Genomic DNA, 72,089 nt, shown 5'->3' with positions numbered 1-72,089 from the left:
GCTCCAAAAACAGTGATGATGCAGCTTCATAGGTTGGTGTTGAGGTCATTCCAGTACATGTACCCCAAAGGGCCTGTGTACTTTGTAGTTAAGAAAAAGTTTTCAGACATATTTTACTTGACAATGCTGTTTTTACTGCACAGTTAATCCTAATTATTTGTTATATGTGTGTGTTTTCTTTTTTTAAGATTACCCTTAAGGACAATGTGAAGATAGAGAACCATACAGATTGTCACTGCAGTACCTGCTACTATCATAAATCCTAAAGCCTGTCCCTTTGTTAATGGTCAAGGACAACGGTGAATGGAACATTTGTTTTTCAGCTTTTAAAAAAACATAGTGTAAAACCTTATGTTTTCTGGTAAAGACTCTGGGTAGACCTCTGGATAAGATAGATGGCTATTTCATTTCCTCCTTGCTTCTTCGTGCGTTTAAGTAAGTGTAATTATTTCCATTAGGGATAAAATACAGCCCTTGCATGACCAAATGCTTGATCTATTTTTAAAATAAACTGTCAGTTAAATCATCAATGTTTATTGAGGAAAATGGTGATTTATTAGCTTAACGGACAAAAATGGATTCTGATGCAATTTAAGTTTCTAGATTTTTTTTTTTATGGGGGAGAGAGGGAAAAAGGAAGAGAGGGATGGGAAACTGAACAGGAGAAGAATTATTTCCCCCTTATTCACTTAATGATTACATTTTTTGAAGCTGCAATGTATTGTTCCTTCTGCTTTTCATCCATTTTTATTTTACCTAATGGGCAGAAAGTATCTCATCTATGCATAGTACTCTGTCTTTCTGTGCCGTCTTTTATATTTCTCCCATATAGATAGGTAAATGATGCAAAATCAAACAGTATAAAGAACTTTTGTACATTTTCATGTAGCAATGGTGAAATAGAGTAGTCAAACAAGAGTATTAACTATTTAAGCTGCTTACATTTTGCTTGTCTTCATCAAGGCATGGAGCTTTAGTAATTCCCAAATGCCTTGTGCTAGACCCAGGTATACAAGTGGAAAATATAGGGAATGTGTTAGGTGAGAAGAGGACCACCGAATATGTATTCATAAGACCTGACATTAGTATAAACAACTTGTTTAGTTGTAGAGGGTTGCATCGGGGACTCAGGAGGAGCTGCTCACGGGCCTGAAGCCTGCCCACGGGAACTGAAGTGAATTAATTTCTTTGCTCTTCATCCTAATTTCTGGGGTGAGAACATAATCCTTGCTTCAGTCACTGGCTGCAAGAGTTTAAATGTGGTGACCCAAAAAGCCTCAGATTTATTTGTGGGGGATTTCCCTGCAGTTGAAGCTGTGAGGACAGCAGTAAGAGATTCCGATGGGGACAGGGAGGATTTCCTGAGTGACGAGGGTGGCTGATGTGTGCCGGGCCACGGCCGTGGCTGATACCTGGGCCGATGCCACATGACTGAAGTAATTTAGACGGACGCCTGGGGCTAAGCTGTGATGAGGAACTTGAGGAGCTGAAGATCGCCTTCTAATGATCCTTTAAATCCACCAGTCACCCCCCCTTCTGTCTACTGTAGTGCAAATTCTGTGCTGTTTGCTAAGAATACAATCACGGAGCTTTGAGGAGAAGAAAAGGTTTTTCTTATGTAAAGGAGATGAGGTTCTTAGAGAAGCGTTTTTCAGTGTATGTTCAATAAGCCTTACTAACCTGGTCTCTGCACCTTAACCCCTTAACCCCCTCGTGTGTCCTAGCTTCACCGTGCCATTCCTGGGAGATGTTTTGCCTGACTTGCCCTTGAAAAAAAACGATTTTATGAAGGAGCCTGATCTCATTGCTTTACTGTTCTTACTGTTCTGGAAAATTTCAATATTCTGGAAAGCTTTCCCCTAAGTCTCAGTTGCTTCCACATTTACTTTTGTTCAGAGGATCGAAAGTTCAGCAGGATGATCTTTAGGATTAGCTTAGTAACACCAGCATCACAGGTTTTCAGGTAGAGGAGTCCAATTTCTCATTCCGGATCATCACTCAAACATTATGGGAATATATGTCAAGCAGCGGCTGTAGCTGACTCACAATTCCAAGCTGCTCTACAATTTTATTAAACGTGATTGATGTGGCTGCTTTTGCAGGAAAGCCAGGTCCTACCTGGGATTCCTGGGCAATGAGAGAGGAGTGATTTGGAGCTGCAGCATGATTACCTTCGGGAATGCTATTGCATTTGCTCATAACTTTGACAGGACTGAAAAGGAGAACAGGGAAACAGGTTCCCTGCAATTTGCTTGCAGGAGTGATGTGCCTTTTTTGTGTTGCCATGCTTCTCGGATGACGTCTCACTCAAATCATCTCCTCGAGCAGAATCGAACACTTGCTTGTCTACCTATGCTTGGGCTGCCCACAGTGGCTGCACAATAAACTTTTGTTTGTAACTTCCGAATCAATTTCCGTATATCGGGTTGTAAAACCATCGAAATACCAATTAGAGTGAAACCCAGGCTTTATAAAAAAAGAAAAAAAAAAAAAAGGAAAAAAAAAAGAAAAAAAAGAGAGATGTTCTAGCCCTGTGTCCTGCTAGGATGCCTGGCGTTTTTTCAGGGGTTTTTCTTTTGCTTTTAGTCGTGACCTCCACAACTCACGGATCCCTCTCCCCCTCAGACGACCTCAGGCACCAAGAGCTTGCAGAGCGTGTATTGTGAGGCTGTGTGGAATGGGGGAGCACAGGCCTCTCTTTAAGTTCTCTAGCTCTAACTTTTCGGTTCAGAAGTAGCAACACAGAACAAGGAAAGTGATGGACTAAGCACGCAGATACACAAACTTATCAGCGGGTGGTAAAGGGAAACAAGAGGACAGGCCAGACCCCTTCAGCCCCCGGCTGATGAGCCATTAGGGATGGCATTCGGGCACGGCAGCGGGGGGCATCCTGGGCTTCCTAAGCAGTGGGAAGGGGGAATGAGCCTGCTGTCCGTGCCGTGGGTGCTTGGGGAATTGGCAAAACTTTATATCCCGTGTGTGTGTGCTGCAAGGCCTAAGTGAACTGGAGAAGGAGCCCATAGATCTTGATGACAGCAACTAGCGAGACGGATATGCCAGCGGATAAGGTGAGGGCAGACCTTACCAACCTCTACAACTGCCTAAACAGATGTTGGAGCCAGGCGAGGCTCTGTCTCTGTCCTCAAGTAACAGGTGATAGGACATGAGGTACTGGCCTCAAGTTGCAGCAGGGGAGGTTTAGACTGAAGACTTTTCTTCACAGAGAAGCTTGTTAAGCGCTGGAACAGGCTGCCCAGGGAGTGGTGGAGTCACCAAACCTGGAGGTATTTAAAAGAATGTAAATGTGGCACTTAGGGACATGATTAAGTAGGGGGCTTGGCAGGGCTGGGTTAATGGTTAGGCTAGATGATCTTAAAGGCCTATTCCATCTGAAATGATTCTATCATTCTAAAAGAGAACACTCATCATCTGGGATGAAATTATTTTCTTCTAGACATCAAGGTTGTCCGAATTGGAGGGACAGTGGGTAAGTCAAGTTGTCAGCAATTGCAGGCACCAGAGTGTATATTTATGTGGGAGAGGTTTAGATATTGGCACATGTAAATATCCACTTCTTTTTCCCCTAGTTAATTTAATCCTGTATGGAGATGTATGTGTAATTGTATGACAAATTTTAAGCTGGACTAATTGATGAGCAGGAGAAGCCTGAAACTGGAAGGACACAAGGTCTGAGGTCATGCTGAATAAGAGGGCATAGGATCTGGACATGGGTGGACAGAGAAGCTTTGCTAAATTCAAGGAGTCCATGACTGTGGAGAGTCTTGTGAGATGAATTTGTGGTCCACACATTTTCTTGCTAGCAAACTTCAAGCTGGACTGTCTGGAGAGTAGGAGGACACCCACTTGGTCTAGGCAGGGGAGACCAGGCATGGGTTTTAGAGGGCTTTACAAGCTGAGCTGATATTCAAGGATCTGTGAATGTAACTGCACTCATGGATCTCAAAAATGAGGACACGTTTTCATAGAGGATGATTTCAATCATTATCAGCTGGAAGGGAGGAGGGTGAGGGTTGTTTGTGTTTATGTGAGTGGGTGAAGTCAGTGGTCTGCTAGGTAATCTCTGTGCAGTTTCCTTGGTGCCTCTCTGGGACAAATGTTAATCTTTTCTGCTGGACAAACCTGCACACAAGGACAGGAGCTGTGTCCAACAGACTGGGATGGAGAGACCCTATGTGCCCGCAGTTGGGCTGCACCAGTAAGCCCAGAGAAATCCCTGAGTCCTGAAGTCCACAGGATTCAGCAGCCAACCTTTACATCTTTGGCATATATTATTCAAATACATTTTCTTAGGTCGTTGTCAGAATGAGGTCAGAGTGTGTTTCTTTACACTTGAAAGTAAGATCAAAAATCCAGGCCATGGTTGAAAGAGTGGCAATGGTAGATCAGTGGGCCCACTTACAGTCAGAACTGGGAAAAACAATGCTACATATTATTAGGAAGTTAGTACAGTGGACCATAATAAAGAATAAATGGGATGTGAATAGCTGGAAGACTATCTAGATTTATATTTGTAGGAATTAAATACCATATTTGCAGTAAAAAAGAAAAAAAAACAGGGGAAAAAGCACAATACAATTTAATTGCATTATAAAATGGCTGAAATAGGGGCTCAGTTGGTCATATATATTCAAGAGGGCATGGACAAACAATGTCATAAAATCAGCAGAAAAACTAATCCCTTGTTTATGTAGATAGCCAATGTACATCTTCTATATTTTAGGAACAGGGTATATGTGCAGGGAGATAAAATGAAGCCTTTGTCAGTGTGGTTTATAAGTAACAATGAATCAGTCAGACTGATACTGTGGATTAAAAATGCTGAAGATCAAGCGTACTGAAGATAAAAATGATATATTTTTGCTGTCATAGTGACCTGTATAAACTTACATCACCACAGTCCTAATAACAATTTCATTTGGTGAGCAGAGGGGCTAGTGAAGCTTGATTTCCTGACTATCCGTGCCACGTCTCATTGAAAATCTGTTTTGCCATGTCCTCAGCAAACCCCTCTTCCACCTGGTGGTCCCATCAGGAGCCCTCCCGAGCTGCTGCAGAGCCATTAGCCAGAGCCAGGGCTGCTGTTTGTCCATCCAGCATGTTTTCTTAGGGGTGCTACCAACTTCTTTTTGGCCAGATCCCAATTTTTATATTTTACCATTAGTAGGTGTTTATTTTCACAGAGCTGCTAAGACCTTCCAAGGGCTGAGGTCAATATCCTTTATCCAAAAATATTCAAAACTGACCAGAGAGTTAAACATTTGCTGAGGAGCAGCTGTTGGACACCTGTGTGGACAGACAGACAGTGTGAGGGCCTCATTGCTTCCAGGTGCCAGGCTGAAAAACCTTCCAAGTTCCAGCCCACAGCTGGTGAGAACAGGAAGGGCATCTTCTTGGCAGAAAGATGAAGCTCTCAAGCTGTAGGGATTTTAATGAATTGACATTTCAGACCAGACCTCTTACTCCCAGCAAGACTGAGAAGCTCCAAGTGAGCAGTCCTTTTCCCTCCCTTTAACCCTGCCTAAACAATGTTTTTTTTTAATAGTGATGAGGGGGGAAAGAGGTTATCCCAGGGCTTGTTCTGGAAAAGCACAGGCTGTCTCCCTTTTACAGCTGGGAAAAAGCTCCTTACTAAATTGGAATTCACTTAAATGTATGCATACATAGCAGGAGTCTCTTGCAGTGGAGGGAAGGGCATCAATGAAGATTGCCATGGAAAAAGATTGATTTGAAGAAGATGCCAGTAAACTTGTAAACTCATTCAGTGATGAAATAAAACTAACAGCTACTCAGGTGTCTGTTGTAACAGGCGTCTGGAGGATTTCACCATTTAAGGGGTTTCCCTGTTGCTCTGCATTTTCCCATGTCTCTGACATATGTTAACCCAGCACTTGGCCTGCTGTCAGGTTGGAATAAGATGCCATCTCATAATCTGCACATATGTGTAAGTAGTAAATCTAACAGTTACTGCTCTGCCAAACCATTATGGGTCTGGGAGTATGAGAGAAACCACTATTCTTTTGGTTGAGGGAAACAAAAGGCCAGGAAATTTGCTTTGGGAGAGTACTTTAGCTCAGTGTTAATTTCTTGAGAATTTCGGGTTTACTGATTTTATAATTTGTTTCTAAAATAATCTTTCTCCATACTCTGTCTTCCTTCATAATTTTAATGGTCTAAAAGCAAAAGAAACATCTTTGAAGTCAAATCGAGCATCCTTCCACCCAAGCATTCAGTTTCTGACTCTGGCAGTATCAGATGCTTTTTATGGGATCATGAGTCTGTGGCCTTTTTTTGCAGTTGGATTCCCTTGTGCCACTCCCACAGTATCACAGAATCACTCCCACATGTGCCAGTAGCCACTCTGGTTTACTGGGGACTGCTAGGGATTACATCTCTGCCTTGTTATTTTTGGATCTACCCATGCACTTCTTTTGTATTAATTTATCCACTCTGGTTTGAACCTGCTGATTTTATGTGCTTTCATAACTTCCTGACACAATAAGTTAGAGAAGTATAAAAATTACTTGCTCCATTTTAAAGTAATTTCCTAGATACTCCCTTAATTATTTTGTAATACTCAACTGTTCCTGTTCTTAGCATTGTTCTTTCTATCACAAAGACCCCAGCATTTTTGGGGTTCTCCTCGTAAGGCTGCTCGATCATTTTGGTTGTTTTTCCCCATACTTCCTTTAACTTTACTTCACCCTTCCTGAGATGCAGAGAGCAGACCCTGACCTGTACTCCAGTGTGGTAATACCAAAGTTACGAGTAGCAGCAAAATGATGCCCTCTGTATTGTTCTGGTACCCTTTTTCATGATACTGTTTTGTCTTGTATTTCTGCCCAGAGACTTGTGAGACCAGAGACTTGTACATATTGACTCTTTTTTTTTTTCTTTTTTTTTTTTTTTCTGACATGCCACTTCCATGCATTTGGCATTGTCTGCGGTTTGGCTTACTTTTCCCTAAATGCATTAACTTATATTTATATGCTCTGAAGTTTATCCAACATCTGTTTGGCCATTTTGGTTTGTCTGGTCTTTCTGGGTTTCTCACCTTCAGCATAAGTTTTGGCTGTCTGAACAAGGGTTTAGTTCAACCTATGAATCTGGAAATGTCACAGAGGATTTCCTTCTCTAGTTTTCTGATTAATATGTTGAGTAAAACTGATTCTTGAAAGTAAAAGGTCCAAGTTAGCCTTACCCTTTGTTTCCTATCTTTTAGCTAGCTTTTACTTTGTAAAAGCAACCAACCTTGTGGCAACTTAAGCTTCTCTAAAAACACTCTTTAGGCATTATTTTGGCATGCCTCCATCTTCTGCAGTATTATAATAGTAAAACACCCCAGGTCTTAGTATCCAGTTCAAGCTGTCTCAAGCTGCTGCTTGGTAGAGATTGACCAATCCCCTGGTGATTGCTGAGACTGCCTTTACCCTGCTGCAGGGTTTGGAGTCATACTTCCTTACAGCAGAGTCAGTTTTCATTCCTTGAAAATTTTGTTAGGGTATTTTCTTTTCGAGCAAGACTAGCCATAGTTTGGCTCAGAGGCAGCAAAGTTTGAACTTCCTACACCTCTGCATGGAGACAGCCTAGAGAAGAGTCAAAACCACCACTCCAAACACAGCTCCTATCCCTGTTTCTCCTACTTCCAGAAATGACTCTAGTAAGTCACTGCTAGCCTGTATGAACATGGTAACTTCCACCATGCAGTCACGCCTAAGGGAATCAGAGGAAAAGCCAACATGCTCTATTTCTCTGTTTGTTTGTTGTTTGATTTTTAATTTCCATTTTATTCCCCATCATTATTTTTCTGCCCATCTTCTTCATAGTGGTACTCTAGTGAGTGAAAAGGCCCATCAGGTGTCATCCTCAGCAGACAGGGACAGAGAATGTTATTCCTTGTTCTCACACCTTAACACAAATGGACGCTTAATAATTCAAGTAAGGTAAGGCCAGATGAAGGCATGAAGGGAGAATGATTTTTCTTTCCCCTGCAAGTCTTTGAGTTAGCTTGATTTGGAATAACTGTTTGTACATGTGTTTGTCATTTCACTTCTTTTAAGTCTTTATACTAAGTGGTTCGTAATGTTCCTTTCATGTAAATATATTCCCAGAGGAGGATGCAATGGCAAAGCAATTTTGAAAAGTCACAAAATAAATAAAAGGGCAGAACACTGAGCCATGTATGAAGACATAAGGCTGCAGAGTTGCCTGAGAGCCCAGGGGAAATAGCTCCAGCTGATGGGGCCTCCAAGCACAGAGCTGGAGGTAGAAGTCTGAAAGAGCTCTGAGTTAATGCTTAAAAGAGATGGGGGGGCAATTGCATAGCCATTAGTAACATTTACAGCCACAAATGCAAAGATAATGGGAAGCATAAACAAATCAAGATTTTGGCCCTGTAGACATTAGAAGGAATGGGGTATTTTTATTGCTTTTTGGTCAGATCAAATACTTGTTTCTGATAGGTTTTATTAATTCTTTTTCCTTTCCTTGGGCATGAGGCATTAACCATTGCTGGGGCAATGATACAGGGTTTCAGAGCGCAACACTATTCCTAGTAAGGATGTCTTCTAGTTTCTTAGCATTACTGAATAATTTCTGTCCCAAGCAGAAGAGAAAACATAATTTTGCTCTAGACATGTGGTCTAGCAGTGGGAAGACTGAAAACCAGCAGAGTGTTCAGAATAATAAACATGGAGACAGCAGGTTGCTATTTACTGTAACAACTTGCCTTTCTGTGCTCTTCATTTTCTCTATCCTTGGGCAGCATCAGCCCAGGGGCTTTTTGCTGGTGCCATGGATGCAATAGATTTCTGTGAAGTGCTTGGGAAGAGAAAGCTGGTGACAATACAAATAAGTCCAGTGGTTATGCTCTGGATCCATCCAGCGTTGTGTTGCAGATCACCTCAAGGATTAATTGAGTTCCTGGCTGTTGGTCTGGGTATAAGGGCTCTACAGGGAAAAGGTGATGACCACAGAAAAACTGATCTCAGTGGCTGATGTGATTCTGGGTGTCCTTAGGGCGGTGAGGGTACTGTAGGTAATGAGGAAGATTTGTTCCTTTTTAGCTGCTTGATTAGAGAATGGCCATGAGGCAAAGATAATGCTGGGATTCTTACATGAGGAACGTGTCAGACAGAACACAATGCCTTTGTTGTGTGCATAATCTCTGTTGAGAAATTACTATGTATTTGAACTGTGCTCTGTAGTTTCTAAAACCCAATTCAGAGTCAGTGTTTTGATACTTAGAGTTGAGTTAAAACTCTGCCCTTGATGTTCCCTATTTCTTCTGTTTTACATTACACTGTGCTACTAAGTGTCAAAAACATGGTTGCTGTTTTCTTCCACAGGAAGAAAAAAAGTTGTTCTGCTTCTGTTATTGTAAAACCTCGTTTCAATGGGCTGGGTAGAAAATCTTGTGCATGGTCGATAGTAGTTTAAGACTGATAACCACTCCTCCCCTTCCACCTCTTCAGGTAAGATAAAATAAGCCTTACAGGAAGAGGGTTTGGACAAGATCTGTATCTGATAAGAGTCTTCTGAGCAGACTGCTATGAAAGAGGACCAGAAGGTTGCTCCCTGGGAGCCGCCCCCTGCCCTCAAGCCCTGGTTTGAACAACAGCACCCAGGCTGGGAGAACAACGTTGTACAGACAGGACTATTGTAACTCCTTTATTTTCTTTTTAGGCCTCATAAGCTACATTAGAGAGATAACTACACTTTATCATATCAGATCTACGCACCAACGTGAGCCTCTCCAGACAACCAGCAACCAAGCACCCCTAAAAGCTGTGTGTACCTGGGTGCTAAGATTCCACCAGGCTGTTGTGAGGACTGTACCCCGCATGCCACCGGGGATCTTCTCTGAATAAAGGACACATCTCTAGGGACATAAATATTTAAATATATAACATATAATATATAACATATAATATACAAATGTATAACATAATATATATTTATATGTTTATAAAATATTATATCATGTATTTATTATAGAGTATATATATATATATATATATATATATATATATGAGATACTTGAATGCTACAGACACATTCACCACAATAGGAAGATTAAGCCACATCAACTTCTTGTGGTGAAGCACCCTGTATGACAGCTAGAGAAGATCACAATTTAACTTGGATGTTCTTAGACCACATCCCTTTTTACCTGCAGGCACCTGTCCCCTGAGTTAAATCCTCACCAGAAGGAAACATATCCTGTTGCCATCATACCCCAAATGGAACTAAAGTGCAGCAAAGAGTCCTGAGCACATCACTACAAACACCGTGACCAGCACTCCAGGCAGCGCTGCTTGAGGACCACAAACACCTCTGGGCAAGCGAGGCCAGAACCACCACCAACCACACTCTCAGCAAGCAGCAGCAAGGCTGTTTTCCCAAGGCAGACTTAAAAAAATTAAAGAGAGAACAAAAATTCATAGCTAGACTTCATAGCAAAACCTACAGACTTGGCAGCAACACTGGCTGCCCAGAATATCACAGCTTTTCCTGATGAGTGTTTTGTTGCTCGTCCTCCGTCTGTACACAGCAGAGACCGTGGCTCTGTTGCCTCTCCTCTTCCAAACTTTCCTTGGGACCGCAGAGGTGCAAACTGTCCATTCCTTTGAAGGTGTCAGCTGAAGCGAGCTGCGTTCTTTCAGAGCCTCGTCTGCTGCCGCGCTCACCCCTCTCTCCGGGACACAGCCGCTGCTGTGGAATAGCAGCTGTCCCCCTGCAAACCCGAGCCTACTCGCACTCCCAGACCCTTACGGCTACACCCCCACAAATGCTGCTACCGCTCTGGGGGGCTCGTCTTATCTATGAGGAATGTCAATGTGTCTTTATTGTTAACGAGGGGCTGGAAGTGCAGGGCGGCTCAGGTGGGAAGGGGCCCCAGGGGGTCTCCAGCCCAGCCTCCTCTCAGCCGCTCAGCCGTGAGATGGGGAGGATTTAATGATGCTGCCTGGCGGTAGGACGGGGCTGAGCTTTATGGAAGGAATACAAAGGCAGAAATGCTTTAAAGAGCTTTTTGTGTGTGCAGGTGTTGCCCGAACAGGGCATTGTGTCTATGTAGACCCAAGGTCAAATTAATACTTTTCACTTTTTCTCTCCCTGTTGGGTCCATACTGAGTAGGAAAAACACAAGAAATATCGAATTGTTTCCTGCCAACCTGTATTAATGTTGTAGACTGAGATGCCGAGATATGACTGTTGGATTCTCCTAATTGGAATGCTGCTTTCAGATCTCCTGTCCCACATCCTACATGCATATTCAGTTTCGTCTCAGAGGAAAGCTCCTTTCTCCTCCGAAACTGTTTTTTTTTCTCTTTCCAGATTTATTTCCTAGGAACCTTGAAAGCATGAATATATTACAGAAGCATTACCAAGAATTCAAAGGCTTTGGACACTTCGTGTTTTAATTTTCTTTTGCTGCAGTTCCCAGTGTGAGTATTTATGGCCCTTGAATGCCATCCAGTGGTGGAAAAGCAGGGCATCTCCCAGCCTGCTGAGAAACTGCCTCCAGACACGGCAAGTTCACACGGAAAATTATTTTTACATTAACAGCTTATCATTCTCATGCCCTATTTGTAGTGAGATCAGAAACATAAAAATATATTTTATATGGCAGGGCACAGCGACAGAAAAGCCATCTGGCGTTTCACAGTTCTTTAAAATGTGAGGCAGAAATAGACTGTATTTATAATTTGAATTATAATTGGCTTTAAAGCTCAGGCTTCAAACAACTGAAAGGGCTGACTTTTTCATCTTCATCATGATTTTTTAAGGCAGAATTTTCTCTTGGGATTTGCTTGCTCAAGAGAGCTAAAATGTGAGCTGCCATGGAAGGACACAGCTTTGTTAACTATTTCCATGCAGGACTTTGGAATACCCGGGTTTTTGGAAACTTAACACACAGAGATTGCAAGATATGCCTTGTTGAGTGTACATTGTTGGTTCAGTGATAGCGCTTTTCTGCCTTTCCTATGGTGTGGATTCAGTAAGTATTTGATTCTATGCAATTACAAAACCACTGACTGCAGATAACAACAAAGACATTTCAGCTCGTCAAGCACCAGGTTTGTTTGGAAGTCAGAAATATATTTTGAAGTTGTTTTTTTTAATCAAAAATTCCGAAACAACAAACATATAGAATGAGTGAAGGTCTTCAAATAGTTATCATGGCTCACTTCTTAAACCACAATTTAATGTCACATTTTCACTGTTTTCTCTCCTCACACAGTTTCTGCTTTGTCCCCTCACTGCCATTTAATGACGGCAATATAGAATGAACAAAGAGGAAATGGCTGGAAAAACAGAAAAAAAGTTTTAAAAAGCCACTCTAAACCAACAAGAAACCCCACCAAATCCTCATTTTCTTGTTTATTCTAACATGGAAGAGCATCTTCTTTCTTCTATCTCCACAAAACTGAATTTTCATTCCTTTAAAATTCATTACATTTGGGGATTAAAAAAAAAATATTTAAAGCACTCTCTGCCCAGTCACTTCTAATTTTCAGTGAGGTTATTGCCTAGATTTCTTGCCCTCCAGTGGGATTCCCCACTTGCACCCTGAGATGTGACCAGTTACGGTGCCTGGTGCCAAACCACCAGTTCAGCAATGAGGGTCAGCCCTTGTTCTGAAGCCTCAGGCTTGTGTACCTTCCTCATGGATTGCCTTGCAAGCATTTGGGGTGCAGAGATGAATGGATATTCATGGTCTTCCACCTAACAATTCCCTTCTCCCTGGCTACTGTCAGACACTACCAGAGCAGATTCCTTCTACTTGGACATTCATACTGGTGGCCTGTTGGCACACCCAGGACACTGTGTCAGTTTATGCCATATAGCACAAATACCTGATCTGGTTCAACAGAAAACACCTGAGACTGCTCCAGTATGGTTTCTGTTTTGGAGGGAAAGTTTGGAGAAGGACAGAGAACTCCTGAGCTCACCTGAGGAGCTGGAAGAAAGAACTAGTGGTGTTAGATGGCTGAGTGTCTGTACTTTTTGTGTACAGGTCCTGAGCTTCTAGAATATAGTACTCAAACATCTCCTGAATCCCAGACACTGTTTATGGTTATGTTTGGCATTGACCTTAATGGCTACTCAGTCCTTGTGCTTTGTAGTGAGGCACAAAATAAATTTTCATTTCATCCTGAGTGTTTAAAACAATTTGCATGTTTGTGAGGATTGCTATGGGCTGGGGACTATGGGATCAGAAGTGCCACTGAATTCCCTAGGTAAAAATTTCAGGGAAACTATTGCAGCGGCAGTGGCATACATTTTGGGATTCACACTCCAAGTATGCCTGTCACTGAACACTGATCCCAAGAAAGAGGTATCAATCAGCTCTGTTGGTGTTACTTTTCTTTACTCTTTGCTCTGACAGACATATTCCCTATGCCTTTTCCATTAGGATCTTGCATACAATTCTCTTGATGAGGCAAATCACATCTCTCTTTTATCTGCCACATCTCTCAAGGAATAAAGTGTTCCTAGAAACCAGGATTTATAGCAGTTCTCCAAGTGCTGAAAAATGAGCACAGATCAAGCCTTAAAATTTAAGAACATAGTGTAAAAGTAATCCAGTTCTTCACAGCAATGGTTTGTAAGTTTATTTGCTTGCTAGTTTTACAGCCCTTAGTGGTACTATGCTTTTAAGCTTCCCTGCCTTCCTTGTACCTTTGCACCCATGTGGAGAGAGACAAACAGAGACTGGCAGGGCTATGGTCCTTCCACCATCTCCCTTGCTCCTCAGGCTGTCCATGGGGCTCAGTATCTCACTCCAGTTTTAGGGTTAGCCACTAATTCCAAGCAGAAGGGTAAAGGAAAGTGATTCAGGAAGCAGGAAAGGAATGTGACTGCTACACTGAGTTAATCCATGGTACCACAAACAAGTACCATGTTTGTTGTGTTTGTGCCTACCTGGACAGTGCCCTGCAGCCATTGCCACATGTCCTGCTGGTGCTCAGCATGGTGACAATACTAGCAGGCAGCACAGATCTCTGATCCTAGCAGTTGGTGCCAAACAGGGGTTTTTCTGTCAGTCCTGCACAATCAGAGGCTGTGGTTCTCATGTCTGAAGGAGCTGACAGATACATTGTGCGGCCATATCGAGACCCATGCTGTTCTACTGCCACACAGATGTGTTTTCTGCCTTTCAGCTGGGCTTCAGCCTGGAGCCTCTCCTCAGATTTCTGACTCTGGGTAGTGTTGTGTTGCTTGACGTGTTCCTCTCTATTTGCATGAAGGACAGTTAAAGTCTTGTTTCCAGCAGCACAGGAACAAGTTTGGGTGCTGGGTGGAGATAATTTCCTCACAAGACATCATGATTTTCACCAGGATCTATCCTTTCAGTTCTGCCTTACTTTGGTTTCTATCATGCATTCCTGTTGACAGTCTGTGTCTGTCTGCTGGCTCCTCTCTGCTTTGCAGTGGCATATCCTGTGTCTGCCAGCAGATGCCATCAAAACTAATCAAATATCAGAAGCTGCATAGAATCATAGAATACTATTCTATATCCTGATTTGGAGAGGACCCACAAGAATCGTCAAAAGCTGACTTCTGCCCCAGCACAGGACCACCCCGAAGAGTCATACCATGTACCTGAGAACCTTCTCCAAACATTTCTTGAACTCTGTCAGGCGTGGTACTCTGACTACTTCCCTGAGGAGCTGTAGTGCCTAACCACCCTCTGAGTGATGAACCTTTTCCTAATACCCAGCTCTGACACAGCTTCAGGCCTTTCCCTCACATCCTTGTCACTGGTCAGCAGATCAGTGCCTGCCCCTCCTCTTCCCCTTATGAGGAAGTACATATTTATGGGGGGGAGGACAGTCCTGATACTTTTACACTTTCTCTGCTTTTCTCCACATCAAGGTCAGAAAGGGGAAGAAGTGATCAAGGATAGACTAAAAATAATTGAGAGAATGGGTAAAGAACATGAAAGTTTGATGTCAGGCCAAACATGTCTGATTGAACAAGTATGGAAAGAACTAGTCAAAGCCACTTCTGTGTCGTTAACAACTATCTCAAATGAGAAGGGCTGTCACTATTTTTCCAGTTAGTTAGGTTTTTCCACCTGCTGGATGCATGTATTGTCACCCATCTGCTAGCTGAGCAGGGAGTCACTTGTGCTTCCCTCTCTAATCAGTGCCTGCCTGGGATATTTGAGAATGCCACCAGAGGATAAATGGTTATTTTATGTGCAGGGCTAATGTACTTCACCAAAAAGCAACTTTTTCATGCATATATGTGAGGAATATGAAAAACAATTGGCTGTAAAGTCTGCAGCTCAGATGTATGCATCAGAGACTTCTCTTGCTTCTAAAGGTGATTTTATTTTTTTTTTCTGGTAAACACATCCTTTCTTAAGTTATGTGCTTCCCATAATACTTATCTCCAGGAATAAGAGTTGTTGAAGGGTGCTCTGATAGTTAAATGTAGGCTGGATGGGGCATTTCAAACTTGTAAGTTCTTCTTGTAATAGGCACCCAGCTGCAGAAGAATAATAAGAAAGCTTGTCATTCTGAACTGTTTACTGAATGTAGGCTGGTTTCTTGTCTTCTATTCCCCTTGACCTGAGGTGAAGTTGATGATCTTTTTGACTTGCAATTCATGGGCCTCAGGCTCCCTGTGCACTGAGATCCACAGAAAAGCAGGCATCTGAAGAAAAAAGTAATTGTCTATGCAGTGAGGCTTTGATGCTGACCTTCACCCTTCCATTGTTAGGTGTGAGACAGTAGTATTTTCTTCAAACACTGCTTCTTGTTTGAATTTTGCTAGAAGCTGTGTGAAGTCCAATGACTTTGGCACTGATGAAGGAAACTATTTCTCTTCAGTAGGAATGGAATTTTTAAAATTGCCTCTATAACCAGTACAGAGAGACATGTCCCTGTAGGGGGGGTCATTTCTGCCCTTGTGTTGTGAACAGGATTACATGAGCAGTTCAGGTGCCTCTTTTCTGGGTGGCCAAAACTAGGTGAAATAAATCCCACCTGAGTGTTGGCTAACTGGTGAGATGAGCCTGGAAGTGTTGTCAGCGTTACATATCATGATGGTAGAGCAGCATCTGCCCTGCTGAGCAGTGCTGAACTTGCTAGTTTGGCCTGTGCAGTGGCACTGCCTGGGGCCTGAGGCAGAGAGAAGGACACTGAAGAAGATGAGGTTGTTGATGGTGCCTCAAGGAGAAGGCTGATGAGTCAGGAGATGGAGATTACTGAGAATCTCAGGAGGCAGACCCTGGATGAGCGTGCAGGTAGGAAGTGACAGTGAAGACTGCTGTTAAATGCCATCATTTGCAGTGCATGGTTTCCTCCACTGAACAGCAAGTGTCTGTCTACAGCCAAGTTTTCTGGCTCACTTTCCATGTATTTTTGTGCAGCCAAAGTTTGCTCAGCAATTATTAATATTAAGCAAATTTGAAGTTTGCTGTCAGCAAACACTCTCAGCAGAGACTTGAGTATTAGTGCCTCCTTCCATGGCGGAGCTGAGAAGAACATGTCTCAGGAGGTCTGTGAAGCAAATGCAGCACAGCAGCAGTTTGCACAGTGGAAGCTTTTAAAATGCATGACATTTTGAGGGAAATTTTTCAGATTGTAATGTCCAAATAGCTGCAATCTGCTTATGGGTAAGACATAACCAGGATATGAAGGAAGATTTGTTGGATGGTAAGGGTTTAGGGGCTGTTGCAAAGAATAGGGCTTTTTTTTTTTTGCTCTTTGTTGGTGGTAGATGGGATGAAAAGCAACATGACCCAATTGTAGCAAATGAGGAGATTCAGGTTAGATAGTGAATAAAGCTTTCTGTTACTGAAGGAAATGAAGCAGGGAAATTGGCTGTCTGAAGAAGATGAGGTATCTCCATCACTGGAGAGCTCTGAGAACAGATTGAACAAATATTTGTCAGAAGAGACATAGTTGTAGGTGACCCTGCCTTGAGGCTAGGGAATGGTTGAGGCCCTTCCAGCCTTATGATCTGCTCCTTCTGAGATGGGTTCTCTAATTCAGACAAGTCTGTTGGAATAATCACCACAACAATGTGTTTGTCAGACTGTTGGACCACTGTGACTACAAATAGTCAGTCTAACGGACATAAATTTAATTCTTCACATTTAATTGAAGTTTATTTCCTAAAATGAAGTAAGAGATGGAGGAATCTGTGTAGGAAGCCTATTCTAAAAAGTCTGAGTGTAACACTTGCTGCTTCTAATATTGCAGACTGGCTCATACAGCACTACAGTTTTTAAAGAACTGAGCAGGAGAGGGGAGGGCTGGTTATTATTCGGGTGTGGGTTACTCTTAATTGTGGGTTACTTGGATCTGAGTGGTGTACAGCAGACCTGTGTGAATTTCAGCATCTTCCCGATACTGCTGGTGCATGATGCCTCTTCCCTGTATGCTCCCTGTGCTTCCCTTGCTGTCTCTCCTTCTCTCACTAGATTTTTGAACAGAGCCTAAGGTGACATGATATATGTCTTTTACAGAAGCCATCTGGACCAAAGCTGTGTCCAGGGTGGTCAGCTGGCTGGGCAAATACCATTCCCAGTATCCAGTCAGCTTCCACCCACTCAGCATCTGCTCCCCACAGTTTCCCATGGTGTGTGTACTGCAGTTTGGTCACAGTGATCTAGGCAGCCTCCTCAGTTCTCTGTGGTTTTGTAGTTAGTGCCAGATGGCCTTTGGCCACCAAAATCTGTGCTTGACAGCATCAGCTGGGAAATGACAACAAGGCTGGTCTCCCAGGGAACGTGATGATTGCTGGGATGACAGAAGTGGTGCTGAAATCAGCTAGTGTCATCATGAGTACACCCTAGGTGTCACTATAGGTACATGTGTCAGAGGAAGAACGGGGTTCCAGAGTATCTGCCAGCACCGTATCTGTGAAGGGTTTTGTGAGTGAATTTGTCAGTGACTACTGAGGCCTCAGTCTAAGAAGAAATTGTGACTGTGATAACCACTGCTTCACTTGGAGGGATGTCTAGTCCCAACAGCTCCAAACCAGTCAGACATACTGCTCATGTGGGAGGGAGAGGTGAGGCCTGGGCTGGGACAGGGGGAGCGAGCTGCAGAGGCAGCAGATGACAGCATGACTTGCAGGCTTCTGTGGTAAGTAAGGATGGTTAGCACCTACATGGGGCAGTGGGGACGGGTTACTGATGTGAGCTTTCAGAGGAAAGCAGTTACCTGTATCTGTGTTGAGGGATTGAGGCTGGCCATTGGTGAACTGGTGCTACAAAAGATGCTGGCTGCTCTGCTCTGAGCCCAGTACCATGAAGATCCACATCCTCAGGTGAGCTGCCTGGCACTCTTCTGAATCAGGAGTACAGGATATTCCCAACAGGTGCTTGAGCTGTCCCTAGTGGTCAAGACATAGTAGATTGACAATTGAGGGCAACAGCTCTCATCAGTGGGCCATACTTCTGGTGTGTGAAAGACTGGCTGGTGCTGGTGCTGGAGCTCCAGCTCCTAAAATAGCCCTGGGATATCTGCAGTTACCTGCAGACATCTGCAGATGACAGAGAATTGTGGCATGCCCCCTGTACCTGTGATATACAAGGACTACCTGCTGCTTTTCTCTCCCTTTTTGAGCAGGGGGGGAGGCCAACGCAGCAAGATTAGGAGTCTGTGGGTAGGCACAAGCCTCTGAATGGAGATGAGACAAAGATGAGAACTAACTGGAATGTTAAAAACATCTGTGAGGATGCTTCTGATATTACCATGATATTACCCTGCCTGTGGTAGTGTATGATCACATCATGCATTCATGATCACATCAGTGTTGATGCAGTCCTGAAGACCTGACAAAGCCAGGTGAAGCCATGGACCTGGAGACAAATCCCCAAACCATGCTGTCCCCCAAAGCACTGGAGCTTCTCTCTTGTGCAGCTGAGGAAACTGGGCGACCCTGGAGGGCAGCAGGCTGGAGCTCACACATGGACTCATGGCTATTGTCAAGACAAGGAGCTTCCACCATGTTTGCATTTCCTACCTGTGCCTATAGACCAGAAGATCGTTAACAAATATTTCAACATCACAGACACACTATCAGATTAAAAAAATACCCTCAATAAAAACTGTGTTAATGTAGCCCCACATGTATCACATGAGCTTGTGAGAAGAGAAGCTGTACTGCTTTACCTTTCAACAGTTATTTTTAAACCTCTCTTTTTGTGTGTGTGTGAAGAAACTTATTCTTGTCTCCACGTTTTGGAATTAGGTGACCTGAGAGACTGGCCTTGTTTGCATCCCTTTTCTCCAGCATGTTCATTTTTTACAAAAAAAGTGGCAATTTTCTTCATCTGAATGTATTTTTTCACCTTTATTTCCTTGGGTAGCCTTGCTGTTCCCAGCACCCTGATAATCTACATGTGACAAACTTGAAAATGTGCAGTAGAATATTCTTTTATGTGATTCAAAGACAGACCAAAGCAAGTGCTTATCTGGAAGAAGAAGAAAACTAGCTTTACCTAAGAAATGGGCTTTTCACAGACAGTGTGGGCTATTTTTAAAAGACTTTATTTTTAAAAGGTCAAAGTAGAAAACTTATTCTTGCATGACCGTGTTTCAGCGTTCAAGTGTAGTTGATGTGCAGTTGCCTGCAGGAGTCCAAGCTCCCTTTGGAGACATTGAAAATCTAGGGCTTATCTCCACTGCCCCAGGTAGACATCTACTGACACCTGAGGTGCCCTAAAGTATCCTACTATTGCTTTGCAGGTCTGTGTGTGAGGCCTGTGTCATGCCTGGGTGCAGGTGTATCTTCCAGGATGAAGTGAATCACAGCCTCTGATTCCAAAGCTGTCTTGGACACAAATCCCTCTTGCGTGTAAAAGCAGCAGACAAAGCCAGCACATATATAGGTGCTTCTGTGCACCTAAATTTTGTGTGTTCATAAGCAGCCACATCCTGTCCCATCTGTCTCCATTCCAGACAGTCTTTGATATCCCTCTTGGGCTCCCTGTCTCAGCCTCATTAAGCTGGGGATATGATGCAGCCTTGACGATTTGGTATTTCAATACATTTTGTGTTGCTGGCAAAGAGCAACTGAGCTTTCTTCTTTTTAGGCAGAAGGGTAAGTGAAATGATCATAACTTTCCTTTTTTGCCTTTAGAAAACAAAGCATTCATGAATTGGACACCAAAAAGCTTTGAATCCCAAGAAAGCCAAGTACTACATTTCCTGTGCTAGCAAGAAAATGAGTTTCTTGCAAGGCAAAATGCAGCAATTACATTGGCAGGAATTAGAAAGATAAGTGGCAAAGCTGCTTTAGAGCCAAAGAGAGGTCTTACATCTATGGAAGTATTTGATTTTAGTTTTAATTTATGTAGCTTCTCAAGATGCTTACTTGTCAATCACCTTACATATAATGGTATATAGGTTAAAAGGATCATGAAATGGTGGGTTTCCAGGGAAAATGGAAAGACTTACGTGAAGAACTGTGTGACTAGCAGACCTGATGAACTGTGGAAACAACTTGTGTTTTTAAGTTGGTTAAAAGCCAGAAAACTACCATTGGAAAGTATTCAGTGTAAAGTAACAGGGAACAATAGAGCATGGAGGCAGTTCATCAACCGAAGTGAAAGTCTGTAGGAAAGATTCATCTCAGGAGTACCCCTGGCTGTTTCCTTCGACTTAGCTCAAAACTCCCTTTAAAAATAATGATTTTCAGGATCTGTTTGATTATCAGGCTTGTGCATGTTCATTTTTTATAGCATTTTGGCAAGTTACGTATCTAACAAATGATGTTTGAAGCCTGCTTGTGAAATACACCCTCCTAATAAACAGAACTTACTAGTTAACTTAATAAACAGTAACTTTCCTTTTTCAGACACAGCTCCCCTCAGGGTACTGGAGCTCTGACACAGACACTTGTCCACACTACAAAGCAGGCTGGGTGTTTAGGAGTGTTTCTGAAGATGGCTTATGGCCATCCTGAGAAATGGAATTTCAGGTGCGAGTGCTGGGCATGAAGCTGCTGCCTTCCCACTGCCTGCCCAGCTCAGAGAGGTGACATCCGTGACACCGATGTGCACGGGGGCTGGCAGCTGTGCTTTTGAACCCAGGGATTGTGCCTGGTGGGGTTGGTCGCTGGCTGCTTCTTCAAATCAAACTCTTCAGTGATGCTGTTAAAAATATGTGATGTCTGTTAAAATGGGAAAAACAAAGTCAAACTCCATATAGGTAAAAGTGCTTTTTTCTCTAGCTTATAGCCCATGAGACACCAGGATGCATTGACTCTATCCAACTTCCTTGCTATCCACAGCCTCATGGCAAAGTCCATCGTAGCTGGATGAGTGTGGAGCAGTGCTTGGCAGGAAGTTCACTTCCATACCTTTGTTTTCCCTGCAGCACGTCATCTCCACCCTGCAATCACGCTCCTGTGAGAGGAAGACAATACGCAGCAACTGTGAATTAAACCCAGACTTGAGCTGGGTCATTGTTCAATCAGAGCATCCCCAGTGAGAGCGTGGGGGTGGCAGTGCAGTGCAAGTCTGTTCCCTGACAGCCTAATGCCAGGGCTGGGGCCAGGGCTGGGCAGCCCTCCCTGCCTCCTGCACTAAGGGTCTGTGTGGGGGCGTGACATTCCCTCTGCCTCCAGCTGCCGGCCTGCCAAAGAGGCAAGGCTTTTTATTAGGAAAGCACTCCTTTCAGCTTGGATGACAGCAGCGTGTGGGTTTCATGCTGGTGATGGCAGTTCTGTCCCTCATGGTGCACATATATATGTGAAAGCATAATTCATTTCACTTGTCACTTCTTCAGTTTGCTTGGCATTTTCCCCTGTCATTATGATGACAGAAGGGTTGATCTCAGAGTGCCACCAAGCGCAGAGTGCCTTGCAGAGACACAAAATTGTTGAGAAATCCAGTGTGGACATGTAAGGAGCATATTAGAGGGCTCATCAGCCCTCATCCAAGGTATGCCTTACCTCTGCTGCTGTTTAACATCCTGCTTCTCATGTTCGTTGTGGCTTTTGGTTAAAGTTTGAGGAATGCACATTCCAATCTCTGTGCCGCTGCCAAAGTCAAAGTGACCCACTAGGTTGAAGATAATGATTCACAATAAACTATTAATCCAACACTATAATGGGGGAATGTGTGGAAGAGGGAGAAAATAGAGAGGACCAAGACCCACTTGTCTAAGGTAATTAGCATCTAGACAAGACTGGTTATTATAACTCCAAAATGCAGATTATAAGGCAAGTTTTCAATCAGCCTTCAAAAATAGCTCCCAATTTTGCACACCAAGAGACTCATTCAAAGGTAGTTGAGGACAGTACTACGTCTAACACTGACTTTTTTGACTTTGAATCCAGTTTCCAAAATTTTATGGGTGTACAGTATATGAAACATAAACATGATGAACAGATCACCACACTCCAGAACTTCTCGGTACTTTGTCCTCTCAAAACATTCTCCTTTAGGAGACACCTCAGCTGTTTCTTCAGTGTGGAAATAACTGTAATCTCCAAAGGGAGTGCAGCTGGCCCAGAACACCTCCACACTGTGTGTGCTGTTAGTCATTACCATTGACTTGGGGCGTCAGTATCAGACTGTTGTCCCAAATGTAGGCTCGTTAGCTGATGCACAGCACCAATTCACACAACAAGGTGAGGTATTTCCATTTTTCATTCTAATTTGTGCAAAGCAGGGAGCTAGGTTGAAGGATCCGTGGGTTTCGGGCTGTAAAATCCCCCCGGCTAGTTTGGGATTTAGGCCAGCCTGGATCCTACATAGACGAAGCAAAGGACGAGAAGCGCTCTTTCTCCACATGGTTCTGATGTCCTGTTTTATTAGCTGGAAAGGGACATCTGCATCGGAGACCATCCAGGTGAAAAAACAGACCAAATTCCAATCCCAAGGGACATTTATACCCGCGGAATGGGAGGCGGGGATGGAGGGCCGCAGCCAAGGGGACACCAGTGAGGAGGGGCGAAGGGAGGGGCTAACAAACCACCTGAGGGAAAGGGGAACAGTTCATGTAACATAACACCCAGTGCAGAACATCTAAATAACTATTTAGTGCATCACAACACTAGGTAAGCAAAAGGCTGGCATACTGGGCATCAAAACTTTACACTATTATGTTTTCGTAACATGGGCATCAGCATTCATTGGTTAGAGATTACATATTATTTTTGAAATTAGCACTCAAACCCCTATTTACTAATTAAATCTCCTGTTTCTCATGCTAATTAGCCTGCCTGTGCAGTTTTCACTTCCATTTGAGTCTGGGGTCTGTTTTGAGTAGATGGTCAATGAGTCAGTGATTGCAATCTCCCACTGCCAGAATTACCTTTCCCTCAGTTAATGCCCAGTTCTGCTGACTTCACTCCTGGTGGCTCCTAGACAGACAGCCCATTCATCCTGGAATTGTCTTCCCTCTTCCTTAAAACAAAAGATTAGCCAAGCATACAATGTTCACAATGCAGTTGCTTAATCACAACTGTCCCACTACAGCTACTTAAAAAAATATTGCAAAGTTTGATTCAAACCTTGAGGGGTTTTATATTAAGACTTATGTGTCAATGTCAGACTGTGCTGACTCTAGCAGGATCCATCAATAATGGCTGCATTTCAAAAGAGGGAGAGGAAAAGGAACAAACTGAGAGGTGGAAGGAGGCGGGAGGATGTCAATTAGCCAGGAGAGTCAGTGGGAGCTGCTCAGTGCTCTCTGTGCCCCATGAGCTTTCACATGCCTGATGTTGCTGAGTGCCAAGGCTGCCCTTGGTGGTTGCCACATGGCACATTTAAGAGCGAACTAAGCTATCAGTTTTGGGGACCAAAACTGCCTTATTCCATACTTGTGTCCATCCTGAGGCTAGAGAGCAGCAAAGCCACAAGTTTGTGGTTGCTCTGGGGCTGCAGTGGTGGCAGCTTGTTGCTCCCCAGCCTGGAGCAAAAAAAAAAAGGGGCATTTGGTGTTTTCCATTGCATTTCCTCACCTGTTCAAGCGGGGCACTGAAGTGAGAAGTTGCTGTCACCTCAACAGGCTCTTAAAGACCAGTTAGTCCTTGGCAGTGGTTGTTTCTGGGAACACTGGTGGCCGCTGTGCGAGGTGTCAGGGATCCCAGCCGTGGAGCTTGGGGGTTAATGCTGTCACTGGATGGTGGGTTTTATCAGCCCTTCCCTTGTTTTTTCCCACACAACCTTTCAGTTGTCTCGGTGTCTTTGTGTGCCTTGGCTGTCTTTGTGTGGGAGCTGGGTTTGGTCCCAGTAACACTGTCAGCATTGTCAGCCAGAGCAGTCACTGCAGTGTCTGTAGGAGAGACATGCCTTGTTTCCAGCCAGGACCTCTGGATGTGGAGGACAGCAAGGCTTCCTTTTGCCAGGACCAGCCAGGACCTGGCAAAAGGTCCAGCCAGGACCTCTGGATGTGGAGGACAGCAAGGCTTCCTTTTACAGGAGGGTTGAATCTCCTGCTTGAGACTGTATTGATCTGTAGACTGTCAGAACTTGTTAGTCTGCTTTAGGGAATGGGAAGTTTAGAAACTGTCCCTTGTGTGACTGTTTTACCCTGTGAGTTGGTCTGGTGTTGCCCTGGGAGTGTGTGCCTGTCTGCCACACAAAGAAGTATTTGGCAGTGGAAAGCAGCCCAGATGGGCAAGGTGAAGGTGTCCCTGTAACGTGTGCTGTGTTCTTTCTGCTGTGTCCTTTCTGCTGTGTCCTTTCTGCACTGTTGGTCAGGATGCTGCAGCCCAAGCTTTTGCAAGGCTGACACAAAAGCACAACCCCACTGAGTTGGGACGATGCTGAGCCCTGGCTGCTGTGTGCCTTGCTGTAATGTGCTAGGAGGGCTTGATGAACGTGGCAGCATGTGCTTGCTCAGGCAGGTCTGCTCTCCTGGGAGTCCCTGCTGCAGGTCTGAACGGAGCTGCTGGTGTGGAGCACATTTGGTGTGCTGGACCATGTCGCAGGGAGAGGGACAGCAACTGCTTTGGGGCAGTGCCTTGCTGAGAGGTGCCCAGGGTGTGGTGATTGTGCAGGTGGCTTATTTGCAGTCTGTCACTGTCCAGATGCCTGTCCTGCTCTGTCATGCGCCTGCTGGTTTGATGGTGTTGGGGGACACAATTCCAGCCAAGTGCTTAGTGCACAGCCCAGGAGGAAGTGTGGGTCAGTCCTTCACACTTCTCACTTTTATTTGGTCAGAGGTGCCCCGAGTCCTCTGGGTGAAGGTGGAAGTCACGGTTTGTGTGGGGGAAGACTGGACTCTGAGGACAGCAGGGAGCAGCAGTGGCACCATGTCCCCAGTGCACAGTCTAGGCCAGCCATAATGCCCCAGGTCTCAGTCCTCCTCCTGCTGTGGGCTCTGCATGCATGGTAGGAAAGGGTACAGCCGCCTACTGATCCTAATTAAAACCACAGATAACCTGCTCTTCAGCAAGTAGCAAAACTGCTGTACTGAAAAATTAAAAGATTTTGATCTGTGACTTGCATGTATATACAAGCAGCAGACCAAGACAACCACCCTTAATTTTGCAGTCCTGGATTAACTTCTGTGAATCTAATTGAATTAATTTTTTCTTTCTGCCAGTTTCAACATGACTGTCCAGTCATAATACAGAAATGTTTTGAAATCAGAAAAATACGAGAGTATTTTCTTGCTACTCTGATTTTAAAAAGTGATTATTTTAATTTCTCATATGCAGGTTTACCAATAAACAAATGAGGAATCGCACTGAAATATGTATGAACAAAAGGAAAACTCTAGCTGATAGACTTTATTTTAGTGGTCAATTCAATTTAAAACTCTCAAGCTGGAGGTGTTAGCCTCATTTTCTATTTATTGAAGAAATAAGCTTGTTGAGGCTTAACCCAGCAGTCTAACAGCTTGGTGGGCTGTTCCTCCTATAAAGGACTGAGGTAATATTTCTTGTGGCATTACAAAGGTGAAAGTCTTTTATGTGGAACTTTCTATTCCCTTGGGAATGTCATTGTAGAAAGCTTTGGAGAGAAACAGTATTTTATGGTAAAATCCACTGGAGGGTCACTCTGCATGTTGCAAGTTGTTCAGGCATGCACGTGTGATTTAATGTTTTGTTTCTTGGTGCTGTTTTTAAAAACCAATATCCAGAAGTCATTTCAAATTGTACACAAAACAATTTACAAATGAATAGGAGTTCTGTCCCTCCTTTTCCCAAAAGTTATGTTTTATTTTTTAATTGACAAAACATGCATCTTTTATAAAGTGTAGTTGCAAGGAGGCAGTGCTTTATGCCTCACCTTGTAGAAGTGTGTGCAGTTTGCAGTCATGCGGTGTACAAAATGAATATGGGAGATGCAGTATATTAGAAAATTTGAGTACCCCAGTGACAAGGGATCCAGCACCGGATAGAAATGAGGCTCAGAACTTGTCATGCAGGAAATTAACCCACAAAAACTTCAGAAAGCTGTTCTATATGCTAATGTGTTTTAAGTATGCAGTGGAAGCAACTGGAAGACTGAAATATGAGGGGCAGAGGGAGGAGTGGTGTGGGCACTTCCAGCACCACTTATTGCATCTGGCAACCATGCTAGCTGTGGCTTTAGTTTTTATTGATAGAAGCCCCATGGGTGAGGAGAAGAGAGGGGGAATTATTAAAATGATATCTTCAAAAATTGTGACACGTGGGAAGAAACCATGGTTTAATACAAGCATCTTTCACTTGGAAGAATCTCAATGCACATTAGAAATATGATTTGTGTAAAACTGCAGTAAAGCTGAAGTAGAGGCTGTGCAGAATAGTGCCATAGAACAGAGCCTGCAACCTGATTTCCTAAAACCAAGAGCAGATGCTTAGGTGATGTGCATCAACATAGCACAACGTGGCCTTGCTTCTTGCTACAGGTTACCAGATGTCTCTGTAGTGCTGAGGAAGGCTGCCAAGGAAAAGAAGGAGAAAGATAAACATGGGAAAAAATTAACAAAGAGGATTCACAGGCCAGGAAATAGTGAAATGAGGAGGAAAGAAAAGTGATGAAGAAGGTAGAAATTTGAAATGAATCTCTCTCCCTTAGGTCTTTGAGAAGACGCTCATATAATTTTCTAATAGTGATTTTTTTTTCCCCACAGCTCATTCATAGTTACATCTTCTACTCACAGCAGCAACATCAAAAATTTATATTTAAGCACTGATTCATAGAAGCATAGAAATTAGCTGAGTAGGAAGGAGTAATTTAATCATATAACATCATCTGTAGGTGATCACCTGCATGGGATTAACGAAGAAGTAAGGATCCCCCGGCAGTGTAAGAGAAGAAGGGAGCAATGTTTGCAAATGTACATAGAGTGAAATAGAGAACCCTGAAGAATGATTTTGCAGCTGATGAGCCTGGAGTTTATCCAAAGTCAGATAATAAAAAAACCCCCCAAATTTGGCCCCAGGTGAAAAACAGTAATTGGAAAGGGTGACTGTATATTGCATAGGACTCTTATGAAATACTACTTGAACAATAAAAGATATCCCAAGATTTACTGTGTCTACTTAAGCAATAAAACAATTTGAGATAATTCTTCATAGAAATCATTTGGGAGTGTAAAGGATGAACATAAACCAGCTTGTCTCTTATTGATATTTGCAATGGTTAAACAATACCCAGGCACAAGGACTATCTCTGCACTTAAGCTGGAAGCTTGTATTTCCCCTCAGCACTCTAATGCTCTTTACTTTTTGATAACTGCAATTCAAAACAGAGGAGTGGAAATAGAGTCCTTAGAAAAGATTCCTTTATTCTTTTAATATCTTGTCCTGGATAAACCAAATTTTTAAAAGGTTTTTTAATTGTTTGTTTGTTTGTGGGATTTTTTGTTGTGTTTTTGTGGGGTTTTTTGGGTTTTTTTGTTCCTTCCTCACACATGCAAAGGACAAACAATAAGAACTGATAACTGTGGAAAACTGGACAGCTCAGGTGCACAGCAGTGAATTCTGAATAATGACAGCTTTTTATGTAAAATTGGTGAGGCAGGGGCTTTGTTTTAAACCTTTTGGGAAGTTCAATCCTATCATCTTTCTCCATACAGGAAAATCAACAAAATTAGCTGGTGTTGTGAACAACTTGATACATCATTGTGGTGAGGAGCCCACAAGTTTAAAGTACTGCGCATGAGCCAAATCCAGGTGGCTCTGGACATATGCAACTCTTAATGTGTTTTTGCTGTGTCTGTGTATGCTGTGCACTAGAGAGAGATAGCTCACCTCAGAAGAGGATGTGATCTGTATGGGAAAGGTGGAGAAAAAAAGACAGGCAGCACACACACACACACACACACACTTACATTCCTCCACTGCCCATGGTGACTGCTTTTCTTTCAGGAGTTTTACCATATCAGAAGTGGTTTTGAGAAGGAAGAAACCCCATCAGCTGTAAGGAACAGGAGACAGGTGGAATGATCCTGGAGATGGTGAGGACAAAGCTTGCAGAGAAGAAGAGTTGTGGTTGGCACAGGCAGAAAAGCAGGAGCTGAGTGAAACCTGAGTAACCTATGCAGGGACAGGTCCCTAAAAGCAAAGAGACTGGTCCATAAAAGAACAATACGAGGGTCAATTTTAATGTGGAAGAAAGGCAACAAAAGGATAGGGTACAGAAGAAAGGCAACAAGATAAAAATAGTTAAAATAACGTTTGAGGAATCTGTCTTTTGGGGGTGACAACTTGTTGATTGGTGCAATCTTCAGGGATGTATGAACTCACTCCAAATCACTGGCTGCTTACAGAGAGTAAAAATCATCTGGATATGGCCTGGATACATGTAAGACAGTAAAATCTTGCAGACTTGAACAGCCACAATCATGGGAATTCTGATAACTGCAGAGAGAGGCAGGGAACACAGGGGCTTGCTCTAGTAGGAGCACAAAAAAAATAGGGATTAGACAGATTCAGAAACCCAAAAGTAGGACAGGCAGGAAGTGAGGGTTGTAAAGCAAGACACCTTTGCAAGGGCACCTTTAGAGAAAATAAGGCTTTGAGGTTGCAGGACAGTTTAGAGAGGTTGAGGAAGATGGAGATAGTCTGTAGGTCTTGAATACATCGCTAAGAGATTGTTGGGAAGATCTTGTATTGCACAGCATGGAGTGGGTGGGCCTGATGCAGGATAGGTGTGAATGGGGAGTTGCCATGGATGGGTCAAGAAATGTCTCCAAACCCATTGTAAAAGCAGCAAAAACTTAACAGGAAAAAAAAAAAAAAGAAAAGATGTTGTCAAACAGTGGTGTCAGACTAGCAAAAGTTTTCATTTTCATGAGAAGACTGGTAATTTCTGATCAAGTTGAGTTGTTTTAAGTAGCCAATCCTTTATATTGTTCCTGACTTTGATTCTGATCGTGGGGAAAACATACATCTTCATCAATCTAGTGGCATTTGTTGGAAAACATTCTCTGTGTTTAGCTAATGACTTAATTAGAAAATCAGTAGTCAGTTGGCAGTGAATGGTTAGTCTTTATTTAAGAGGAAAGCACAGAAATTAACCATCCATCTGTTTTTTTCCTGTTAATTACCTCTAAATATTAAAATTGAATACAGCCTTCAACCTGATTGGTAGTTAGAGTGGTAATAGCAGTGTTCACATACTAAAAGGAAGCCTTAAGTAGATGATGCAGCTCTGGTATTTTACAGCTTTCATCCCTGTTTCTGAAGCACTGCTACCTGCCTGTGACAGCTGCTGTGGAGGTCACACTCAGCATTTCCAGCTCTTCAGCCACACTTGTGGCTTTAAATGGGCATCAGTCTTGGCAACAGAGTTGACAGAGCTGTTTTTCCAGGAGAAGCACGACTGCACACAGCATGCCAGAGCACTGCTGAGCTGTGAGGCTGGTCCTACTTTGAGGTTTGCTGTTTGCAGGGAGCTTGGATTACCTGGTCTCCAGAGCACCTGTCTGACCTAAGTTACTCTGTGTGCCTTGTGCCCTTAGGAGCAGCAGTCAGAGCTGGAAGCATCTCTCATTTTGTTGGTTTTCCCCTCTGAAACACCTTTCACCAGCACTGTCCTTCCCACCTCTTCCCTTCTCCTAGCAAAGACCCCTGTGCAGCCCACCCCGCCTCTGAGCCAGAGACAGCCCCAAAGAACCTGGCTGGGGTGCAGCTTCTGCCTCAGCTGAGCTCCTTGAGGTGGCTCAGACAGTCTGCTGGGGCAGTCTTGCACATTTTCTCTTCCCTTTCTGGTCATCACAGCAGCTAGGCACCCTTGTGCACCCAAGGGACACCAAAATCTACTCTCTTCTAGCTATAACTGCTTGTTTGTCCTACTTTCTCTGCCACAGTCAACTTGTTTCACAAATTGTGCCGAGTCCTTGTTCTTTAATAATAAATTCTGTTGCATTTTCTGAAAGAAAAAAAAATATTCTGCAGTGCTTCTTACAAATACCACATTTTTATTTCAATTTCCAGTTTCTGGTTTTTTGTTTTCTTAACAGCATATCAACTCTGGGGAGCTGGTTTGGAAGCTTTGTTGATAGGCAGGGTCAGGACACACTTCCCTGATTTCAATCAACAATTTCCATCTCCAACAAGCAGCAAAAAGGAAAAACCATAATGGATGTCTGTGCTTCCTCACTAAAAGAAATTTTCAGTGGCTGAGATAATTTTCCTCTCTTTTTAGGTATTAATGTTTGCTAGTTGGGAACTCAAAGGCATCTCGAGGAGGCAACTGCAACAGTAGCTTCAGAAGGTCAGCTGGAGATGGACCTCCCAAACTCAGGCAGGGAGTCCTGGAAGAAGAATCCCACTGCATGTGGGTAAGCAGCAGGTCATGGTTTTGTCACCTTCAGACTTGGTTTACACTCAGCTTGTGGCACTGCATCTTTCCAGCCAAATGCTTTCTCTCACCAATAAGAATGTCGTTTCTCAGTTCCATTTGCAGTTTATTACTCACATATTACTTACACTTCCTTGACTCCTGATAAGAAAAATGATTGTCATCTTGTAAATTTTCAAAACATTTTTAAAGATGGCTTCCAGTGCTATTACAACGCTTTTGCTACCTCTAGTATTTGTTTTGATGGATTTGGAGCCACCATACTATAGTTTTCACAGTTATTGGATGTCAGGTTGACATATGTGGTGTTACCTTTGTTGTGTATTGGTGTAATTCAAAAAGAATTCGTCCAGGAAAATGTACAGGGAAGAAAATTAGGATGTAAGGCAGTAATAAATATTTAAATGGTGCTTAGGAGTTTCTAATGGACAATAACAAATTCTCAGCTTTGATTTTGTCCCTTCCCAGACTGATTTCCACAATATTTGAATCCGAAAATTTTAACTTCCATAAGCACAAAAGGTAGGATACAAAGGACTTTTTGTTTCTCAGGACAGGGGAAGTAGGTCTGTGAAGGACTCCCAGAGCAAGAAATCCTACCAGAGCACCTGACCATAGGTTAAGTGGGCAAGATAGCCATTGCAAATTGTGAGATGACAACAAGGCAGATGTGCAGACTGCGTTTTGAAATAAATTATTTTACTGATATTTTTTCCTGATATTCAGAAATAATTAGGTTTAACTGTTGTTTTTGAATCCCTATATATTGCTGGCCTGCTGAGAAGATATCCAGTTGTCTGAGTTGGTGAGGGTAAGATCTGTAGATCCTAGGGCTTGTGCACCACAAGATTCAGGTGAAGTGTAGCACAAGTGAATAATGCCATCCCAGAACTGACTAAGGCACAAGGCCTGAAGAAATAGGGTTAGTGGTATTGAAAGTGTGACTGCTCGGATGTGCAGTTAGTTTCACAAGTATGACACTTGCCAGCTGCATCCTCTCAGTTGCCAAACAATCTGCACAGATGTCTGCCCAACACCTTGAACGTAAATCTGGAATATTACACAAAGAGAGCCACTTTTTAAAATTCCTTTGGGTTATGAAATGGGATAATTTCTAGATGCAATGAACTGAACTTTGCTTTCTGTTTTGGGAGTGTATTCCTGAAGAAAGGAATAGTTTATTCTGCCTCAACCCAAGGTGGAAATGGTGGTAATTTTCCCCCTAAATGGCTGTTACAGCTTTTTTCACAACGCCATAGTAAAGAGGTGCTGTTTAGCTGTCATGACCACAAAGTGTTTATTAATTTTTGAGTATGTATTTATGGGGTTTAGTTTATACAGTACATAATTTAGATGGTAGATTCTTAAATGGAAAAAGTATAAAAGTGAATATTGTTTTTTGCTTCTTGAATCATTGATTACACAAAATGTCTTAGAGACATGAGTACCTAATACTACTAATATTTTTTGTTGTTTCATTTCTAAAAAATCTTTTCCTTTGTAGAATAAATTTATTTCAAACCCTTTACTATGAATAACACTAGAGAATAAAAAATGGCATAATGAATTACAGGCTGAAGAACAGTCAAGCAAATAGGCAAACACAAAAATCCCCTTTATCAAGGGAAACAGTGTCAGAGTCAAATAGTTTTTCTCATTTTTAAGGCCAGGAGTCATGCCAGCATCATCATCTCTCAGTACTTTTAAGTATGTTCTCGACACCTGATGAGCTTTCTAAAGGCCAGCTTGAAATCCTCGTTAAAGCTTGTGTACAGCAAAGGGTTGATGAGCGAGTTGACGTACCCAAGCCAGGTCAAGAAATCTGCTACTTCTGGAGAGACAGCACAAACGTGGAGGCCCACAAGCAGTTCCTTGATGAAAAAGGGCAACCAGGACAAAATGAAAGCACCTAAAATCAGCCCCAAAATGCGAGCAGCCTTTCGTTCTCGTGTCGTGGAGATCTGCTGCCGGTCGCCAGCCGGGTCCAAGTCATTCTCGAAAGGAGGGATCCTCACGGATGCGTTGATTTTATCAAACTCTGTGGTTGGGTCAGACGTGGAGAAGTCCGAGACGCAGAACGTCTGTGTGAGCTTGCAGCTGGCAAAAGAGTTCTGGCTGTCCGTGCTCCTGTTGCTGAGGTGGCGGCTTGAACCCCGCTTTTGGTAAAGGCTCTTTGCAGCGTGGTAAATTCTGTAGTACAGGATCAGGATCAAAGTCAAGGGGATGTAAAATGCCCCGAATGTGGAATAAATAGTGTAGATGACATGGTCATGCTGAATGCGACACTCACTGGGAATACTGATGCTGTGGTGATTTCTCCAAAACAAGGGGGGCATTGATATGAAAACGGAGATAGTCCACACGGTGGCTATCATCAGCCCAGCCCTTTTTGCCGTTCTTTTCCTGGCATATTCAATGGCGTCTGTGATGGCCCAGTATCTGTCCAGTGCAATGACGCACAGGTGAAGGATTGAACACGTGCAACAGGTCATGTCGACGCTGAGCCAGATCTCACAGATGAAGTACCCCAAAGTCCATTTATCTATCATTATGTAAGTGATGCTCAAGGGCATGACGAGAACAGCAACAAGGAGATCTGTCACAGCCAGTGAACATATGAGATAATTTGCCGGCTGGTGGAGCTTCTTGGTTGTGGAGATTGCTGCAATTACAGCAGAATTCAGCAGCATAGTCAAGGTTGTGATTGTGGCCAAGGTCAGGGTAACGAGCATCTTTTCAGTTACTGTCTTTGGCTTTGCAGCCTCACTGGCTTCAGTGGTGCAATTAGTGAAATTCATTTTCCCCTCCAGGATGCAAGAAGTTGGTAATGAAGAGTTCCAGGTTCAGAAGTTATCCATTTGAAAGAGATGCTCTATGTGCAATTAAAAAAAATTATTTTATAATCCCATATTCAATAGAGCAGCAAAAAAGCTTCCAGGTTTCTTCCTGGAAAGAAGAAATTACTTGTTCATTGTTTTCCTAGAAGATAAAAACACATCTGTTAGTCAATAGGATAATCCCACCTTTTGGTAAAAAAGTTTTGCATTTCTAATATTATCATCTAAAATAATATGTTAGTCTGTTTTCCCTTCTCTTCTCTTGCCTTTTCTCTCCCCTTTTCTCTGCATTCATAGTTCATTTCTTTCTTCTCTAAAGGGCAATTTGGGCCAGATTTCCTGCTGATGTGAAATGGTTATTCCTTCTTCATTTTGGAGATTTTACTTAAAGTAGGAGGCTGGACTAAGGGACCTCCACAGGTCCCTTTTCACAAACATGTCTGTGATCTTTGTGATACTGATACCAGGAGCTAGCCCTTTTCCTGCTTGTTAAAATACACTCCAGCAGATGAAGAGCTGAGGGATTTTGCCTCTTCATTTTAATTGCTGTATGAGAGGCATCAATTACTTTTATACACCACCTTTGGAAAAAAAGCAGCAGAGCAGCCTACCTGAGTAAAGGCATGCCAGCATTTCATACCTTTTTATTCTGCTTTTTCACATCCAGTTCTGTATTAATATATTAGAAACGGTACTTAAAAATTATTCAGGTTACTTTTATCATGCAGTATTTCAACAATGTTTAAAGCTTTATGGCAAATGCTTGGTTTTTACACAGCACATCAGTGTTGCTAGGAGCTCATATAGTTTTGTCTAATTATTCCTGACATTTCACATATCCCACTGTGAGTGTCTTTAGAGGAGATAGACAAAAAGCTTCTGCCATTTTATTGAGATTTCCATCTAATTGTGCTCCCTGTCAGGGAGTCCAGCGTGATGCAAGGAACAATAATTAATAAAAATTTTAATTTTATTTCAGAAGTTCACATGTCTTTTCAATACATCCCAAATGCTAACTGAAGCCAGAGTTAGCTGTCCATGAGATGCAGCTTGGGATGACCTCTGAGACCTTGCTTACTCATTTGTAATTTATCTTGGCATAAAGGATGTGGAAAACTGAAAGTCAGAATCCTTATCCACTGAAATAAACAGAAAGATTCCTTCCCCTGGCTTCATTATCAGAGTAAGGAGGCTTATAGGTTAGTTGTACAGGCTCCCTTTACAAGCAGGGGAAAAAGATAGCGGCTGCTGGAAATACACTTGTCCCCTCTCAAGACAAGCCCTTAAGGAAGATGCTATGAATCATATCCTAGAAATGCTGATCTTTCTCTATTTTCAATGGCTCCTCCACAGTTGCACTTAGAATACAGGCCTGATTTTTAGATGGCTAAGTCTGAGAGGTGAAACCCATTCTCACTGACACCAGTGGGATTGGATTAGGCTCTGGGTTTGCACATGCAAGCTAATGAGGAATTAAGAAATTGAATGAGGAATTATGCATTTAAAGCTAGTTGACTGCTTAGCTCTGTGTACATATGCTCTTCTTCAGAAACTGGAGTGCCATTTCAGAATAAGCTGAATGAGGAAAAATTAAAAATAGAAACTTTAGATAAAAACTTCTATTTGTGGATAGGCTCTAGGAAAGCAGATCCGGACTGCTGTAGTCTCTGGGTTAGCAAAATGTGAGTTTTAATTCTGCTCAAGGAGCAGCAGAACTGCCTTCTCGCCAAAGCATACTCCATTCTTAAGAAACCACTTCAAACAGCTTTAAACTACAAATAGCCTTGGAGGAAATATTAGGCCTGCTTATTGAAAATTGACTGGAGAAGTCAGATGGAAATCCATCAGTCTTCATGTGGTTACCACACATGGAAATGTCAATTTGATTGTTTAGGCCTAAAGCCAAAATATCACCTCAAACCTTCTTCATAAATTGTTCATAGTAATCTTTTCTGTCAAGCCAGATTCTCATTTCCTTAGTTTGCACCCTCATTATGTCTGATGCTTTGTTTGGAGGATAAAACAAAGAGGCTTTCTCTCCCTCTCTGCACTCCTGGAGCACAGACCAAACCCAATTGTAACCCATATCCTGAAGAGCACTATCGTTTAGTGGGTGTACCCTAGCCCACAAGCACCCTGAGAGATACTGGGAAGACACCATGGAATTCACATCTCCTCCACAACCACTTCTTGATCTGTTGCACACACAGGGCATCACACACAGGGGATCTTGTGATGCTTCTTGATGTAAGCAGCACTCCTTTCTGCTTGTCCTTCACTCCTCTGGGGCCCTGAAGTTTCATGGCCCTGGGACACCCCCGCAGCCTGTGTGGTCCCCACAATTTTCTCTGCCTGTATACATGTTTAATCCAGTAAGACCTGAATTGCTGTGGTTGTCCCCCCAGATGGCCTACACTGATGTATCCCAAGGAATATCCTTTCTGAGCTTTACCTGTTCCCTGTTCCTCAAGGATACTCTGAAAAACAAAATCTTGCTTTCCTTAATTAACTGGCATTTAAACAAACTTAATCAGATCCAAACATCAGGTTTCCTTTAGGACAAAGGATACCACTGATAGCACAGGGGAGTTTGGCTTTATGAGTCTGCTACTGCTCAGGAGAGCCAACATTTTTTTCTGCCTGGAAAACACTGCAATAATTGAAGACAGGGAAAAATATAAAACACAGCATCATCTCTGCCTGCAGGTACCTCAGACCCCGCAAAGCCATTGTAATCAAAACCCATCACTGGAGAGTTAATCCAGTTTTAATTCCCATGTACCTTATGAGAAGTGAGCCCTTGGCAATTCAGACAATATAAATTCCACATAAGAGCACTAAACCAGTATTATTAGGGAAGTATATTTAAATGTTGAGAAGTAATTTCAACTTTTGAAAGCCGAAGGTTTCTTCTACAGCTTAAGTTTGTGTCTCTTATGCTCCCTTACCCAAATGATGAGGTTACACACTGGCATTATAACTAGTTAGTCATAATAAGTTGACTGTAGCCCTGGCTGTTCCCCTCCCAGCTCACCTCCTGTGCCAGAGCAGCCTGAGACTCTCCTGAGCTGCTGGTGCCATCACAGAACTGCCTCCTGGGGCTCAGCCAGGGCTCATGTCCTCTCTCCTACAGCGCCACCTCCCCAGCCACTCTCCCATTGTTCTTGCTTGTCCAACTGTCTTCTCTCTACTTTTGAATTAGAAGACACAGATACAGAGTACTTTGGCCCAGGACAGAAATGATGTTTTAAACAGGGAAATGATTTACAAAGAGATGCCAGTGATTGACCTTGCTAGGAGGGCAGGAATGAAATGCTACTTATCATCAATCTTTTAAAAATGATTGCAGGTGTGTTTGTGGTCATAACATGAGCGTTAACAAGGAGAACTTTACTATGTCTAAGCAATAATAGCTGGTTTCCAGCATCTCCATCACTTGCATACAATTGCTATATATAGTATTGCTATCACTATAGTAATTGATTGTGGTTTTCTAAGTGACATCTTGGAAGGGACATTAATAACAGTTATCTAAAGTGCTCTCACTAAAAGCACTGCTGTGTTTATGTTTTGCAGCTGTATCGCTTTAGGCTGTCAGTCATTTCCTACAGAGAGGATTTTACACACACAGACTAATTTCCCACATCTGATGCAAGAAACTCATCTGGCTTCCTCCAAATGGGAATCAATCATATTTCATGTAGCTGATTATTGGTAATGGCTTTGAATGCTGTTTAGGAGGAAGAAAGGGGAAAGAGTTTGATTAATTGTTCCTTAAAAGGAACTGGACAACTTGAGGCTGTGAGATGGCAATGTCCATGTCTCCTCTTGCCAAAAACAATCTCCCTCTTCTCAGCAGAGGACCACAGTGTAGCAGAGTACTCTGAATTTCTGCCGGACTGACTCCCACTCCTTGGCCACTGAACTTTCCACCATTTCATACAAATGGAATAATATTGCTTAGAGCAGACAAGGGGATCTGGCATTGCACATGTGTATGTACAAGGCAGGTTAGTTCCTTTACATCCATGGTTTCACATTTCCTCTAAGCAATTATTGCACTCTACAACTGCTACATCTTTGTGCCCTTGACAGCAATAAATCAGTTTGACTCTGTTAAACTCTGAATTGGTCTGAGAGCTTTTCACTTTCAGTATTTCCATGATTTGAGCTCTGAAGGGCAAGATTCTGTGCTATGATTTGTGAGACAGTTTATGGACAAGAAGACTTAGCACATTTATGATAATGCTAATATTTCAAACTATGAAAAGATGCTATACTTTCAGTTCCCTTCCTCTTCCTTCAAAGAGGTTTTTGCTCCCAGCTTTATGCACAAAGCCCTGAAATTCAGGCCTTTCACTTGCAGCTTTCTAATGTTGGTTTTGTAAAGTCAACGAATCTTGGACTTCATGGCTCCTTGGTAATCAAATGATACGCTGAATTTAACTGAAGATTATAAGTTTCCAAATACCAAGTATTGTACCCTGGCATGCTGGTGTTGCTTTGAGTTTCTAAGGATGTCAGTGCTGCAGAGGTCACATTATGGATTTATATAGGCACTGCTGCTGTGTGTAACACGTTGTATGTGGAAAAGCAGCATGCAAACGCTGACAAAGTGGAAATGGTCAGAGGTACACCAACCTGTGGCAAAATTGTCAGCAAAACAAAATCTTGTTGTCACCAGGCAGCTCACATTCACAGCCACAGCATGAGATTTTGATGCCAGTTGTAGGCAAAATGAAAGCGAACTATGAGAAGGTGCATTGGGGCTGCCTTACAGAAGCATAAACTGGGGTTGGACAATAAAAGAAATGGCTATTTTTGTGTGAAACCCGAAATTTTACAAGAACATGTCTGAGGAATATGTAGCTGCATTATGGGACCATAGATTTACGGATGCAATCTTTTCCTACACAGACTGAATGAGGCCAGGAATGAAATTACTACGAAATTTGTATGAGTCGACCTATAAAATTGACCTTCAAGTTAAGATTCATCCTGTGCACACCACTGAAGCAAGCAGCATGATGGAAAGACAAGTTGGAAGGGCTCAGCAGCAAGCAAGGTGTGTGGAGGCATAGCTGTGTGTTTGTGTCTATGGGCATCCTACTAATGTTCATACATGTAGTGACCCTGTCATAAAGAGCCAAAGCACAGCATATCCTTAATCAAGGATATAGTGGCCTGCAGCCTGTCTTTGTGTAATGTAGATTTCTAGGGATACAGGGATATCTGTGCTTCAGTCAGTCCTGGCAGAGAGGATGGGCTGAGTGGACAGCTCTGGGGACACTGCTGGGCACAACAGAGAGCATGCTGAATGTGACAGGTACCAGCACAGGCACCTTACACTAGTCACAGATGGTGCCCCAAGGGATGGCTGGGTTTTGCAGGTGGAATTACATGAGAAGTGGCTGAAATTCACAGAAGAGTGGAGGGGAGCTCTGGGGGCTTCTAGGGAGCACAGCCTTGGAAAACCCACAGCACCTCAGTCGCTCCAATAGTAATCACATATAAAGCTGAGCGTGCCTGTATCAATTCTATCAGTAACAAGATTTCACTGCTTTCTGCAAAACTGGGACCGATGGGGAGGAGGTGATTTGGCCAGAGTTGTTCTCTTGGGAGGAGGCTCAGATGGAGAAAGGGAGTGTCAAGTCTGGTGAAAAGGACAAGAAGTGGAAGAAGAGATAACAAGGGAAAAAGTGTAAGGGTATGCCTTACTCATAAGTGTAAGGGTATGCCTTACTCATCCACAGCCAAAATCAGGACAATAACCCAACTTGTTGCTCAGACCAGAGCACATGAGTCAAACCTGACACCATTGTTGGGAGGCTGGGTTATTCCCAACCAGCACAGGACCCAGGGAACAGAGGGTGCTGCTGTGTTGATGCCTGCACCAGGCCTGATGGCTTTGGAAACTACCCATCACCTCCAAAGAGATGAGTCTGTGTCCTCTTGTCCTCTTGCAAGAGCAAAACCAAGTGTTCGTGCAGGCCAGCTGCGTGTGTGTGCAGGAACCCTTGTGGCATTGCTTATTTTCCATTGAAAACTAAATTCTGTCTAGGAGGTTGCTAAAGTTGCAACTGCAAAGAGGTGCTTGGGCACTGTTATTTGTGTCTTGTCACTATATATTGTGATGTTGCTCTCCACCTCTTTTGCTGAAGAGCCCAGGGTAAATGCCAGGGTGACCACGATGTTTCAACTCCCTCAGCATCAGAAAGGGGATCTCTGTTTGCACTATCAGGAAGGCTTTACCTTCCTTCCCACTGAACCTTGACAGCCAGGAGGATTTCCTTCCAAAGTTAGAAGCCTGGGAGAAAACTGATAGGAGAGAGGAGGTGCTGCCTCCAAAAACCCTTGGTGCAGTTTTGAAGGTTTTTTAAAAAATAATTCCACCAGTGTTACACTATAGAGGTAAGCTTTTGTGGTACAGATCTTGGCACATGCAAATGAGAAACAATAATTAGTGATGATCTTCAAACCATGCTCCCTCCCACAAGCAATGGTATAATTATCATTCACAGATGATTACTCATTTTTATCTACTTTCAATATGAAAGTTAGTAAATCTTAGGCAGTGAAAGCTCACAAGATGCTGCTGAGCTGCAATCTGATACAAACTAGGACTCAATACAGATTGAATCCTGGTTTTCATCAGACATAAATAAAATTCTCTGGGGTAGTGAAACACACAGATTTCTCATTAAAAAAAAAAAAAAAACCAAAAAAACTACAGTAGCACCCTACTCTAGTTGCAATATTTTGTAATAAATAACACTCTAAATTTATAATAATTTGCTTTCAAGAGACTATCAAATTAAAAAATAACTTCAAAATTCATCATCACATCCCTTCAGACCCTTAGCACTGTACTTGTAAAAAGTCTCTTTTGTTTTACACTACACAAAACACCCATGTAAACTTCAGCTCATTCCTGGTAATTCATTTCACTATACCCTTTTCATGCCCTTCCTTATATCTTGGGATGTTTAACTTATGGACGCCAGAGGTTCTAATTTCCCATACCATAGAGCTGAGAGGCATGGGTAGCTGGATCTTGCAAAATCTTTTGGGATAGAATTTAGAGTAATCAGTTGTACAACCCTACACTGTCAAAACATGTAAGTGCTGCCTTTTCCACCACGTTGTGGCAGAAAGAACTTCTCCCTGTACTTATTCTTCCTCCAGAGATTATTTATGGAGATAGAAATCTTCTTTCACTATAAATCTGTGTCGGAAAGAACAGAAAATGAAAAGATGTTTCGATTTGCTTCCATTTGTTTTGCAGACAGCATTTGTAGGAGTGCTGAAATGAGCTAGCTTGTGTACAGAAACATCATATTACACTAGCATGGAGTGCTGAATGGGTTAATTCACCCAGCCAAGAACTGTAAATTCTCAGTCCCGGAGTTCCTGATTCCCACAGCTAGACAGTCTTGTTACAGGAGTTAACCTGATTAAAATTAGCTGACATGCTCTCCCCTGGTAATGCATGACATCTATATTAACAGCGGCAGCAAGCTTGTTTGATTGCCCCAGAGCAGCCTTTAACTAATGCAGAGCTGTGCTTCTCACCTGATCTTTTCTCAGTGCAAAGTTGCTCTTGATCCCTGGTGATATCCCAGTTTAGTAAATAGCCAGGCCTGGAAGACACGTAACCTACACACTTAACCTCTCATCTGGAAAGAAAAATACAATCTGTACCTGTTACTGACCCTTGCAACCTTCATGTTCAGCAGTCACTCTCACAGAGACATTATTCTCTGATTAACTTTTTGTTTTAGAAAACTTGTGGTTAAGACTGTGCTTCTTGAACTTCATATTTCTAAATGTTTTTCACTACTAAAGACTTTTCCTCTGTGTTTTAGGTCCTACTTCAGTTTGTTCATGCATCTTTACAACATGCCGTGTCACCAAAATTCCCTCTCTTCTAAGCAAATTTTAAAGCTTAGAATTTTTTTTTAGCCTATGTTGTTTTATGAAGTTGGCCATGTCACCGATCCCTGCTATGGATGTTTTCATGCCTCAGAAAAACATAAAAACTTCAAAGACCTGGTGACAGACCCAAATCACTGTCTGTGGAACCGGGGGTTATGGCAAGGGAAGACATTTATCCTGGGTTTTGTGCTGCTGCCAGTACCCACTGCTGCTTTTGGCCTGGCTGTTTTGCTCTGCTCTTCCCTTTTGTTCCCCTGAATGGTTCAGCAAGGTGCACACAGGCACAAAAGAAAAGAGCATCGACGCCGGGTATTGGCGGGTCCTGGGGCCCTTCATAACCCTTCCTCCTACTGCTCACTTTCCATTCAGACTATTTATTCATTGACTGTATGACTAAAACCCGCAATCAGATAAAATACAGGTGGGAGGACAGCTTGGATAATGAGATACGCTATCAGACATTGGCAGCTAAACTGTGCGAGATCGCTCCCTGTAATTCGTAAGGGGAGAGGGCAGACAAGTGTGCCATCACCAGCACTTACAGCCCTCCTTACGAAAACAACACTTGGGACGGTGCTTCACTGAGGAGTGGCCCAGGGACAGATATTCATGAAGCTGGTTAGTAAGGTTTAACAGTAAAGTGAAGGCACACAACATCCGAAAGGTCCTGAGCAGGTGAGTCCATCCCCCAAATTTGCAATTCGTCCTGCAGCCACGACTCAGTCTGCCAGGTAGCAACTAGGAAGATCCATCCACAACAGCTCCCAGAAACATTTTGCCAAAGCAAAATAAACAGCAGTCACATTCACCTTAAAAAACCCCAAACAAAACCCCAGTAATTCCTACTGTGGAGACCACGCTGTCACAGCACTGGAAGACTGGTGCTGAAGTGATCCCCTGTTTCTTAGCTGGGAATAGCAGAGACAGCTCCTTGGTGTTTGAAGGAAATACAGAATCACAGAAAAGGTGCTGGAGGACTCAGAAAGAGAGAGGTCCACTGTATTTCTTCTGAAAAAAGTCTTACTTTAAAAACTGGAACCAGGGACAAAATATTTCAGTGTCCCCTTGGTCACTAACAGTGTAGTATCTCCAAGTAAGAAATCTTTTTTTCTCCTTTTGCATAGGCTAATGAAAAGAAAATCCATTATTCAAACTCATTTTGAATAATGTTTACTCTTAAAAAAAATTCTTGACTTCCCCTGGTTGCATTTATGTGGAGAATGGAAGAACTGTCCACAGACCTCCAGATAACTCCAGGTCCATAGACCTCTATGTAACTTCTAAAATAGTGTGAGCTGTTTTGAAGTTCAGTATCCTTTGAACTAATGATCTGTTTTGTAACTAGAAACAAAGCTGCCTTGTAGTGACTCTCCTCCCATGGTCTTTTGGAACAGAAATCATGCCGAGCTTGTGAAATTGTTGCAAACCATGACTACTTTGCTGGAGCAAGATCCCATGTGGGAAAACTACTTTTTAAAAAGAATCTTTCATTAGAAAGAAGTCTGTTTCATTTGCAAACTATTAAAGCACCTCACTGGAACATCTTAAAAATTGAGGAGAGGAAGAATAAGAGGACTGTGTCCAATATAACTTGAAAGAGTTGCTGTGGGAGCAGTTGGGTTCTCTTACATGATGATAATCCTTATTTTTACTTCCTTGAGTTGAAGATCCCGACACAGCTTGCAAGCCTAATACTTCACATACTGTACACAGGCCTGGCAGGAGGCACAGTCCACTGCCTCATTTGCTAGCACCTCCAGGGAGGCAAATGCAGTTTGTGACTGGGAGACCATGTAAAGACAATGGGGTTTGACTTTTTTTGCAGCTCCTGCTGGCTGAATGCTGAGTCAGTCCTAGAAATTCAGCAGCACTGTAAACTGCCCATGAAGTGGGTTTATCATCTCTAGGCACCTGCCTGAAATCCTATTTAATCTTCATTGGTTTATGGTTTGAAGCAAACCTAAATATGATTCGAAGAGTGCAACTTTGTAAGGAAGACTCGTTCTCTATGGTGAAGAGTTACTACCTAGCCACATTTCCTGTGTCAACTGTGGCTTTAAAGACCTCTATTGTTTTGATTTGGGCTCCCAGTCTTCTCTTTCCTTACTGAATAGCCTGAGCACTCATTCCTCATATTTATATGTGTTGCGGTTCCTCATACAGAGGATAAAGCCTCTGCACGTACTTTATACAGGTGCTACATTATTAAAGATGCTTAGGTCATGTAAGTTACTGAAACCCTGGTCCATAAAATCCCCAACTCTCATATGAAGATAGTTAAACAATAGCTTCCTGGTGCATAAATCCCTTCTGAGTATTGGTATGAGGCTCCTAAATTAATTAGCTGCTTTAGGGTTTCTTCCGAGGCGTGTCCTCAGGCTTGGAGCCCTGCCATGTAGCATAGCATGAGTGGCAGGGTCAGAAAACTATTGACAGAAGCTGAGCCTGCTATGGTCTGTTATAGTTCTGACGCTTTGCATTTAAGTGACTAACTAGAAAGGGAAGCATCTGCTTTCCAAGGTCTCCCTAATGCATTGAGAGAAAAACTTTCTGAAAAGTCTGCACTGAATTCTCACCTGTGAATGTATTTTCCATCTCAATTTCTCATCTTGCTGCTTGGAGACATGTCAAAGACACACAAATATTTACCAACGAATATCATTTATTCAGCTCTGGGGAAATGGTGCTATTTGCATTTATGTGGAGACTATGACTTTATACAAGCTAAATGTCACTGTACATGCGTTGTTTTTCTAGTCAATATTTGTTTCTTGCTGTTAGTCTGTGTCAGGAGACTGATGTCAACGGAGTTTATTTAATCTCCACATGACTTGGTTCTGTACACAACTGCTCTGCAATTCATAAAGGCCTCAAATGAACAAATCTGACAGACTAAAACTTAGTAATTCTTGAATCTTGATCTGAGATCCTTTGAAATCAATGGAAAAGTTACCACTGTGAGCAAAGATATTTCAGATTAAGCCTTAGTGAATATACACCCCATTCACACTGATAAAATAAAGGAGATGACTCACACAATGGCTCTAGACTTACTTTGAAAGGAAAATTCTGTGTGACTGAACAAATAGTTTTATTGTAGCAGAAGGTGCTGTGGGTTCTTAATCATGTAGAAAAATGTCTCATGTTGGTGAGAAGCACTGGGCTGATGGCACGAGCCTGCTGCCTGGGACTGTGAGCGTGGGATTTCCATCTGGGCAGTGTGCTTGCTGCAAGCACAGGAGAAAGGAATTACTGACATGTGGTGTACAGCAACATAAAGGTCAAGGACAGACTCTTGTTTAGTATGAGAAAACACTTCTTGTACAAGCCCAAGGTGCAAATCCTCTGCTGAGGCAGAGGCATTCAGATATTAGACTGGCTGAGCTCTGACTTCCATGGTGGCCTGATGCACCCTCAGTTTTCCAATTGAAGAGGGTCCAAAGTTGCTGCTGTACATTCATGGCAGTATAAGCTTGTATTTGAACTGAACTCATGTTACCATTGCATTCTTAGGGCAAATGCTCCAGGGGTTAGGTCCTGAGCTGTGATTTGAACAAAAATCTCCAGCTAAATGTGGTCAGTAGATCCTGAAAAATCCCATGAAAAGGAGTTCCTGCTTTTATTACCAGAACTTTGCTGTTGGTAGTGGAAGCCATGAGCTGAGCTGACAGCACATACAAACATTTTTTTTGGTTTCCCAAATAAAATAGCCACTGCAGTTACGTTATTCAGGACCTTAACAATAGCTGTGTCTAGCTGTAGCTTTCATATGAAGACATACCTTTTCCCTGAAACCCTTACCATACACACAACCAAGCTAAAATGTACACTTTTGTGCATTGCTAGGGATAACTAAACTATGTGTCTGCTTTTGGAGACTACTAGTTGCAAATAAGCTCACATGACTGGCACTTTAATTACTTATCTGGAGCATCATGTAAATACAGAATAAGCAAAAAACATTATGAAAACTATTAAATGTCAACTGTTTCAGACGTGTCATTATATGAATTAGTGATAATTTGCTGTCAAAAACCATAGGCACACTAAAATTAACCCAGAGATACAACACACATATGGAGTAATTACAAAATTTCATTCACTACAAAGATTGAGTTGTCCTTTAGCAGGTACAATAAATTATGATGAATCAAAGTCTGTTGAAAGTAGTATACATTAAAATAGCAGGAATTGGTGAGTGTGATGCAGAAAGAAAAAGAGCAATGCCCCTGTTTCTCAGCTACAAACTGTATATACCAAATTTATACTTTCCCCTTCTGTAGTAAATTGATTATACCAAATACAGAAGATTGTGATTCGTGCTAATAACATTCTATGATACTAGCACATCACAGCCCTTTTAACCTGAAAAATGCTTATGTGACCATTTGTCCTGCCCTGGCTTGGATTTTGCTGCAGCAGTTCATACTCAAAGCAATTAAGATATATTAATATATCATGCTAAAAAGGACAGGGTCATGGGAAAAAAGAATTAAGCAAAATTCCCCCTTAATGCTCCCCCAGGTGCTTCTTTCAGTGGTAGAATACTGATTTTAAGGGCATAATATATTTCACACCTACTGTGTGCATTTCAAGTATATTTTTTCTCACTAAGAACAATATTAATTTCTGGAATAAACCAGAGTACTTTAATCAGCAGCACAAGCAAAGCCTTGATTTATTCTGCCTCAGAAATGAAGGGGAAGATGAGGGGACAGAAGATGTTTGTCTCTTTTGCTTTACAAGACATCTGCTTCAGGAAACTTGGGTAGATACAGGCTTGGGTAGAACTTATTGTGGGATCAAAAGTAAATACAGCAAAGTGTTTTAAAATTAATATATTAATTAATTAATTAATCTATTAATTATAACTTAATCTATTAAGTTCTATAAAATTAAAGCAGCATGCATTCTCTAACTCATAGAGGCACTAAAAATGTGTGTATTGTGTATGTTTTGTAAATACAGTATTACTGTGAAATTGTACAACCAGTATGTTATTCCTTAAACACTTGATGAAAGTTCCATGGACCTGGAGATCCTCATCAGTCTGAGAATTTGGATTCTAATCATGAATGCCACAGCTGTGCTGACCCATCTACCCCCCCCCCCCCCCCCCCCCAGGTAACAAAATGAAAGGACCTGACACTGCATGTTCTCTGTTCACCCCAGAAAGGGCTGGAACAACACTTGCACAGCATTTGAGGCTTCCTCATCCCATGTGGGAAGAGGAAGAGAGAGTCGCTGCCTCACTTCCCAGATTCTGTCAGCTTTGCAGCTGATACCCAGCCCAGCATCACTTGCAGTGGGAGATGCTGGGCAGCGTCCACACAGACAACAGCTCTAATCCTTTTGAACAGGCTGCCAGGCCTGACACCCTTCCTGCTTTGCTAAAGGTGCACACTGCTCCCTGGGCAACACTTCTCTGTCTCTAAAGCAAATATGGGTGATATTAACTGGACAGAGTAAGATTCTGAACAGGGTGGTCCTGAAGACCCTACCAGACAGAAAAAAATCTCTGTCAAATCTTGTGCAAGGTAAATATTCTTCCTTCACACAGCAGGGTCTCTAGGGCATTGTACCAATGAAACAGAGTAGACTTTGGGTTAAGAAAAGGAGCTGCTGTGATTCTGTGTCACTGCTATATGGGTTTATTTCTGGGTTTACATGACGCCACTTATGATACGGAATTTAGAATTCAGAAGTCACCAAAACAGAGTACGTCCAAATAAATGTGGAACTCTGACTGGTCTTTGCAGGACTGCTCTACCCCTGTTGGAACATCTCATCAGCACGCCTGCCCCAGAGCCCAGGGCATTCTGTTTGTGCTGTCCTGCTGAGGACTTCATCAGTGAGCCCAAGGCACTTTCTGCCGGGAGGAGGTTTTGGCCCTGCACCACCTGCACACACTGAGGAAGGAGATGGGAGGTTCAGAGGCAGACTCTGACATGTAGTGGCTGTCCTCTATTATCCTTTGTCTCCAGCTGCAGCATCCTTGGTAACTGGCTTCTCTTAGGTAAGTTTCAGCTACGTGTGTCTGTTCCCTACATCCCAATATTCCTATTTTGCCACAGCCACCTGCTACGGCACATAAGCCCATCTGACCAAAGGCTGAGAGACATGGACTGCATTCTGTGATGCCCTAGCTCCTGGGGGAAGCTAGGTCCCACCATCCTGTGGGCTGGGGGACACCAGTGAGTCACTGTTCTCTGGCTAAGCACTATTACAGGGCACGAGCTGCTGGGGTAGTGCATCATATTCTTCACAAACCACAAAACACAACAGGCAGATAACTCTGGCTAAATTCCTGGCAAGATGCACCAAACTTCTGTGCAGCCTGAGCAACCCCAAAGCTCATGTTCCAGAAAAGGTTATATCTGTGTGTGGCCGAATGCTGGGTCTTCCCTCTTGCACATCCACTCTTTGTGGGGATGACCAGGCCACAGGCCCCTTGTGACTCTCCCCATAGTGGCGAGGGCACTGCTTCATTTGGGACCATAATGGAAGATGAGAAGCAGCCAAATGCTCTGGAAGCATTGCACTGCTTGTTGATGCAGAGGTGCTGGTGACACAGAGACTCCTCAGCTGGCACAGCATTTCTCAGAGCACCTGACGGTTTCAAAAGAGAGGCTGAAACCCGGACATTTCCAGGCTGTTGCAGCAAATTGAATGTGATGAAACATAGTAGACAGTTTTATATAATCTATTAATTCTATCAGACCTTTATATTGGAATAATTTTTTGCTGGATTCTAGACAGCACAGATGAAGTGCCAAACACCCTCTGATTTTGTTACTTTGCAGAGGCCTTGACATCAAAGATATACCCAGTAAGAGCCAGCAGGAGCTGAAAGTTTATTCTGGAGGCTGTCCCACCCATGTCAAAGGAGCAGCTGTAGCCCTTAGGACTAGTTGTCTTTTGTCATGCTGACACAGCTGGCTCATTTGGTAGGAGACGCCATTCCAAAAGAGCGTTGAAGTTCTGTGGAGACTGTCCAGCAAGTTGTGCTCTTCTCAATGACCATGTGTGAAGGACTCCATGTTTCAAATCAGTTTGATTTGCTTCTCACCCAGCAATCTCCTGGAGCTGCACTGGTTGTAAAGAAGATGACTGCCTGCATACTCATGCTGGTGGAGTCACTGTCTGCTTCATCTCTTGTTGAAGGGTGACAAATGCACCTGAGGGCTGAGTGCCTGCAGGAGCAAAGTGAGGTAGTTCAGAAGATATTTGTAGGTGTTTCTCTGCAGTGGCCACAAACAGGAACGCTTGTGCTGCTCCTCATGCTCCTCTGCACTGAGAAGGTGCAGGCACTCACCTTTAATGGACAATTTCTCTTGGATAAGTTTGCTAATGGCTCCAGTTGTGTCAGTCATGAAACCGATCTTCATGATTTCTGAAAGACCCCATTAGCGCTGCATTAGAATCCTGATGGCTTTCATTCACTGAATTATTTAATTACTTAATTTTTTAAGCATATCAGAACACCTTTTAAGTCAAATGTGACTTTCTGGTCTTCTTTGAGAGGGGCTGACCTTGAGTATGCTTCTGAGGGCTGTTGCAGCCTTGCTTCTGTCTTCACACGTGCTCTCACTGCAGCACTCGGCCTTGCACCTTCACAAAAAGGTGTTGTTGAGGGAAGCAGCACGCTAAGTAGTTTTCTTTTCTGTGATTTATCCAAGTGCCTGTTTGCTCCCACATGCTGTGAGTGGATAATAGCAGTTCTCAATCAAAGTTAAAATTACTAACGCTCTTGTCTGTGGAAAATTTAGTGCAAGAAAGAAAAAAAGGTTAACGATGCTGCTATACCACCAATCCTACTATGGTTTGTCTTCATCCCTGCATTTTTGTGAGCATTATTGCATTGACAGGTTATTCCAGTTGATCTCTCTTCTGAAACCAATGTAAGGCAACTGTATCTGACATTTTGTTAAGATGGTGAAACTAATATTAAGAAAAGCCATGTAAACAGAAAAACAATGGTTTTTTTCCTAACACTGTTCATCATCCAGTAAACACTCACAACTCAGCAGTGTGCTGACAGCACAGTGATTAGCACAGAGAATTACTCCATCCTCCTCTTGAATATATGCTTACAGCAATAAATTTTGCCTATGTATTTCCTCATAGCTGGAAGCTGTTGAAATTATTTGGCACAGGATGTTGGAGTAGCTTGAAAAAAAATAGCAACAACAGCAGCCAGTCTCATTTCAAGTTACTGACACTTCACTGTCCATCTGCAGTTCCATCATACGGAGGCAATGTACCATCATTCCTCTTTTTCTAATTGTGTTCACCCCAGGGTTCTTTTGTGGCACAAGTTGTGACTACTTTTTAACTGTATTCTGCTATAACCTTTTGCCAGTGTAAAAGGGCAGAGAGTTGATCCTTTCACTTATATATTCTCAGTCTTCTACTGAACACATTTAATTTATGGGAACTGGAAAATGGGATAGAATTAGGGTTTCATATATTCATGTACAAAAGTAATTTTTAGTTGAGATAGATGAGCTCTGATGCATTACATGGTGCCAAATTATATGCTTCAAATTATATGGTGTAGTGATTGAGTGGTTTGACCAAGTCACGCTAGGCTCCTTATCTGAAAAGGTCTTGTATCAGGCATCTGAAACCACTCTTGGGTACTTTATCAAAACCAGTCTGGTTTTTAGGGGTCGTCAGCATGCACAGACCAGTGCCTAAATGACTGTCTGGTGAGAGTACCTCAAAAGACTGCTTGCTAGGTAGTCTGGGCTAAAGCCACCCTTTTGTGTGCCTGCTCTCTGACACACTGAAGCCTCCAGCAGATGGATGAAGTTACCTTTTGGATGCCTCATGCCCAGCCAGAATCCCACTGAGTAGTGCAAGTTCCCTGTGGTGCTTTAGAGAATAATTAGCAAATTTCAAAGTTTACCCTTAAGACATAGTTGTGTCCAAAGATTGTCCTCCTCTGCATCTTGGATGTCTTCAGTGTTCCCTTGTATACTTATCCTTGTGCTACATGGAAGCTTTGCTCCCATGTTGGCTCATGTTCTCCAGATATGCAGACACGTTCCCTTGAGATCGCTCCATACCTTTCTTTCATAAGACTAACATAGAGTTCTTGGCAGATAGTGGAAAAATCTCAATATTCACACAAATTTTAGAATACTCGCTCCGAAATCTTCCAATCCCAGTTTTCCCAGGACTCCATATTTGCTGGAGTCTTGCTGCAACACAAACCTTCAGCACAACCTAACATGAAACGTGACAGTACTTCCAGAGGAAGTTGCTGGATCTGTTGTCATGCTGAAGATGAGACACATATTAGTTCCCAGTGAATCACCCTCCATGATTTCCTGCATAGAACCAGCACAGACATGGGCTCAGGGGCTAGCAGGTAAGGTGCTGCCCTAAGCCTTGGGTCTCTCCCAGAGACCTTGCAGCTCTGGGTGTGTTTGCCTTAGGAGGCGAAAAGGAAGCTAATTTAATGCATGTGATCAGGCACCCCTCAGACACTTTTTGCCTTAATTATATTTACACAGGAGTAACAACAAATAGAAGGAAAACTGCTCTTATTAGCACAGCTTGACATTCCCAGTGCATTAGCACATGAAATGATCTAGCAACAGAGTAAATAAGACATAAGTTACTCTTAAAATGCTTTTACAACCAATTCTAAGAGGTTTCCATCTCAAAAGTGACCTGAAATTGTGAACTATTTGCAACAACAACCTCATCAACCAAAATGAGGGTTTCAATAGAATCATAAGTGTTTCAAATTATCAAGTTAAAGTAGTCAGTGCAACTGGATTCAAATATGCCTTTTCATTTTCTTCTAAGGCCCTACAATAACTGGACTGCCTCCACAGTATAGCAGCCAGGAGCAAGCATCTTGGCAGGAGCCCTCTGCTTTGCCAGAGACAGAACAGCTTCCCTGCTGAACCCAAAGGTTTTTGAGAGCCCTTAAAGAACACCCAACTTTGTGACCCTTCTGGAGGCCCTGGGGACTGAAGCTGGATGTTGTCCAGTTGTGGCACTCACAGAATCACAGAATGGCTTAGCCCTTGGAAAGTGGAAAAGCCCTTTAAGGACATTCATTTCAACCATTAACCCAGTACTGCCAAGTCCAACACTCAGCCATGTCCCTAAGAGCCACATCTACATGGCTTTTAAGCTCTTCAAGGGATAGCAATTCCACAACTTCCCTGGGTAGCCCATTCCAATGCTTGACAACCATTTCAGTCAAGAAGTTGTTCCTAGCATCCAATCTAAACCTCTCCTGATGACATGTGAGGCATTTTCCTCTTGTTCAGTAGCTTATTAATTGGGAGCAGGGACCAACATTCCCTTTCTTTCAGGTAGTTAGTTGTACAGAGTGATAAGGCTCCCCCGAGCCTTCATTTTTCCGGGATAAACACCCCCAACTCCCTCAACTGCTTCACATAAGACCCTTTATGAGACTCTTTTGCTCCAGACCCTTCACTGGTTTCATCAAGCCCTCACTACACTTTGTCTGAGTCACAACAGTGATTTAATTTTGTCCCACCACTTCCCAAGGTGTCATTTGGGCAAAGAGCTGGCAATCCGCCCTGGACATCTGAACAGCAAATCTAGGTAGGCAGAAATGGGCCACATCAAGGAGCAGCACTCTGTGAGACAGCTACTGTGGCCAGGTGTGCTGGCAGCAGTGCACACCGCTCCCACTGAGCTCTGGATTAAGACTTCAGCATCTTGATGGGATATTATGTACTTTTTATTGCCAGCTTCTTCTTATATACCACCAAAGCTGCTATTTAATTTAGAACAGCTTTATTCAGAGATACTTAACCAGAGAGTATCTCAATCTGGAGGTGTGGGAAAAGAGATCATTTAAAATTTCTTTAATTCTTTTTCTGGTTATTTTCAGCAGTCCTCTATTCAAAATAACTTGGAGCTATGCATAAAGGCTGATTATAAAACCTATCTAGGGGATTGAGTCACACAGCTGTGCATTTAAATCTCCTTAAGCATGTTTCAACAGTCTCAAACACATGATGCTAAATTGGAGATGGGATTTTTGGATTAAAGATGGTGAAATGGGAGAGGGAGCACCAAGGTTAGAAAGTAAGCAGAAGTGTGACTTCTGCGTAGGGCTGCAAGGTTTCATCAGGGATGCTGGCTTGGAGGAAGGATCTCCTTGGCCTGAGAAAACCAAACAGCATCAGGGTCTGTGAAGCTCTCCAAGATGTGTGCACAAGGAGAGCAGTGCCACTCTTTAAAAAGCGTATTTTGCACCTGAGGAGCTCAGAGTTTGATTATTTAATGTCTTTGGAAGAAGCTGCTGATGGCATCCTCGGCTTGAAAGAGCTGCTGTCACCTGCAGGAACAGAGTTGAGAACCAGAGCTTCATGATTAAGCTGAAACCAATACAGTAGAGCTACCTTTTCTCCCTGAGACCAGGGCTCATAGCTTTGCCAGAGTATTTTGACATATTTTCTCCACCCTGAGGATTTTAACTTTACTTTCGACAATACCTTTTAGCTTGGAAACACTGTTGATTTTCTCTGCAGACTCTTGCCAGAAAAAAAAAAAAAAAGAGGGAGAAAAAAAAAGAGTTCATTTCCAGACACTTGAGAGTATTGGAATTGTTCAGGTGCTGAAGTCAATGCAAGGCATCAGCTGATAAGTGGGAGGCTTAAATGTTAAAAATCCCAAGGTAGCAAGACAATGATTTGAAAAGGCCTTCTTTCTTCCGATTACTACTGAGAAAGGATGATTTTACAGTGAACCTTGTTAAAATGGAATATTCCCAACAGAGAATAATTGATGTTAGTGCTACTGTCAAGCTGAAGATCTGAGGGGAACTAATTACATTTTCTACTAGGAATAACTTTCTATTTTGTCACTGCTTCGACTGAGCAATCCCATTAATCTCAAACATCTGAATCCCAGATCCTCTGCCTAATTTCTGCTGGGAAACAGCAAAACCAGCACTATCCAAGCAACAGTGGCCCTTAAATCAGAAGAACATGTAAAAACATTCTACACAGTCTTTAATAGCTCATTCTAAGGAACATGCAGGTCGAAGAAAGTAAGCGTCCATGAAGCTGGTATCTAACGGTGGTTGCTGGTTTGGCTATTCACTGCTGGACAGGGAGCAAGGGATCCTATCCCCACACTCCTGTGTGGGGCTTTAGGGAAATGCATTGGGCTAAAAATGGGAGCTCAGAAACTCTGCTTGCTAGTGGGAAATTTCTCTCCCCTCCTGTCTCACTGTCACTAGCTCATGACAGGGGCAATGTGCTCTCCCTCCAGCTTTATATGGCTTCTATCCATGTTTCTGTTTGGTCCTGGCTCCAAGACTAAAGGAAAGCAGTTGACTGCCTCCCTTGAGTGTCTCAGCCTGTTAAGTCCAAGAGAGTGGCATATCCTCTGCCATTGGAGAGAGCACATTAAGAGAAACATCACCTTGTGTTTCAAAAGAAAGCATCAGCTAGAAATGAAGGGCATTAGCACATCATCTACACAACTACAGCAGCTCTGAAGTGTTCCAGCAATATTCCCTCACTGAATTTTTACCCCATTCCTGAGTGTTTATTTGTGGGAGCATGCATATTCCCTGACTACACTGCAAAGAACGAGAGAGAAACTGGATGAGCAGTTTTCAGACAGAATGCTAGTTGTGTCTCTTCTCACTATGGCTGGGCTGTCAGGACCAGTTCCGTCCCCCTGGGGATGAGTGGTGTTGCTGCTTGCCTGCAGTGACCAGGCATCACAGGACTAGGGGAAATCGAGAAAAAATAACCAACCCCTCCCCCCCACCCCAAACAATATTTAAGGAATACTGGGGTGGTTGAAAGTCTCACCAAAGTCAGAATTCTGGAAAGACTGAAGAAAATCAGAGCTGAGCTCCCTGCCATCTATCCGAGCATCCTGGAAAGATGATGCATTGAGAAACCTGAAGAACAGTACAACCAGAGAGTTGGTCCAACTGAAGTACACCAGCAGGATTTCTCCTTCAACCAAACCCAGGTTCTTTTCTTTTTGTAGTCCCAGAAGCAGTATAAACAACAGCAATACTTTCTAGTAATTGAAGCAACAGCCATTAAAAAATAGCTGATGTTAAATATATCTCACTTCTGAGGACATTAACAGAGTGTGCAGGGGCCATTAAAAGAATAGAGCTCACTTTTCATCCCCCATGAAACTATAAGTCATGGTTTTTTTCTTATCTAGGTTATGTTTGGAACTCAAAATGTCAGAAAAAATGTAAGGGTTTTTTGAGTCATAGGAAGTAGTTTTCTTTGCCTGGATGACATTGATTTAAAAAACAAAAAGAGTCTACAGGTGAAGTGTAGAGATCTCTACATCACCAGAGACGTTCTGGTTCTTTCCAAAGATGCTGGCTACATCCACATCCACATTCCCTTGTGAATTCAGTGCAAAGGATATGCAACCAGGGAAAAATGCTGGCACAAAAAGTTTAACACTGGAGGGGAACTGGAAGTAGGTGATGCATCAACACATCTGCTGAAATTTAATATGAAGGATAGAAAGTGTGCTGGAAATGGCTTCAAGAGAAATTTATGCCCAAATAAGCTGACAAAATCAGCAATTTAGGGCACTATTTTTTAGCACATCTGACAGGCTTGTAAGAGAAATTGAATATAATTTTTGAGGGAACGATGGTATTAGGTAAAGAGACATCATTTTTGAGACGTATTAATAGTCAGTTGTCCAGAGACATTTCTGAAGGCAACGCTGACTCCACAAGAAGCACTGACCATCTAGACCTTTCCAATGACTACCTAGATCTCTGTGCATTGACACTTCAGTGCAGGAATGCGAGGAAACACCAAGGAATTTTTCGTAGTTTAACTCCATCATTTTAGGCATGGCTAGAAGGCCAGCATGTGGCAATTATCGGTGGACATAACCTGCTGATGGTTTTCTCACCATCATCTGGCTGGTAATCACTGCCCAAAGTCTACTTTTACATGCATTGTGTACTTCAATCTCCTTTCAACCCGTAACATCCTTTTGTTTCTCCCCCTCCCCCTGCCCTTTATCTGCCAGAAACCATTCTAGCATAAGTGAAAATTCAGACTGGTTGATTTTCAGAATGATTTTCATGATCACGCAGAATCGCTCAGCCTTTTACTGCACACAGTTTGAGCCACACATGCAGGATTTCATGCCTCATGGAACAGCTTAACAGTATACTATCTAAAATGGGTCAAAATTAGATCACTGTTGGTACTACTGTACTGGATAGTGAAATTGTGGAAAGGTTGTTACATTAAAAGTTCCATTAAGCTATGTGTTGTTGAATCAATTTTTTAATGCCTAAAATACTAAAAATAAAATTACCATGCTTTTCTGCTGAAGACAATATTTAAAAACCATTATTTTATAAGCCAGTTTCAGAGAAAAAAAAATTTCTGAAAATAAACCATGGTATCATCAGTATCATGAATTAAACACACAGAGAAGAGAGATTTTACATGCATCCAAAAGATATCTTTTCCCCCTCCCCTCTTGAATAATGCCCATTGTATGCCTGGTTAGAAAGCAATAGCTTGGTTATGAAACAATGGAAATTTTACCCATGGAAATGCTGCCTGCACATTAAAATCATCCTACAGCTGACAGAGTGCTGTCTGGAAGCTTCTGGGCTATAAATCTATCAGTAAATAAGGACTATATTACTGTGGCTCTTTATGTTAGGTGAACTTCTTATTAAATGGCTGACTAGAATGGGCTATACATGAAAAAGACAACGTCAAATTAAGCTGTGCTGTAAAAATGAAAGCACAAGATTAGACAAATGCTAACCTCTGCATTTTTAATCAACTTTTAATCAACTCTTACATTTTCCATTCTAAGTTCAAGCTCCAAAGCCTGTGTGATAACAGCTCTACTGCTTGCCTCTGGCAGTGGTGCACCTGGAGGTCCCAGGGCACAGCTGCACAGCAGGGAGAGCCAGAAGCTTTTTAAGAGACATGCCTGTGTGTGTTTAAAGGAACGTTCCTGTATGGGGCTGATCAGTGACACAGGAGCTGGTCACACCTGGGGCATCCATAAAGCATGGGAGATGGATGCAACTCAATGTCATTCACCTGTTGGAAACTGCTTTAGTTAAGGTGACAAACTCTCAGGGTTCTCTCCATCATTTGAGTCTGGCTGCTCTGGAACCACCCTTTCAACCTATATTTTTTCCCCAATCCTCCTGTGATGCCCAAGCAGTATCACTGGCAAGGGATAGCCAGGATGAATACAGACAGGGATCAATGAGATACTTGTCCCCTGGCCTCAAGCCTTACTGAATGGTGTGGAGTGGCCAGCAGATGGTGATGATTGTCAGCTCACTCTGTCCATGAGGAAAAGCTACAGGATCATTTGAAGTGTGACAGCCTGGATCTCATACACAGAGTATGAAAAAGCTCCTTCACATATGAATATCTTGGGGAAGAGCCACACTTGGATCTAGTCACACCTTCTGAATTTCCCAAACTATAAAGGAGACAGGATAATAGAATTTTACCGTAGAAAGCTTCCTCCACAACCAAAGAATAAACGAGCTTAAGAAAAGTTAAATAGGCTTTAAGTTTTAATAGGCTGTGGAAGACATTTAAGTAATGTTTTCTTCCCTATCTGATTATATATCAAAAATTCATTTACATGCTCAGCAGTTCCCAGAGCTCTATTGGCTCCAGTGGACATGGACAAAACCCCAAAGCATGTGCTATGAATTTGTAGAGATAGCAGGGACTCAAGAAAATTGGCAGGATCTTTTTCTTCCAATATACTGCTATGACTGGGCCAAGTCCTTGCTTCTCCCCTGGCCCTGGAGCCTGGCCCTGCCCATGCTCCAGATTTAAGCTTTCCTGGTAATGCAAAGTGGTGCCTTAGCATGAGCCTCAAGCTCATCTCCCTCCCTGAGCTTGGATGTCGCTAAGGCTTGTTCAGGATATTCTCGCTTGTTCTTCTGGCTGCTTTTCATCAGCACAGGGCAGGGTTCTCTGCTAGCACTTATTAACAGGAACTGCTAGCAGAAACTGCAGGATTGTAAGTTTCCAAACATCCATGCTGTGCTTTTTGACAGCAAGTGAAAACAGTTACAAATACCTCCACCAGTAAATCCCAGTATGTTTATCACCCACCCACATATCAAACTTGCCTCAAAGCAAGCTGTGCTTAAGTCTCTAGTGTATCTAGTTTTCTTTATATGTTTTTTCCTCCTGTATGAAACATGACAAGTATTCTCCTTTTTTCTTTTTGTGTACGTGATGTGTTGTTTTTTTTTTTAGTGAAGTGTCTGCAAACACTTCTTCCATTATCAAACAAATTTGGGAAACAAGCAAGCTTTACTTTTGTATGATATAGATTTACTCTTAACAGCTCAGTACATATGTTTAATCATAAGTCAGAGCCTAAAACCAACAGTGACTGAAACTGATATTTTGACACTAAATACTGTAGCCTTTTCTAAGAGACAACTGACTACACCAAGTCATTAAGAAGTGTCAATGTCCATTTAATACGAGAAGGTTTCAGAGCATATTTGACACAATTGCTGTTCATGGAAGATCTCTCCATTTCGTGTGTCTTTCACAGACACTTCTGCAGCTACCAGGGAGAAGAGAAAGTCTGTTTGCTTCAAACTCCTCAGGACAGAGACCAACGTAACTAAGAGGTTAAATGCAGGGCTGGCTTCACTTCTTCAATAATAATAATAAAAATAAAAATTCTGCGTAGAAATTTCCCTGCTTTCTTGTTCCAAACTTCTCCAGAAGTAGGAGCAGCTAGGACTGTAGTCCTTAGGCCCAAACAGCATTTTGGACCCCTCAGATCCCGCAGAGGCTCAGTCAGGCAGCACAGTCCCATCACAGAAGATCTTCACAAATTGTAAGGATCGTAGATAACTCTTGTTTCTCATACTATAATAAGAGTTTATTACTACTTCTTACTAACTTTTTTTTTTTGTTTGTTTTGTTCTCCCCTGTAAGAGGGGGTCTTTTTATTCTCTGTCTGTTACCTGACAACTGGAAAATATCCAAAGAAGGAGACCAGAGGCTCCCTATTAGCAAAAGGCTCAAATAGCTAATGAGACCTCCCCAAGCCCTTCCTTGTGTTCAATGGGTGAGTTTTTTGAGCACCCATGGGAGGAATTCCAATATGGACAGGATGATTGCGGTTTTTTAGAGGAACACAGTGTGCTTCAATATCCCTGAAAGCTCTCTTAAGGCTCAGCAAACAGCTGCTGTGTGAAATGCAGCCCAGAGAAAGGCTCAGATACACATACAGCAGGAACGTGCAATTGTAATTCAGGTGAGTGTTCCTATTCATACCAGCCCAAATGTGTAATTTGTCCAATTATTCAGGAATTTCAGATCTTTGTTTCAGTCCAGTGAACAAAACCAGTAACAATCTGGGCTCTTAATTCAAGAAGATTATGCACAGCATAATTTGATTTTTAGCTGTGTCCACACTTTGGAGTTCACACTCACACTGTACAAAGCAGTTTTATCAAATATTTACTGCTCTGCCAGACCACTTAGCTGCTTTCTGCTGGCCTCTGAAATACAACAGCTAGAAAGGCATTAGTCTCACCAGGGGGAGAAAAGTGGATACTTAACTGTCACGACTCAGGGGAACATGAATTGTATGGAAAGCCACCTGAGCGGTGACAGCTAACACAGCAAACTGTGTCAAACAGAGCTGGCTGCAGCGTGTACCCAGGTGGGCTGCTTCACTCTGGTCAGCCTGTTCTGATCCTAACAAGTTTGGAAGAATCAATTGGGAAATATCTAAAACACATGTGTGCCTGCTTGTAACCCATTTCAGAGCTCAGTCACTTTCCCAACCAGATGCTAACTACTAACCTTTTTCAGCAATTTAAAAAGCACTTTGTTTTAATGTCCTTTAATGAAATATCATTGTAAATAGATCAAAATTAAGTTATTTGTGGTATAAACATGTGAATTGTGCCTGTGTATTATCATCAGCCACACTCATGACAGGGTCTTGCTTGGCAGCCAACTTAGGTTTTGCACCTAATGTGCAGGATGTTTTGGGATATGAAGCCAAGACACAACATCAATAGAGCTTTGCTAAGTTCCAGGTATTTCCCCTCATGCAGAACTTCACACATATGAGAACTGCTACTACTCAAAAGCATCACTGCAAGAACAGAGTGGTGCTGATAGGAAGCTGTCCAGTTTAAAATTAAGATATTAATTTGACTGGCAGTCATTGTGTGTTTGCAAGTCAGGACAACATACTTACAGCTCAACAGACTACAAAACTCTCTATGAGAAAATGGAAAGATTTTCATCCACAAAACACTTGAAGCAAGGCATGGAACATTCAATTCTGTGAAACACGGAATAGTGGAATTATCCTGGCAATTTACATGTGAGCTCTGAGTCAGTGCTTTCAGGCAGGGAATAATTCCACATATGCATCCCTAATGAAACAGGATCATAAATCTTTCTGAATGGCGCTTTTCAGTTTTTATGCTTGGCTTCAAATTTGTCTCCTACAGGAAAGACACTGGAAGACAGAAGCAGCACAGGGTCCAGCCCATGGGGACACAGCTCATGAGAGCATTTTGCTATGCGGGACCCCATTTGTACGGTCTTATCCTAGTTGGAAATGGGTATTTATATGAGTATTTGTAATGGGTATTTAAAAAAAAAAAAGAAAAGAAAAGAAAAAAAAGGACAAAAGAGCAGAACAGCAGGGCAGGTAGCAATCACTGTCTGGGGTAGCAGATAGCCTGGCCTGCTTATTTATAAAAAAGAAACTAACAAAGTAAACCAGAACCACTAAAACCTTAATAGGAATATCTGTCCAATTTAGCTTGTGGGGAGGAATACATTAAAGTAAATAAATGTGTAGGTCTATAGCTATCTTGCTTTTTTGTGCTGCTTTATGCTATAGGTATAAACCAAAATCTTTCCAAATAGATAAAAAAAAAGAGATGGATCTGGAGCTAGTCAGTGTATTTGGGCCCTGTCAAAAATTGTGAGGTACTGCCACAGCAGAGGTAGCTGAAAAAACACCCAGAGGCAAAAAGAGGGTGTCTGGAGGGACAGGAAACAGTCAAAGGCTCAGGTAGCTCACGCTGGGACTGGGGGCTGTCCATCCTGGAGAACTGGATGTGTGTCATTCCCCTCCTCTGAAAGGCTCTGCCAAAGAGATGCCACTTCATCTGAGATGTGGGCTCAGGGAAGGCATCATTCCTGGCCTTCCTTGACTTCTAGCTCTTAAAAGAGCATAAATTGGTAAATCAACCAGTAGCATAATTAGAAGCTGTCAGCATGATATTCCTCCAGGATATCTGTACTTGCAGGGAAAGTCTTGCAGTGAAAAAGAGGTAATTCTGCAAGTGTGGTGCTAAAGGTCTCAGTGCATCCTGTTCCCTGCCAGGCTGAAGCCATGGCATTTGGCCAGAAGTGTAAAGGAACAGGGTTTCCCGTGGTAGTAACCAAGTGACAATGCTGGGGACTTACAATACGCTGCCCCCAAATATTTTAAATTGTATTTGATGAGCTGCTGATATGATACCTCTGCATATATTTTGATAGTACTGCAGAGAGTGAATGATGGTTTGGGTGCTACCAAAAACTCCAATTTTAGGATCCCAGACAGACCCCTGGGAGAGCATGGGTGACTCTGAAAGGCAATTTTGTTATGAGCTTCTGCAACAGACAAATATTTGGTTTGCTTGCTCCCAGAAGAGATGTCCCTTTGTGTCTTTCTGCAGGAACGGGGCTGGGCAGGAAGAAGCTGTACCCCATGTCCCACAGGCCCTTTGGGAAGGGAAGTGCCCAGCAGTGGGCTCTAACAGGTGATGGAGAAGGAAACTCGGGCAATGTGGGTGGTGCCCAGAGCAGAGGCAGGAGTGGACACGTCCCCGGCCCCCAGCAGTCACATGGTGAGGCATTTCCCTGCAGCTCCAGGGAGAGCAGGCACACTATGTATTGCCAAGAAGCTGCCAGCTGGGCAAAAGGATCCAGCCAGCAAAGACAACAGGCATTTAGAAAGCCCTGTGCATCAGCCACAGCCTTGGCAACTGTCATTTGTAAGATTAAGCCTTGTCTTCAATAGGGTGGCCTTACTTTCAGCATTTTGGCTCCTTGTTCCCATTCTGGATTTGAGGAAACAGTAAGGAAAAGGGTAGTTCCACATGAGCAGAGGAGTTAAATGTTGGGGCTGATCAGTTTTCTTATTGTGTTTCTAAATAATGTAGAGGGCCAAACTTTGTTTTACCCAAGATGACTTTGCTGCCTTTGGAACTAAAGAAAAACACCCCTTTGTAGGAATAGCTCCCTGTTACAAAAGCACCCTTGCCAAGTGCTACCCAAGCCCCGGATATCTCAGGATATACCCTGTCACTCTTTCAGGGTTCTTCCTTGCCTGGATAGGAGTACAGCTGCTGCTTCCCTGTGGGAAGTTTCTCAGCAGGTCCAACACTATGGTTCCAGGGGGGCTTGAATCCACACTGGCTGCACAGGGAGCAGGTAGCTCCCTTGCTTTTGGAACTGACTTATAAATCTGGAAGCTACAAGCACGTCTTGCTTCAGTTCACTCTTGAGGTTAAAGAGCCTGAATAATCTCCCTCAGGCCATGTTTTTAAGTCCTTCCCTGCACCCTCACCAGGTAATTCACAGCTGTGTCCCAAGTGGTGACTCCTTCAGCCAAAACCCCACCAACATCAAGCTGTGGGGCCAAATCCCACCACATATTTTGTAGATTGCAATCTTCCTTGTGCAGCACTGTGAAAGGTCTGGCTTTCTCTCAGCACTGCTTTTTTTAGTGGCAGAAGTGCTACCAGGCAAGCTGCTTTCCATACTACATTTGTGCAGCAGATTATTCCCAGCTCAGCATGATGCTCCCTACCTGGCCTTCCTGAACTCACTTCTGCAGATCACATCTCTACTTCGCCTCAGCTATGTTCAAATTCTGACCTCATCTGTACCTGCTGAACCTCCCACCAGAGTGACCTCCACAGACCCCACATTTGTTACTGCCAGGACTGTCAAGAGCCCAAAATTTTCTGTGCAAAAAAGGTTTAGAAGGGCTAATCCACCAGCTGTTTGCAGAAGTTAAATCTTGGGCAGGTTTTTCATTTTACATAGGCCAAATGCTGTTGAGAGGGCTGTTCATAAACAGACATATTTACATGAGCATGTGGGGAAATAAGTGCCCTTTTTAATACACTAGTCACTTTACAGAGGAGACACAGAGAAATATTTTCAGTCAAGTTATGCCAGGGATTAGTTTGACAGACTTAATGCAATTAGATAGAGTTGAATTTGGCCTGGTGACCTTTTTCTTTCTCTTGGTGTACTCCATGTGTTTGACCCTCAAACAGCTTTCAACTGATTTAAGGCTTTTCTTGCTGGTTGAGTTGGGAATTTCTTTTTCTCCCTTTTTAATATACGAGACTGCTTCCTTTGTGTCCTGGAAGAGATCCTTATGTCTTAAGTGTATAATTCTTACCAGGAGGTTATGCTAAATCCAAACCCCTCAGTCAGAAAGGGGCTGCTGCCAGTTTCCTCCTTACTTACTAATGCAATTGCCAGCAAGGGGAGCCAGGATTTCAGCAGAAATACCAGGATCAAGGAAACACAAATTTTAAAGATGACATCCACTGTCTTTAGGTGGCCACTTGGTGAAGCTGGTGGGTTTTACAGAGAAAATAAAAAGAAAAACCCCAAAACTGGCCCCAACATCAACAAAGGCACATTATCAACAGCAACAGGCTGAAGCTCAGAACAGCAGACCCAACACTGCCTCTGTCTGTGCACTCCTGAAGTTGTTAAATAACAATACAAGCAAACATACATCTTCAATTTATTAAAGTTCTTAAGACAGGCATGTTTATCTGCATCCTGAAAAGAATGGGAAGATACCCGTGTATACAGATTATTTCAGCATGCACAGCACTTTGTCAATAGAGGAAAAACAGGGAACAGTTAAGTACAGTTTTCTCTAATTTAATAGTAATCCAAGAGTACCTCGCAGAAGAACAAAGATATTTAGAAATAAATGCTACTCTTTGGACATCTTAATTCTATAATGCTGTCCTTTTTTTCATGCTGGCAAGTGCTCTGGTTCCTGAAAATTATCTATGTATCTGATGCCTGACCATCTACGCTTTTGGTGCTTATAAATGAATTTGAGATCCTGGTTTTGACAAATAAGAGCTTTTCTGTGTGCTTGTATTTTTAAAATTGGGTAGATACCATAAAAGGTGCCCTCCCAAGTCCCAAAGTTTGAGACATGACTGAAATGCAAAGGTAGGCTGAAGCCAACCCATGATCATGGAGAGATATTGGCTCCTAGGAGATTGCAATCTCATTTCAAGACAGTCAAGAGCTGCTCACTCTGTACTTAGAGACCTCCTAAAAAAACCCTGGGAAAAATCCACAGGGCTGGTGATTACCTAGCTCTTGTGCAGAGAGGCTGACAATGCTGTTCAGTCCATGTTTTCCCTGATTTGGTCTGCCTTGAACTTTTGAATGAGTGTGATTCATGCAACTGAATACTTCAATGAACAGTACTTAAGCCCTGGTTTGGGGAATCACAGAAGCACATTTGCCTTCAGCCTCGCCTTTAGCTTCTGAGTAATTCCACTGAAGCTCAGAGCATGTAAGCCCTCACTTGAATTTAGCGAGCACTTTGCCGGGTTAATGCTATTTTTACATGTCTGTCTATGGGAAATTAGTACATCATTAGAGGTGTAGATTTGGTGGGTTTTTTCTTTTTTTATTTTTTTAACTTAGAGCCCCAGTTTTTTGAATGTATGATCTCATGGCAATCCAAATCCTTTGAAACTGAACATTTCAGAATTTTTTTCTGTAAGATTTCCAGCCACCAGGAAATAACTAAACCCAGATTAAATGCCTTATGCTGTCAGGAGCATGCTATTTAGTCGCTGTGGTCCCAAACTTGAAGTGTAAGATTGGTTACAAACAAAAAAAATGAACTAGCCCTCTTCTCTGCTCGCCATCTCTCTAGATACTGAATACCATACAGCCTGTAGCCAAATGAAGGTCTCGATTCCACCTGCTGCTCGTTTTGAGTCACAAGAACTATCAGACAGATGAACAGCTCAACACCTGCATTTCATGCCCCCGGAGGTCCATTCCTGAAGCGAGGAATACAGTCTACCCCGTACAGTACTGAGAATGACTATTTTCACATCCTGTGCATCATTTCGCGATTCAGCCCCCACTCTGGTGTGAGAAAGCAAGGGGAGAGCACTGACCTTTGTACCTATTGAGAGGTACTTTAGAGAGCACCTCACAGCACCACGGATAGAGACGGGGGATGCCCCCGAACAACCCCGGGGAGCACGCTGCCCACCGGGCGCCGCGGGGAAGGCGCGCTGGGTGGGGTACCCCCGCCGCTCACCCCCCCTCCGAGCTTCCCGCGGTACCACAGCCCTCGGCAGAGACCCGCAGCCCTCAAGGAGCCCTCCGGGACCCCGCCTCAAAGCTCACGAAGGAAAACTTCACGGTTCACAGAGAAACCATCGGGCAGCATCTTGCTGCCAGCACGCCGCTGTGCTAGCGGGGTTCCCCCTCGCAGCCGGTCCCCTCGAGGCAGCGCCGGGGAATGTCAGACGAAGCGCCCCGCACGCTCCCGCAGCTCCCCACGACCCCCGCACGGTCCCGCTGCTCCTCCCGCCGCCCCCAGCCCCGGGCGCTCACCTGAGCTCCGGCTCCTGTTGCTCCTGTCGGGGGTCTCCGCCGCGGGGAGGGGGCCGAGCTCCGCCGCCTCCCCGCAGCGCGGCAGCCGCCAAGTGCCGCGCTGCCCCCCGGCTCTGGGATTTATCGCTGGGCGGCAGCGGGCGGGGTGGGGGGAAACGCCGTGCGGAGCCGCTTCGGGGCGCGCCGCCACCGCGGGCAGCGCCGCTGCCTGCCCGCCCCCCTGGGCGGGGAGAGCCGGCGGGGTCGCGACGAGGGAGGGGAGGGGAGGATGAGGATAAGGATAAGGATAAGGATAAGGATGAGGATGAGGATGAGGATGCAGCAGCAGCTCCGTTCCGCTCCGCGGCGGCAACGGCAACACGGCACCGCCCCCTCCCCGCCGCGCCCGCCGAGGAGCACCTCCGCCCGCCAGCCCGCCGCCGGGCACCGCGGCTCCGGGCCCCGGGCCCCGAAGCGTGCGGAGCGGGCGGACCCTGCCCGGCCCCGGCTGCCGCCGCTCTGGCCAAGTCCCCGGCGCTGCTCCTGCCCGGCGCCGCCGGTGCCGCCGCTCGGGCACGGCCGTGGCCGCTGCCGGGGGCGCTGCTGTCGGGGCGTGGGGCGGCTGCAGCTGCCGCCCTGGCTGGAGCCCAGCTGCGGCGCTGGATCAGCCCGCTCCCCGCTGGAGCTCAGCCCGCCCCGGTGCGGGCAGCCGCACGGAGAGAGGTGTGTCGGCGGCAGCGCGCTTCCGAGGGCTGGTACCTGATGCGGGGATTGTCTGGGAACCGGGAGAGCCTGCTCCGGGCTTGCCCGCTCTTCGCAGTCCGTCCCTGATCATCCGGTGCTGACCGATACAGGAGATGCGCTCCTGGAGCAGGCGGAGCTGGAGTGAGAACCATGTGGGCTTGCGAGCGTGTTTTGGGATTGCAACGCTGCGTCCACGCTGTCCGAACACACGGGAGTGGAGTCGCTCAGTTTTGCAATGTATACACTGTACAGAGCGATAGATACCCTATGGAAGTACCATAGAGAGAGTTTAGAGGCCATCAATGACTCAAAATCAAGTAATTATTCCCTCTGAGAATGACAGAATTTCTAACTTTGTCAAATGCAACTTCGATGCTATATTTTCTACCAAGATAGGTAGGATGGAAGCTTCCCCACGTACCAAATAATTTGGATAAAAATCCCACAGGAGAGTCTTTAAAGGCTTCTGCTTTTCTAAGGAAGGAAGGTTGCATGGGATGCTAGGAAAACAAGAAGTAAAGAATGGAAGTAAAAGAACCTCTGTTTTATTTTTACGAGGTTGTCACTAATCAGAAATGGTATTATTATGCACAGCTTTAGAAACTTGTGTTTAATGTGGAGGGTTGGTTTAAAAATCTGTTCACTAACTCTGTTCCTGTCCCTTGCACTTTACCAATAGGACAGAAAAATTAGAGATCTGTCCTGGTGCTTTCTGTTGAAGTGCATTCAAGACTGCTGGAGAGCTCCATGATCTAAAAGTGAGAGCGGAAGATGGCATAGATAAAGAGCAATCTCTGGATCTCATTCATGATGTGCTAATACGCTTCTCAAATTTTGAACAAGAAAGAATGAGATTCCCAAGCATTTTTTATGGTCATCAGGGCTGAATAAAATTTCTGTCTTGGACTTTCCATAGAGTTTCTGACATCTCTTCTGTTTGGGCATTAGAGGAGGGTGATAAGACTGATAGCTGTTCATCCATCAGCCATAACAGGGCCATAATCTTCAGCAGGGCCTTCATCATGATTAGTATGTATTTAGATGTGTGCATGGTTGTATAAGACAACTTGCTCTCTGACTCCATTCTGACATGTGCCACAGGCAGCAACTCTACATCAAAAACGTAGAGTTCCCTAAGATACATTCCCGTAAAATACTGCAGCTACAGGTAAAAGAAACTTCCAGGAGCAGGAGCTGGCTGTATCAATCCCACATGGAGAGGCCTTCATCCAGGGTACCAGACAATGAAAACAGAGACTGAAAAATAAAAGCAATATTATGCAAAAATTAAGCATGGAAGGAAGGATTTTAGCTGAAACAAAGTGTTCTCAATGAAAGGCACAAATATCAGTCACTCACAGCTGAATGATTTCAAGTTGATCCGAAGCTGGGTGGAGTGACAGCCCAGAAAGTTTCACATTAAGTCAATTAAATCCCATTATTCTTTAGATTTTAAAAACTAATTAAATTAATTTCATGTGACTGTGAAAGGAGCTGAAATGACTGCCAAAAACTGTTCTTGTGACAGGCTACAGAGGCAGCATTAGTCAGTAATTATGGCACCAGGCTGGTACTCAAGAGAGTTTTGTGTCTTATCTGCCCAGCTCTGAGTGGTGATAAGAGGACTCTTTAATTTCTATGAAGTGATACTGGGGATGTGTACTCAGCTTGCATGGTGGGGAGGAATCACTATAATTGGATTGTCTCTTACTGCATCCCAGCAATATTCCTCCAACCTGATGAGTGATTTGCTGGGCATATTTGTAGATAGATGATGTAGGGCCTGCTGAGTTGCTTCCTTTCAGATATCATAAATGTCTTGCCATGGAAAGGAACATTCCCTCCAGACAAGATTTCATATGCATTCAGGTATGTGTGCATGCATCTGTTCAGTCTACCAAATTTCCATCATGGCAGAACGGTGGATGCACAGGGAAAAGTAGTGTGGACCATCTTGTGGGCTAACCACAGTCTGCCTTAATTCAGTTCTGGATCATTCAGATATAACTGGTCATGCTGAGCCATGATGTTTTGGGCAGGAAACACCCAGCAGGGAATTATGGGCTGGTTGCTATCTGCACACATTTCTTTTTGTCTTTCTTTAATGTATTGCCCTTCTCCTTTCCTGATCCATTCTTTGCATTTAGGTTGCTATTTCTTTCCTAGGTGGTCATCGGATCTGTCACCGTGTACATCTCTGCAGTGCTAGAAGAAGCCAGCAGAGTGGCTATCAACAGTGTGCTCTGTAACCCCATCTCTTCTGTCTGCAGGGCTGGCCGCTCAAATGCTGATGCACTGCACGTGGGATTCATCTGCCTTTAGCTTCTGACATTGTGAGTTAATCATCAGAGTGCAAGCACATCACCTCAGGCTCTCTGTATAGCTAATGGAGAGAAATAGACACCTCCAGAAGGCAACTCATCTCATCCATCTTAGGCATCCTCTATGGGAAGATGAAATGAGCTGCCTTTTGGAGGGGCCCATTTCTCTCCACCGAGTCAGAAGGGAGCCCAGGGTGACTTGCTTAGCTAAAGATGATTAACGTTTAGATATGTACAGTGAAGTGAAATTAATCTCACTTCTTTTGAGTAATTCTGGTAGCCATGACCTAGTGGAGATTGAGAACCTCTCGAGGAGACTTTCCTGCATATCCTATAAAATCCTAGCTGGGGGCAAATCTGAGCTGTTCTGCAGTTTTCTTGCAAACAAAAGCAGTGCTGATCAGTTTCAGGGCAGCAGGATGATGCTAATCTAGGAGGGAATAGAGAAATGTTGTTCAAGCAGGTTCCAGAGGTGCTGTTTTGTACTGGTGTGTGGCTGCTCCCACCCACTTGCCCATCTTTACCTGGTGGCTGGCTGCTCAGAAACAGGTGTCTACAGAACCACTCTAAAACAGGTTCTTCAGCACTAGAATGATTCAAAGCCCATTTTAAGGGCTCTTGCAGCTCTCTCTGAAGCATCTTGTGCTGGCTACAATGAGATGCTGTAAGAGAGACTCACCAGATTCACCACAGTCCTTTTTAGTACTTTTCTCAAAACTGCCTCTTTCTGAGCTCTGCATGACACCCTGTTACCTTCCTAAGGAGATAATTCCCTCTGAAAAGATCATCTGTTGTGCTGTAACCAGTAATCCACTACACTGCAATTACTTCTCATAAGCAAATTAACAAAACAGCATCCTCATTTATTTGGATTAACTTCTGCAGTTAACAGTTGACAGATGATACCAAAAATACTAGTGTAAATAATGTGTAATTTTATGTTTGAGCTTCTCAGAAATATTCTCAGGCTAATGTTGCTCATGGGTGGTCCCTGGCCATTAGTAGGACCCTGAGGTATAAACAAATGCTATTTCTGCAAGGAAAAGCAGAGCTGCCCTTTTAAAAAATGCTGTCCTAATAAATCTACTGAAATTCAGAACTTGGCAGAATCATACTCCTCAGCAAGAAGGAGACAATTGGTCATTAGTTTGCTGTTGTGCTCTGGTCCTTTCTCATCCACATGCCAGTAGAGCAGCCTCAGTCAGACACCCTGGAGCTGTGATGTGCTGCTTGGTGCTGTCAGTGATCTCTTCTTGCTCCAAGCAGAGCAACTGCAGTGTCAGCTCAGCAGCAAAGGCCAGTCTGGGAGCACGGCCCAGAGGACAGAGCACCAACCCACTCATATCCAGGAGACAAACTGTTAATGGCCGTGGCATGCTACGGGCACAGCATGTTCTGGCTCTGCTGTGCTGGGGCAAAGTCTGTTTGTGACTTGTTTATTTGCACAGTGCTCAAAATAATCATGTATTATCTTGTGCATGTGCCTTACTCTGGGTGCGCTCTTGCCCCAGTGGCACTGGTAAGTGTTCAGCAAATGTCCCCCTTACTCCATCACTCCTCCTTGGTTATTTTGCAGGCATTTTTAGCAGGATGCTGTCTTGTAATACCTCCCCATCCTCGGTAGCTTGTTCTTGCACAGGCAGCTCATTTACTGCTCATAGCTTGTATGGAACCTGCTTTGGTTAATGCTTCAGCGACGTCTTAGCATGATGTGACTGTGTTCGAGGGGTCCCAGGCCGAGGGAAGAGATGAGAATCTTGACTCCATTCTTCAGAAAGCTGATTTATTGTATTATGATATATATTACATTAAAAATGCTATATTAAAACTATACTAAAAGAATAGAGAGAAAGGATTCATCAGAAGTCTGGACAAGAATAGAATGGAATGATAATAAAATCTTGTGACTCTCAGAGAGTCCGATGCAGCTGGATCTTTGATTGGTTATTAAGTAGAAACACCTCACATGGACCAATCAAAGGTGCACCTGTTGCTTTCCACAGCAGCAGATAGTTATTGTTTACATTTCTTTCCTGAGGCTCCTCAGCTTCTCAGGAGAAAAAAATCCTAGCAAAGGATTTTCATAAAAATGTCATGGTGAGAGCATGATATATCCCAACCAGTGCTCCACCAAGGCTGGCGTTTGTCACAGGCTTTTGACTTGATGAGAGCCTGTCTGGTTGGCATTGTGCTCTACAGCATACAAGCTTCTACTCCCCTGGATCTCACCTTCTGAGATGTGGTTTCTGCCAGGTGTCTGTCACACCCTGCCTCAGCCCAGCTTCCCTGGGGCAATGGTGCTGCAGTGCCTTTTTGCCAGGCACTGTGCACTGCCTGAGGACCCCTCTTCCTCCACAGGGCAGAGGGCTCAGATCACCCAAAGATGCTGTGTGAAGATGCTGCATGTTGACTGAAGAAGTTGTGTTCACTGCTGCTGGCTGTTTTAGAGGATTTCCTAGAAGAGATGGGAAGTTGGTGAACCATTATATAAATTTTCCTGGCATATATATTTGGAAGAAGATGTTAAAAAATGTAATTGTGGTTAAGGGGCTTTGAAATTCTATAAATTGTACCTCTAGTTTTGATTTTCAGTAGTATTTCACTATTGGCACAGGAGTTGTTGTGGGCTCCTGTCTGGACTGGATAAAAGACCTCAGTGTTGATTAAACTGTGATCAAACACAAAACACAGACTATTCTTGACAGAGAACTAAGTACTTCTTATTTAGACATCACTTAAAATTAATTATGGGATCATTTTTTATTCACAATAAAGTGAACAGAAAAGGATGTCTCCTACAAACCCTTTGCTTATGACTATCCTGTCAATATTTAAACTCCAAGTTTGTTAAGAATTCATTCAAATTTCTTATTAGTTATTTAGTGATTTTGTATGTATGGGGAGAGGCCAGTACAGCAGTCAGTATATCTGAACACACAGATTTTCTCCGCTAAAACAGGAGTGCACTGAAGTATGCAATTTAGTCCCTTATTTTACAGTGACTGGATGATTTCCCCAGCTTTTATTTTTCTGTAATTTAGTGTTATTCTGACAAACCCCAAAGAAATGCACATAAATCGTTTTCATATTTCTACATGAGAAATACCTGAAACACTTTCTTAAGACCTTGGAAGTCTGTATCTTCTCAGCTTAATAACAAACATTTGTGGAGACATCAAGCAAATAGCAGTGTTCTGTTATGATTGGAAATATGAACACAAAGGAATTGCACAGAAAAGAAAAAATGTGGCTGAAGTGGTGAAAAGCAAAATCGGTTTCACATTCAGCACTCAATGCAGCTCATGTTTAAAGCTGTCTGTAGGCAATAGCTACTGTTGATAAAATCCTTACGAGTAAAGTCATTGTGTTACTCTTTTCCCAAAGAATTTCCCCAAACTTTGACTTATTTTTGCATTCATATCCCACAGGAACTCTTTAATTATATCTATCCTGCTTCCTGGAGGTGTGCCTGTGATGACTGCAAATTTCATGACTGTGTGTTTTTGTGCTGCTGCTGTAACACTAGCTTAGGTTGCTGTCAGCTGGGGATGTTGTGTGGTTCTTAGCCTGACTGTAATGGGGATGGACCATTGATTTGGGATGCTGTTTGAAAACACTGCCGTTGCTGATATCAAAGGATTAACTGGTGATATATAGAGGAAGGGATAATACGATCCTGTAATAGGGATGTATATCATTATGTGTTTAAAAGATGAAATGAAGGTGACACTCAATGTCTATAATTCTGTTTCAGTCTGACACTTCATACAGTTGCCTGTGTTGAATTAATTTAAAGTTGTTTCGAGTGCTTTCATGGCAAGAGTTTTAGTTGCACCCAAAGCCT

General features: G+C 43.2%; 2 protein-coding genes across 3 annotated transcripts in view; one reads left to right on the top strand and one right to left on the bottom strand.

Moving 5' to 3' along the window:
* CGA (glycoprotein hormones, alpha polypeptide) overlaps positions 1–592 on the top strand; it is a 5,183-nt gene extending 4,591 nt beyond the window's left edge. The window contains exon 4 of the mRNA XM_038132767.1: positions 189–592. Coding sequence (XP_037988695.1) covers positions 189–266 — 78 coding nt within the window. The 3' untranslated portion in view covers positions 267–592. The remainder of the gene's footprint in view (positions 1–188) is intronic.
* Positions 593–30,025: 29,433 nt separating this feature from the next.
* Positions 30,026–65,291, bottom strand: HTR1E (5-hydroxytryptamine receptor 1E). 2 transcript variants are annotated; one of them, XM_038133957.1, is made up of 2 exons: positions 65,202–65,291; positions 30,026–33,724 (listed from the first exon to the last, which is right to left on the bottom strand). In XM_038133957.1, exon 2 carries the CDS (start codon positions 33,541–33,543, stop codon positions 32,449–32,451), a length of 1,095 nt encoding a protein of 364 aa, XP_037989885.1. In that variant the 5' UTR covers positions 33,544–33,724; positions 65,202–65,291; the 3' UTR covers positions 30,026–32,448. The 2 variants fall into 2 exon arrangements, with proteins under 2 accessions (XP_037989885.1, XP_037989886.1); XM_038133958.1 differs by lacking the exon at positions 65,202–65,291 and adding an exon at positions 44,572–44,846.
* Positions 65,292–72,089: the final 6,798 nt, after the last annotated feature.

Source organism: Motacilla alba, chromosome 3, assembly GCF_015832195.1.
Source record: "Motacilla alba alba isolate MOTALB_02 chromosome 3, Motacilla_alba_V1.0_pri, whole genome shotgun sequence".
Classification (NCBI taxonomy): Eukaryota; Metazoa; Chordata; class Aves; order Passeriformes; family Motacillidae; genus Motacilla; species Motacilla alba.
Note: the sequence above shows the minus strand (reverse complement) of the source record. Positions and strands in the feature narration are given on the sequence as shown.

Coding starts and splice junctions, on each gene's coding strand:
- HTR1E (XM_038133957.1), bottom strand. CDS start 33,543: ATGAATTTCACTAATTGCACCACTGAAGCCAGTGAGGCTGCAAAGCCA.